General features: G+C 36.0%; 2 protein-coding genes and 4 long non-coding RNA genes across 10 annotated transcripts; 3 read left to right on the top strand and 3 right to left on the bottom strand.

Moving 5' to 3' along the window:
* Window positions 1-6006: 6006 nt before the first annotated feature.
* On the top strand, window positions 6007-8762 carry LOC112006139 (uncharacterized). Its single transcript, XR_002882302.2, has 3 exons — window positions 6007-6231; window positions 7294-7380; window positions 8399-8762. It is a non-coding gene; the product is annotated as an uncharacterized LOC112006139 (long non-coding RNA).
* A 14571-nt stretch (window positions 8763-23333) lies between these two features.
* On the bottom strand, window positions 23334-26392 carry LOC136070505 (mitochondrial import inner membrane translocase subunit TIM17-2-like). Its single transcript, XM_065780519.1, has 2 exons — window positions 25584-26392; window positions 23334-23623 (listed from the first exon to the last, which is right to left on the bottom strand). The coding sequence occupies exon 1, from the start codon at window positions 26247-26249 to the stop codon at window positions 25596-25598; it is 654 nt and encodes a 217-aa protein (XP_065636591.1). The 5' UTR covers window positions 26250-26392; the 3' UTR covers window positions 23334-23623; window positions 25584-25595.
* Window positions 26393-29902: 3510 nt separating this feature from the next.
* On the top strand, window positions 29903-33188 carry LOC112036161 (uncharacterized). Of its 5 annotated transcripts, XR_010631735.1 has the most exons (5): window positions 29903-29941; window positions 30039-30836; window positions 30949-30986; window positions 31849-32431; window positions 32539-33188. It is a non-coding gene; the product is annotated as an uncharacterized LOC112036161 (long non-coding RNA). The 5 variants fall into 5 exon arrangements; XR_002885602.2 differs by having other exon boundaries at window positions 29925-30836; XR_010631736.1 differs by lacking the exon at window positions 30949-30986 and having other exon boundaries at window positions 29925-30836.
* Window positions 33189-37038: 3850 nt separating this feature from the next.
* LOC112036188 (uncharacterized) lies at window positions 37039-39326 on the top strand. The gene is made up of 2 exons (XM_024068994.2): window positions 37039-37155; window positions 37275-39326. The coding sequence occupies exons 1-2, from the start codon at window positions 37145-37147 to the stop codon at window positions 38986-38988; spliced, it is 1725 nt and encodes a 574-aa protein (XP_023924762.2). The 5' UTR covers window positions 37039-37144; the 3' UTR covers window positions 38989-39326.
* A 785-nt stretch (window positions 39327-40111) lies between these two features.
* Window positions 40112-52079, bottom strand: LOC136070499 (uncharacterized). The gene is made up of 4 exons (XR_010631722.1): window positions 51950-52079; window positions 51727-51856; window positions 51357-51537; window positions 40112-40316 (listed from the first exon to the last, which is right to left on the bottom strand). It is a non-coding gene; the product is annotated as an uncharacterized LOC136070499 (long non-coding RNA).
* Window positions 52080-52629: 550 nt separating this feature from the next.
* LOC112024940 (uncharacterized) lies at window positions 52630-54287 on the bottom strand. Its single transcript, XR_010631734.1, has 2 exons — window positions 54044-54287; window positions 52630-53114 (listed from the first exon to the last, which is right to left on the bottom strand). It is a non-coding gene; the product is annotated as an uncharacterized LOC112024940 (long non-coding RNA).
* Between the last annotated feature and the right edge of the window lie 17802 nt (window positions 54288-72089).

Below are 72089 nucleotides of genomic sequence, written 5' to 3'. Positions count from 1 at the left end.
TAAAGCCCATTGGACAAACGATCTTAATTAGTACACACCATGCTTTATCACTCGGATCATGCCTGGTGAACCACTTATCGAACATTAAGACAGCTGTTCAGGTTTACCTCTTCTCAGCTGCCCGGCAATGCCTTGGGGAACATCACTGCCAAGCAATTCTACTTAAGTGGGGGAACCAGTTTCAATGCCACTCTTACCACACCCCACTCCCAACTAAACACCCACTTAAGGTTAACGACATTAGACCTCCTTTCCCACTAATCATGAAAGTAATCATAACTCCCCACTAATTTTTGGCTATAAATATGAGAATCTAAGGAAGAAAAGGGGGATGGAAAAAGTTCTAAAAGAGACAAAGAGAGGAAGAAGTGAGAATTAAGCTTGAACAGTAAAGGAGGGAGAGGCAACTCTGTTGGGTCTCTGTATAAGGAACTACTTAAGGTAGGAAATCCAAAACCCACGCTACAAATAGATTGTGAGCCCAAGTGAGGGTTGACCCATTAGCCTCACTTTTGGTGCGCATAATTGGCATCATCTGTGGGAATTTCTTACAAAGCCATGGTTCAATTGAAACTCTCGCACGGGAAAATGTCAAAAGACGTTTAGGGAGTTACGCTGAAAGTGATTCAGTGGGATCTTCTCGGGGATCCACTTGGCGAGAACGGAGGCACAAGAGGCGTGAAGATAGGGATCGTGAACAAGAGGAAAAGCGGTCTAGCCTTGGAGAGGGGTTGTACTAAACCTAATGGACAATATCGGGTGTTTTAGGGCACGGGCAATTTGACGAGAGAGATGAGGAACTTGAGCGGTTACGCAGACTAGTGAGAGATTTGGAGTTGGAAGCAAGGGGTAGGCACCAAAGAAGGGATCGAGATGATCAAGAAGGAAGATCTGATAGTGGGGGAAATTGCTATGGGGTGAGGCGCCGAGGTCCAATCAGTCTAGTTCCCGTTGACGTCAAAACCGTTCACATTCACGGGAGTCCTGTCAACGTCGGGATCGTTCACGTTCACGGGAGTATGTAGATTGCAGTTCAGATTCCCCAGAAGAAGGACGGCCCTATAATGTCGTAATGGATGCTATGAGTCGCACCTTATGCAGAGCTACTCGGTCGCCGTTCTTAAACGACATTGAATAGGCCCCAATGCTGAGCAGATTTACACGCCCATCATTCAATTCCTGCGAAGGGAAAACGGATCCATTAGAACATGTTAGCCATTATATCCAAATGATGTCTTAGCATAATCACAATGACACACTGATGTGTAAGGTGTTTCCCTCAAGCCTCGAACCCACCACTTTAAGATGGTTTAATGGGTTACGGAAAGGTTCCATTCACAGTTTTGCTGAGTTGATCCAAGAATTCGGCGTCCGGTTTGTAACTTGTAGCTGGGTACCGCAGTCAGTGGATGCATTGCCATCTATGAAGATGAGAGTTAGAGAAACTCTTCGCAGTTATGCTAGTCGGTATTGGGAGCTTTATAATGAGATCAGTGGGGTCAACGAGAAGATTGCAGCAAGCACCTTTAGGATGGGGCTACTTAAAGACTATGAGAGTTATTGACGACGAAGCCTCCTGAGGATATGAAGCAGCTCATGAGGCATATTGAGGAGTACAAACGCCTAGAGGATGATCGGCTGTAGAGTAAGGGTAAGGCCCCATTAGTAAATCGTCCTCTGCAAAGCGGCTTTTAGCCAAGACTTCGAAAGGATTTGAGGATACAAGGGATAGAGTTGCAGCTAGGGGAGGTGAACGTGACGATTAAGGAGTCGGTGAACAGAATCGTAGACCGAATCAAGAACGAGTCGTACTTCAGATGGCCGAACAAGATGGGGGGTCACCCATCTCGAAGAAACCAGAATTTGTACTGTACTTATCACAAGGATAAAGGGCATACCACCGAATAGTGCCGAGTGTTAAGAGACCATTTAGGGCAATTGGTGAAGGCGAGATATCTAAAGGAGTTTATGGTGGATTCAGGGAACTGAGGTACTGGGCAAGGTGCTCAGCAAAGAGGGAACCTTCTCCCGCCTCCATTGCGGGTGATTGAAGTCATCCATACTGCCCCGAGGGGTACTGCTGTGACTGGGAGAAGAGGAGTGTTGACCATAACACCTGTGGGAAATTGCTTAGACGAGCAACCCCCCGAGAAGAAGACGAAGATTGGTTGGGAGCCCATCGCTTTTGACGACGATGATTTAGAAGGAACAATTCAGCCACACGATGATGCGTTGGTGGTGACGACCCAGATAAATGGTTTTATAGTAAAGAGGGTAACGGTAAATTAGGGAAGTGGTGCTGATGTAATGTATCCAAATCTGTTCAGAGGGCTCAGACTGAAGAAGGAGGACCTTTCAAAATACGATACACCCCTGGTTGAGTTTAATGGCCAGGTGGTGATTCTCGATGGGCAAACTACCTCTTTTAATGGCTAGGAGAAGACGACATTCATCTCCCCCAATGCAAACTACCATTAAACCATGATGTCATTCAGGTTAAAGAATGCCGAGGCAACCTATCAACGTATGATGACTAGAATGTTTCGGGACAAGATTGGGCGTACGGTTGAGGTGTACATTGACGACATTGTGATGAAAAGTAAACAAGAAACATGACATATAGAAGATCTCCAAAGGGTATTTGAAGTGCTTCAGCAGCATAAGCTGTGCTTGAACGCGAACAAGTGTGCTTTCGGGGTGGGGACTAGCAAGTTCCTAGGTTATCTGATCACTAACTATGGGATAGAGGTCAACCACAATAAGATTGAAGCCATGCAGCGCCTTAAGCCGCCGTGTTATCTGAAGAAAGCGCAGGTGTTGACCAGAATGTTAGCTGCCCTTAATCGGTTCATTTCTAAGTTTGCTGATCGCTGTCATCCATTCTGCCAACTTTTGAGGAAGTGGAAAGGGTTCTAGTGAAATGAGGAATGTGAAAGAGCTTTTCAAGATTTAAAGGAGTATTTGATGCAGACACCCATGTTAACAGCCTTGGAACCTGGGGAAGACTTATTCATATACCTTTCAGTGTCTGATCATGCTGTGAGCGCCATGCTATTAAGGGATCAAGGAGTGCAACAACCCGTGTATTACATCAGTAAGACCTTAGTTGATGTCAAGACAAGATACTTACCCTTGGAGAAGTTGGTGTTAGTGCTAGTGCATGCTACGAGGAAGTTGTCTCATTATTTTCAAGTGCACGCTATGAAAAGTTCGATGAAGGGCCAAGTTCTTTATGATTTTGTTGCAGAATTTTCTCCCAAGAACGAAGGGAAGGTAGTTTGTCATGTGGAATGTCGCCCGTGGAAGGTATTTGTGGACTGTGCATCAAGTGCTATGGGGGCCGGTGCCGGGATTATCATTATCACCCCAGAAGGAATATGGTTAGAGCATTCTTTTAGGTTGGGGTTCAGGGCCTTTAACAACGAAGCTGAGTACTAGGCCTTGCTTGTCGGATTAAGAATCGTCATGGGTATGGGTGCACGGGATGTAGATATTTATTCAAATTCTCGGCTGGTTATCAACTAGGTGCAAGGTAGTTTTGAAGCCCGGGATTCTTGAATGAAAGAGTACTTACAAGTGGTAAAGCAAGTTATGAGTAAGTTTTGTATGGCAAAGTTAGCCTAAGTTGCCCAGAGACAGAACAGACATGCTAACTCTCTATCCACGTTGGCATCATCAATGACAGAGGATGTGCCTCGGTAAATCAAGGTAGAGCTCATAGCAAAGCCGAGCATCAATACAGCGGTTGGTGTTGGTGTTGTAGTGATTTTGACGATTGAGCCATGTTGGATGGACCTGATCATTGACTTTTTAGCTGAAGATCGAGTTCCAAATGATGAGAATGAAGCTAATAGGGTTTGCCGAGTAGCTACTTGGTACTGGTTAATGTTAGATCGTAAGCTGTATCGGAGGTCTTTTAGGGGGCCGTACCTTTTGTGCTTACACCTTGAGAAAGTTATTGAACTCTTGGCCGAGCTACATGATGGGGTGTGTGGCAGTTATGTGAGGGGACGCTCATTAGTACACTGAGCAATGACTCAGGGGTTCTGGTGGCCATAGATGCAGAAGGATGCCGCCAAGTATGTGCATAAGTATGAACAGTGCCAAAAGCATGCCCCTTTGATCCACCAACCAGCAGGCTATTTGAATCCAGTCAACAGCCCCTGGCCCTTCGCACAATAGGGGTTGGATATTCTTGGCCCGTTTCCCCAGACCACGGGCAATTGAAAGTTTTTTTTAGTGGCTGTTGATTACTTCACCAAGTGGGTGGAGGCAGAGACATTAGCCAATATTCGGGACATGGATGTTAAGAAGTTTGTATGGAAGAATATAGTCACAGGATTTGGGGTGTAAGACTCTCTTATATTTGATAATGGATTGCAGTTCGATAGCAGAGCCTTTCATAAGTTTTGTAGTGGTGTTGGCATCAAGAACATGTACTTCACCCTAGCGTATCCTCAGAGCAATGGCAAAGCAGAAGTTACCAACAAGGCAATCGTGAATGGATTGAAGAAAAGGTTAGATGGTGCCAAAGGTAGGTGAGCCGAGGAGCTGCCCAACGTTTTGTAGGCATACCAGACAACTCCTAGAAGGTCTACTGGGGAAACTTTGTTCTCTTTCACGTATGGGGCAGAAGCTATAATACTGGCCGAGGTAAATTTATGCAGTGCATGGGTTGCAGGATTTGCCCTACCCAGAATGATAAATTGCTGGTAGAACGTTTGGATTTATTGGAAGAATTCTGAGAAGCATTCAGCGCTAAGGACCTAGTGCTGCAAAAGCAGTAGGGAGTATGCGGGATACAAATGTCGGGAAACTTGCCTTGGCCTGGGAAGGGCCCTACAGGGTTACTGCCATTGCGGGTGCAGGAGCATACTATTTAGAAGACCTAGATGAGAGATTGCTTCCCGACCATGGAATGTTCATAATCTAAAAAAGTTCTATCACTGATCATCTGTACATAGGGGCATGAATTCAATAAAATCTTAGATGTACATTTTATTAGCTAATATGATGATGAAATCTATGTGTGCAGGTGTATCATTACTTATGAATTTATCGTCGTTAACTCATTAAGCTCCGGTAGACACAAACAGGAAATCTCGAACCAAATTATTCTAAGGACAGAAACTTGCTCCCAACTCAATTTTCATCGTCAAGCAGGTGGAAACCTTACGCCAAATTTTTCTAAGGATAGAAACCCGCTCTTGGTTCGATTTCCATGACCGAGCAGGTAGAAACCTTAAATTCTCCCAAGGATAGAAACTTATCCTCGGTTCGATTTCCATCAATGAGCAGGTGGAAACCTTGCATTAAATTATTCTAAGGATAGAAACCTGTCCTCGGTTCGATTTCCATCACTGAGTAGGTGGAAACCTTAAATTCTTCAAAGGACAAAAACCTGCTCTCGATTTGATTTCCATCACCGAGCAGGTAGAAACCTTAAATTCTCCTAAGGACAGAAACCTGTCCCTGGTTCGATTTTCATCACCGAGCAGGTGGAAACCTTGCACTAAATTATTCTAAGGATAAAAACTCATCTTCGGTTTGATTTTCATCACCGAGCTGGTGGAAACCTTGCACCAAAATCATTCTAAGGGTAGAAACTGGTCCCCGGTTCGATTCTCGTCACTAGACATGAGGAAACCTATTCTAAAAAATTATCTAAGTACAGAAGGATCAAGGCGTGTCAAATTTTGTTATTACCACTAAGGAGCCAATTCTTTCTAAATACAAGTGACCCCATCCAGGGTAATCCGAGCCACCGTGTGTAACACCCCAAGCCTTTTTCTTAAGCAATTTTAGATGGGAATAATATTTCATATGAATTCTATTTTTTCTTTAAGGTGTTTAATTGTAATTGCAGAGGTCTTATGAATATCTAAAGCATATAATGGCATTTTTGTTGTTTGTGGTAATGAGCTTGGTGAAAATTAAGGAAGTGCTGAAACCTAAGGGTAGAGTGGTAAATGTCTCCTCAAGATATTTGTAGTTAACGGTCCACAATCAGCACAGCCCCCTTCCTTGGATCCACACGTTCTCTCCCTCTTCTTGTGTTCTCTAGCTTCTTCTCTTCTTGTTTCTCCACCCCATGGCCGACCATTTGCAAGCTTCCTCTACTTACCACCACCCATTATCACTACTTAAAGTGACCTAAACCACACTAGCACCGCTCCATTTTAATGGAGGCAGCAAGTGTTCTCCTTGAGTTGCTGAAACAGTGGTGTAAAGGTGAAATTTTCTTGGATTTACTTATTGTTTTGGTTATGGTCTAAAGCTTGTGTAGAGTCAATCTCTTGGGTGGGGATAATATTTTGTTATGGGTATTTCTTCTTGATGATGTTAAAAAGTGGGTAATGCAAGCTTTAGATATGGGTTGTGTGAGATGCTTCCTTTGGTTTTGTACAGTTTATGGTTTTGTATGATTTTTGCTGAACTTTGTCTTGTGGTTGCTTTTTGTGTTAATTTCTTAAAATTCTGGTGTTTATGTATAGTACCAATGATAAAATGGTTTGTTGAGGATCGATGTACATATGATATTTCTCAAAAGGGGATAGGAAGTTTGGTGTTCAAAAGACCATTCGAACATGCTTAATACTGAATTTGTTTTCTGTAGAAACTCTGCACACATTGTAGTTAAAAGTTCATAATAGATTCCATAGATTGAATCTGGAAGCCTAAGATGGCTATAATGAAAGCTAATACACATATCTTTTACCTGATTCAAGTCTCAAAGCATTTTGGCTAGTATAATAATTATAATGATTTTTCTTTTGGGACTGTAAATCTGTTCCTGACAGATTTGAGTCAGCCGCAAAGCATGATTTTTAATAAATTACAGAAAAATCTTTTTGGGCTGAATTTTCTGTGGTATATTGTATACATATAGGGGAATGTTCCCTTAAAGTTTTGAATTAATCGGATAACTTTTCATTGACCAAAATTTTTTTACAAATGGCTGCCCTGTTATGTTCTGAAAATGAAAGCAAGACGAAAATGCCGAGAAATTGTGGAATTAATCCCAAACCTTGGTTGATCTTATCTTCTTGGCTTAAATATATTATTTAGTACTCAATGAGATTCATGAGTATGTTATATCATCTTGGATGCACACTTTTGCAGTAGTGAATTTAAAATGTTTTGGTTGTGTCAGCACTATGAGTTCTTGGATGCTTGTTTGGTCCTTGCTTGGGAAGGGTACTTGTCTTAGGACGGGCAAGCTAGACTTTAGGGCCTTTGGTTTGATTTTAGAGTATTGTTACGATTTAATAGGTTTGATCATTATGTTTCTAGGTTCTGATATTCTTGGTGATGGACCTAGTGACTGGATTAGTTGATTTTGTGGTGCCCGGTTGAGATAAAATTGGTTGGCCTTTCGAGGTAAGTGACTTTTTAATGGGATTTTGAAAAATAACATAAATGTTGTTTTTGGGTTAGACACGTTTTTGGAAATTACCTATGAAAACTATATTTTCCTAAAAACTACTGTGTCGTAACCTTAATATATGTATATATATATATATATGATTATATATGAAAATACATCATATTTGGTATTGCATTTGGGAAAATGTATGAATTGTTGATATGGAAAAATGAGCATCTTTTATTTAATCTTTGATAAGAAAATCTTAGATTTTATGGTATATTATAAAATTTAAAGATAAGCATCTTGTCTTGTTATGTGGAAAATTGTTAGAAAATCTTTTGACAAGAATGAAGTTGAAAACCTTACAAACATTGTGGAAGTTAGATTATTTAAGGTTTTTCTGAAACTATCTGGTTATAAACTATATATTTGAAAGGAAATGTATACTATGAGCTTTATGTGGTTTTGACACCATGCCATGTGTGATTTCTCGGTGATCACCTCTGATTTGGTTTCCATAGTCTTTGTGATGATGGAATCAAATCTAGGTCAGTGCCCTTTCACTTTGGATGACGCATTCTTCCCTGCTGTCCATGGGGGGAAGAGGTTCCTTGATTGTGTGTGGGTGAGGCTGCTGCCCATGGGGCCAAGAGACCACATGCAAGAGGTCCTATTTGACGCGCTCTCTCTGTTACCCATGGGGAGAGAGAAAAACCTTAAGGGTATGGGTGAGGCTGCTGTCCATGGGGCCAAGAGTCTGCATACCAGAGAGGACAATATGATGCCAGTTGTGAATGGGTGGATCCCCTGACCGGTCTATGTGGTAGTATGGTAGACAAGTGTGGTAGTATGGTACACAACCTCACAGATTATAATGTATAGTTTCATGGTATTTACTTTGAGAAACTTTGTGTTTCATTATTAAATCATTCTTGTCATGTTATTATTATTGAAGATGAAACTTGCATTTCCCCCACCCCCATTAAATATGCTACTTACTGGGCTTTAGCTCATCCCACTCTCCAACAGTTTTCAGATAAATTTGCTATACCTCGGGCATGGAGCTTGTTTAATTGGTGGTGATTGGAGCATTATGCTATTTGAGAGAGTTATGCTATGATTGGTTGGTGACTCAACTTACTAAACTCATTGAGGCCATAGTTAATTCTATTGGAGGTTGGATACTTAGGGTTTGTTAGGCTTAGGTTTTGTAGGCCTAACTTCTCTGTTGAGGTTGTGTATTCTAGAAGGGATTGTGGTTTTGTGTTATCCATTTGGAACTTGGAAATATATTCATGTATTATTTGGAGGCACATGATTCGGGTTATCGTTTGTAAATGTGTTATAAAGCTCAGACTTATAATATGGAGATTTTAGTATGGTTATTTATTCTTATTATGTGTTGAGGAGGAAAAAAAAAAAAAAACAAAATCAATCTCCTACGTTCTCGTTCTTAATGGTTCTTTCCCCACGCTTTGGACTCTTTTGGGTTTGGGGTGTGACACCGTGCATAGCTGGCAATTACCTAGCCTTTTGCAAGTAGAAAAGAAAGCAGTCTCAATCATTGTCTTATGGCGAATCGGGATTAAACTACTCGGCCATCTAGAATACGTGCATAAAACAATCAAAGAACACAACAGGAAAGATAATAGCAAACATTCATAAACATAATTAAGCCAACATATAAAAACTAAACCAATGTTTTGTCACCATAACTTGATGACTATAGAAAAATTAAACCTAGAAAAAATAATTGTTCTGTCACCACAGCCCGGTGATATAGGCAAACCTACTGAAAGGAAGGAAACTATTTAAACAAAAGAAAAGTAAAGTAGACAGAAGAAATTCGGTTCGACAATTAACTTGTAGGGTCTACAGATTGGAAATGGGCAACATCTTCGGGTGGTTGTTGGGTTGCTGAAGGTGGTTGAAGCTGAACATCACCGGATTGATCACCTATATAGGGGTTGCTGGTGGCCTCCAGGTCAACTAACTCCACATGGGAGTCAATTGCCTCCATTAACTCCCTCATGCTAGTTTCTTCCTTGTTAGCTGCACCAGAAGGGTTCTGTGCAGTAAGAGGCCGGAAAAGGGATTTGGTTGAGATCTCTTAAAGGAGAGTCCTCGGGGACCCCTAGAACTTGTAGGGTAGCCAACTAACCCTCCCCAAAGGCAGGCTTTCGAGCTTCCTAGATGATGGGCTCTGTCGAGTTTTCCACGTTAGCGAATCCCTCGATATACCATTTATTTTCGTAGGCCTCCAAAGCTGCCTTCAAGTTAGCCAATTCCTCAGCTTGTGCAGTGTTCAGGCTTGTAGCCTCTGCTAGTTTTAGTTCTGTTTCGCCCAGCTTAGCCTCCAGCTTCGAGGACCTCTTCTCTGCCGATGCCCTGGCCTTCTCAGACGTAGCAGCCTTCTTTTCCGCAGTCACGGCAACCTTGGCTTTCTCCCGCTCGGCATACTCCTCAAGCTCCTTCAGTTGCTATCGAGGATGTGAGTCAGTTGAGCAACCTGATGAAACAACAATTATAAGTACAACAATAAAAACTATGTATGTGTAAAAGTTAGTAGAAAACCAGGGGACAAGAAATTACTGCAATGGTGTGCCATTGCAACCGCCTGCCCTGTGACTCGTTCGTCCCGTCCTCGAAAGTGTACACATCTTTGGGCAACAGGAGACCATGCACCAAAATTTAAGCAACACGACCTCCTTCACCCTTTTCCAACACTCGTACACTCGCAGTTGTGGGAAGGGGCTTGTCGTCCAACTAGAACAAAGGTCGCCATTTCGACGCGACTCAGGAGGTGGACATCACGTTTGTCCCGGTTTGAGCAGTTAGCTCCCGGATGACAATACCCCCTGATGGCCAGGGGGGTCCTAGTGGGTGCATCACCCGATTCGGCTGGGGTTTGTTCGGCCGTTTGTTGTCTCTTCCGGGAGCAGCTAAAAGGAGGAGGAGGAGAAGGGTGAGTTTGATCTTAGGCTTGAGGTTCTTGCTGTTGTGTGGCTGGCCGGGTGCCTGGCACAAAATAGCTGATTGTCATTGTCCTTCTTGTCACCATGTCGTAACCTTGATTCGATTCAGTTTCTAAAGAGCTAACTAATTCAATGGCTGTTTCCTCGACTACCTGAATGGGAGCTTCGGGTTTAACAAGAGCCTGGCACAAAACGGCTGATTGTTATCGTCCTTCTTGTCCCATGTCATAACCTTGATTGGATTCAGTTTCTAAAGAGCTAACTGATTCAACAACTGTTTCCTCGATTACCTGAATGGGGGCTTCAAGCTGAACCAGCACGTGTGCCTGTTCATGGCGGTGTCGAGACACACGTTCAGCCGATTCGTCCTGTAAGGGTGCAAGCTCGTCCGAGCAAGTGTACCGCGAACCAAGATCACAAGCTTCGCCTACTATAAATCTTGGAGGAAGGAAATTTGTGTGCCGTATGTCAATATAGGAAAAGAGGGGACTGTCAACTAACAAAGCTTAGCTGAATGTTTGCCAAGGGGAATACACAGGTTCAATGCCAAGGATTAAATGGGACGCTTAGAGTTGTCTATCCTAATGAACAAAAATTTCTGACCTAAGCACAAAATTTAGGTCCCAAACATGTACTACTCTAAGATCCAGCTTGAACCTTTTGCTTTCTACACGGAAGTAACATAAAAACTAGTTAGTAATTACTATCGAAATTAATAAAATGCAGTTAATAAAGTACGTTCGAAACTGACCAACTTTGCGCGGTGAGAACGTGTAGGGGAGCTCTCGGAAAACCAGTTGTCGATCACTGGTACAAACTCTCTAGTTGAGTTCCTTTTAGAGTCAGGTAGGTATGAAATGAGCCGTACCCTCATGTCTCTTGTTTTTAAGTAATAATCTGACTTAATATTGCCATACAAACTATACATGAAGTTGATGTCATGTTAATCGAATCGCCACTCGAACGACTGGTTCAACCTACTGACGCAACTCACCACTTGATAAAAGTTAGGGGGGAGTTGGTTGGGACAAAGATCGTAAAATCTAAGGGTACCTAGGATGAGGGGGTCAACGGGGAACTTAACCCCACCCTCAAGAATTGCCATCAAGGGAAAGAAAACTGTATTTACACCATGACGCCTTTAGATGTCGATATCGCCCTCGTGATAGTAGGTAATATCAACATCCTCAGGGACGTAGTAGGCAACCTTAAAAGTAGCCGAAAAGGCTTCTGAGGAAAGGAGATGAGAATAGCCCATTCTCTAAGCTAGGATTCCTAGAACTATGATTACAATAGAACATAAAGAAATAGAACAAGTAGAAGGAATGGAAAAGGAACTTACTGTGGGCTTTAAGGAGGAAAAATGTTCTGGGCTGGAAGATGAACGTACGAAGAGAGTATGCTCGACAGAGTAAAAGTTTGAAGGATGAGGAATGCAAAAGTGAAGGAGAGATTTAGAGATGACTATTTATAGGAGCCAAAAGGGAAATAAATGGCATTTAATAATTAAGAAGCAGGAAACCCTACGAATCCCCATCTTAACTGCCACACGCGCGTCGCCTCGGTTCATGAACCTTCAAACAATGATGACGGCTGAACCAACAGTCAGATGCAACGCACCTTTTGAGGACACATTAATGGTTTTCTCAACCGTCCAATATCTACCCGTTGAGCTTCCCAAATAGTTATTGCCTCTTGGATTCCCTGATTCGTCCCCTAGAACCAAGCACGAATCAAAGGGATATCCAGGCCCATTTAGGCCTTGAGCTCCAGCCTGACAGTATGGCCTATACCGCCCTTAGGCCCAGGCCTCAGGCCACCTTAAAGTCCATTGGGTAAACAATCTTAATTAGTACGCACCATGCTTTATCACCTGGATCATGCTCGGTGGACCACTTACCAAACATTAAGATAGCTGCTCGGGTATACCTCTTCTCTGCTGCCCGGTAGTGCCTTGGTGAACATCACTGCTGAGCAGTTCTACTTAAGTGGGAACCAGTTCCAATGCCACTCTTACCACACCCCACTCTCAACTAAACACCTACTTAAGGTTAACGACATTGAACCTCCTTTCCCAATAACCATGAAAGTAATCATAACTCCCCACTAATTTTTGGCTATAAATATGAGAAGCTAAGGAAGAAAATGGGGATGGAAAAAGTTCTAAAAGAGACGAAGAAAGGAAGAAGTGAAAATTAAGCTTGAACAGTAATAGGAGGGAGAGGCAACTCCATTGGGTCTCTGTATAAGGAACTACCTAAGGTAGGAAATCCAAAGCCCATACTACATATAGATTGTGAGCCCAAGTGAGGGTTGACTCATTAGCCTCACTGTTAGCGCGCACATATCTATATCTATATATATATATATATATACTAGTTAAAGGCCTATGCATTACACGGTTTTATCATAAACTTATAAAGTATATATTTTATTTTTAAAAAATAACAAAATAAATAAATATTGCATACACGTAACAACCATCAGATATAAAATGATAACACCACAACAAAAAATTATCTTTTAAGATCCCAATTGTGCTATAATGAAATTTGAAGTTACATGTATTAAATTGGATATCCATAAGCATCTATTGTTGTCTCATTGTAAAAAATCTTTGGAAATTTCTTAGTGCAAGAGCCATTTATCAAGAAAGATGTTAGGTTCTAAGACTTTAGGAACTAATGTATTAGAACTTCACTTTGTATTTGTTGACAAACCATGATAAAAACATTGAGTCTAGGTTAGAGTTTGCTCAAAGTTCGGTTTGATGTAAGTTTGGAATCAAGTAATTGCAGGATATTATTATTCAATTTTTGCAAGGCTCAATCGATGGAAAATTAGACTCAATCGATCAAAAATCGTGGATTAGCAATTTTCTACAAAATTTCCAAACCAACCTATGACGTGTAGGGTTAAGTGTTTCACTCTAAGTATAAAAGGAAAAACCCTAGCTACGTTTTAGAAGTCTTCATTGAGTTGTGTGTTGAATTTTTTGTAAGATCTAAGAGATGTTTACCTTCATACACACACATAGAGCTATCAAGATCAAGATTCACATCAAGAACTTGATGATTGCTTCAGTTGCTGCATAAAGAACTTTCAAGAAGATCTAAAACCTTTGAGTGGAGTCTAAAAGTCACAAGTAGGAGAACTTGTGGTTGCTGCAGATCAAGGACAGAAGTAGTCTGTGGACTTGGAGTTGCCACGTGGTCGTGGTAGTAAATTTTCTACACGAGGTAGTAATAGGATGTTAGTGGTCTAAGTCTTATTGTAAAAACTTCAATTCTTTCATAGTGGATCTGTTTTTACCTTGAGGATAACTAGGTTAAATCCTCCTCAGGTTTTTTATTGGTCTGGTTTTCTTGGATCATCAGATTTGTGTGTTCTTTACTTTTTGCATTATATTTATTTTACACATATTGGTTTAAGCTAGTTTTAATTAACAAACTTGTTAACCTACTTGGCTTAATATTAGGTTAAACATATTGTGTTAAGGGGTCTAAAACCTTACAAAAGAATTTATTTTTTACAATGATTATTGAATGCTTTGCAAAAAATAGTAGAATAAAAATTAGCTAACAAAATGAAAAAGGGGAAGATTTTTTCTTTTAAAAAAAGGGAAATTTGAGTTGTGTGTGATGATTTTTTAGTAACTAACTGACCTTTGTCAGTTAGTTATGTTAGGTTTTTAGACCTCTTATCACAATATGTTTAACGTAATATTAAATTAAGTGAATACTTAGATTTATTATTCAGATCTAGGTTAAAACAAAACAATTATATCATGCAAAGTAGCGGAAAAGTAAATAACACACGATATGATAATCTAGGAAAACAAACCCAGTAAAAAATTTGGGGAGGATTTAACCTAGTTATCCTCAAAAAGCAAATCCACTAGAAAGAATTGAAGTTTACAATAAGACTTAGACCAGTAACATCCCATTGCTACCACATGTAAAACTTACTGACACGACTACATGCAAGCTCTAAATCCACGGATTGCTTCTTTCTTTTACCTTTGCAACACAAGCACCCACACTTGTGACTTTGAGATCTCACTCAAAGGTTTATTAACACAAACTCTCCTGTTTGTGACTCTAAGACCACCCTTAAAGGTTTAGATCATCAACACCTTTAATGACTAGAGAAGGCAGCAACTTCTACTATATCGAATCTTGAGATTTTTCAAGGAATAACGTCAGTAGAAGACATGAGAGAGCTTTTTGGGTACAAAACTCTAGATACAAAGGAGGCACATTCTTCTCTCTCTGAAAATCTTTATTAAAAATGTGCTTAGGGTTTCCTTTATAGACTAGAAGAAGTAGATCTGAAGCCCTAATTCTTTTTGAGCTTGAACTGTTGTTCGGGCTTAATTAAAATTTTTCACATACGACTCTTAATCGATCAAGCGAGCTTGTCTCTCAATTGGTTAAACTAGGCAGATTCTGAATTCTTCTTTCTACAGCTTGTATGTTCTTAAATCTTTACTTGAATCACCTTGAGTATTGTCTAATAATAACTATAGACTCTAAGAGCTACATCTGGACAAATTTGTGTTCATGATTTGCCAATTGTTCTAAACTTTTAGAACTTAACAAGTTACTAAAAAAAGAAGAAAAAGACTTGGGTGATCAATTTCTTGAATGGAGTTTTTCTTTTGTTGTACTTATTTTATATATATATATATCATGTCTTTGCAAATTTGCAACAACATCAACATCTAGGTTTATTGAAGTATTCATAATTAAAGAAGATTAGTTTTACTTGGAAATAAATTTATTATAAAATAAATGTACACAATTGAAGTAGATAAGTTTGTAACTCAATACAAATTTATTATGTAAAATAAATGTATGACTATATTGGTGACCTTCAATTGTTCATTATTTTGAAGATCTATTTGCAAGAATAGTGTTTTTTTTTTTTTTTTTGTCTTTTATTGGCTGAATCTAAGATCTTGATAGTTGTAAATTCAGAATGGATTTTCTTTTTGATCTTGAAAATGATTATAAAATATACAGCCAAACTAATAGTATGCATATTTGAAAGATCAAGTGCATGTAAAGTGTAAAAAAAAAATACTTGCTTGTGGTGGTAATGCCGTTTTCCATGTCAAACCACTTCTTGGAGAAGGAGAGAGATTAAAAACAAGAAAAAAAGAAAAAAAGAAAAAAAAAACTGATAGAGAGACTTCATTTGAAAAAAAAAGTCAATATTACAATATATAGTAGCCTTTTTTTTTTTAATTTTTTTTAAATTTTTTATAGGTGCTAAACAAATATTTGGAAGTGGTATTTGATGTGGATAGTATTTCAATTGTGATCAAATTCATCTTAGGCTTTATCTAATTAGTTTTGTTAGTCCTTGTAAATTTGTAATTCATTTTATATTTAATGAGTTTTAGCGTCTTAGGTTTTATCTAATTAGTTTTGTTGGTCCTTGTAATTCATTTTAATTAGAAAATTTTGCATTCCTACATTAGAAATGATGGCTAGATGTTCAAACTTCTCAAATTTCCTATAACTATCAATAGTTGCATGGCATCAAGTTTTCAATAGGTATTAGTAAAGTTACTGCTTTTTTATACACTACAAGTAAAAAAAAAAAAGGATTAGAGGAATTATATAAAGAACTAAATTAAGATTTTTATCAACTTAGAAATGATAGGGGACAAAAAATTATATATATCTTTTTTAAATCTAAAAAAGTTCTGCATTATGATAAAGCTATTTAGCGCAACTACAGCTTCTAAGTCCAATTTTAATTATATATATATATATATATATCTTTAAGGGTACATATATTTGGTTAGGGGACAAAAAATTATATATATCTTTTTTAAATCTAAAAAAGTTCTGCATTATGATAAAGCTATTTAGCGCAACTACAGCTTCTAAGTCCAATTTTAATTATATATATATATATATATATCTTTAAGGGTACATATATTTGGGTGAACATGAACATTAAAAAAAAATGAACTACGTGTTGTAATTTTTATTTTTTTTGGGTGATTGCGCTTGTGAGGGCTTTAGGTGATGGGAGCAGAGGCTTTGGATGATGCAGTGGCCTAGGATGGTTGAGCAAGAAAAACCCGTCCCTATTTCGCCCACATGTAGAGGCAAAAATTTTCCCTAAATCCCCATTCCATTCTCTTTTTGAGGTAGGAAAAACCCACATGAGACATACAAGTCAAGCAAAATAGATTGGGGTGAAATTTCCTCCATTACCATAACCACTAATATATATTTGGTGATCTATGGTTCCAAATCAAATTTGATGAGATATTGTATCTTTCAAGAAATTTGACAAGCACAAGCTGGCGTGATGAAGTACATTTTGGACTGAGCTAACTAGATTTTAGCTGAAAAATTCAATTATTCATGTAGAGAGGAATGCTCTAAGTGCTCTAAAAAATTCAATTTTAGCTAAACTAGTAATTAATAAATATGCTAGCTGGTGTAATGGAGTACATTTTGGACTGAGCCAACTAGATTTTAGCTAAAAAATTCAATTACCTATGTTTATGGGAATGGTCTAAGTGCTCTAAAAAGTTGAATGCTCTGAAAAATTCAATTTTAGCTAAACTAGTATTAATAAATAAATACGCTATAGTATACTATGTGCTCATTTGCCATATTCCCTACCAATCCCACCTCTGTTTATTCAGCTATTTGGCTCATGAACAATTCTTCAAAACTTCACCTTTAAAAAAAAAAAAAAAATTTTTTTTTTACTTGCACTAGTTGCCCATCTTATTTTTTAAGGACAATAAACCAATAAAAATAAACCTAAGAATTAAAGAAGAATGCCATTCTACCTTAAAATTTTATGTCTTATGAACATAAATAAACCTAAATAAGGATTGGGAGACAAAGTCTGAGAAAAAAAATTAGAAATTTGAAGTTGAAATCTTTTTTTTTTTTTTTTAAAATAAGAAGCTGAAACTTTTATTCATTAGAAAAAGCAAAATTTATATGGTGGCAAAGTGCTTATTCTATAAAACATAGACTCTCCTCAATCCAAGTAACAAAATTACTTGTAATTCACGTGTGTTTGACTAACAAATGTGCTCGGTTTTTTAAATTCTTTTTTAATTGGTACTGTTGACAGTTACTGCATCATCATGCTTTGTTCAAATTAAGTTTATAAAAATATGATATAGAACACATCACATTAGATGCAAGCATTACAAAATAAATCATAGAATAATTCAATATTTTATGGATATAACAGGTTAGTGATATTTATACAAACTGCCAAACCCCATGATAGGCCTAAGCTTTTACTCAAATTCTTCCTAGATTTTTTTATTGCCAACTTGTTCATTGTTTTAGATTTTTTTTTACCAAATCAAAATTAGCGGCAACTAGATGTTGAAATTGGAGTCCGCTATCAAATCAATTGAATGGCCGACTCGTTCTGTCATCACCGATATATATCGATCTCCCACAAAATGGTGTAGTCGCTTGCTTACATGAGTTTTCGTGCATATCCTACTCAAAAAAGAACATAAATAGATAAAGATACGTGCACATCCCAATTAACATTCAAAACGATAAGACTTTACAATGATGGGGGAATATATATATATTTATATATATTCGAATTTTAATAAATTTATCATTAGATTATATTATTTTTTTATATTCTCCACACTTGTAAAATTTTTCATATAATAAAAAATTAATAGTTATATTATTAATGAATTGTTTAAAATCAAGTTTTTTAGTTTAAAATAATATATAAATATAAGTTTATAGATCAAATAGTAAATAGCATATAATTAAAATAAAATTTGGTATTCAAGTTAAGAACATATAGAATATATAATCTAACAATGATATTTTCAAAATATAATTGTGTAACATTATTTAAAGTTACATCATATGTAACTTGAACAAAATACATATAATATATGCATGTTAAAGATATTAAAGATATCAATCTTCAATCAGTATTGGTGGGGCATGATATTCAAGATTTTTTTGTTTTTTTCTTGAGAAACTATTCAAGATATTAATGTAATACATTTCTATCCGTGTTGATTTAAAATAAGGTTTAAATGCAGAGAGGTCTCTTGTGATATGGGTCATTATCAAACACAGTTTTTGTGCTACAAAATTGACTTTTTAAATCCTTGTAGTATGTAAAATAACACAATTGACCCATTATGTAGAATTTTGTCACTTTCGTGAGCACAATAGCTAATCATCGTCTAATACATATGTCCACGTGGTCAATTGTATTATTTTAAGGAAATATTTAGATATATATATATATATATATATTTTTTTTTTTTTTTTTAGAATAAAAAAAAAAAAAAAAAACTTGAACCCCCTCCTATTCCCACTACCCCACCTGGTATTCCCTCCGTCGTTGGGCAGTGAAGGCCATCATGCCACTCTTCGAACATGATGAGGAAATCCTCGTTCAGCCCCTTGCTAGACTTAAGGAGGCACTGGATGAGCCGTACCCTGTCATCCCTTATCTTCAGGTAATACGACTTGCCCTTAAGGAGCTAAAGGTTGTAACACCAGTTCACGTCATGGTGAGTCAACCTCAGCCCCATCTTCTCATTCAGGGCGTCCACACAGCCCAAAATCCTGAAAACATTTATTGTGCACTGGGTGAGGGCTAGCCGGAAGTGCGTAAGGTAGCCCCTCATCACCAGCCCCATGGGGATCCTCATACCCCCTTCGAGGAAAGCGATAATGGGAATCACCACTTCGCCCTCCTCTCTTTGAAAGAGCCACTCCCCGTCCTTACAATACCTCAGGCCTACATTGCTAGGTATCCCATAGTTGGCGATGAATTTCTCCATCGCCTCCTCAGTGTAGACATATTTCTTAAATCTACTCATCCCAAGTGACGCCTAAAGGAACTAAGAAAGAACAAATGAAAGAGAAGTAAGGGTAAAGAGGAAGAGAGCTTAGAGAGGGATAGAACGACTTACAGGAACGAGAAGGAGCTCCTTGGACAGGCTTTTTGTGCTGGAGATGTAAGTGAGAGTTTGGTTGAACTCAAGATAGACGCGCGAGAATTCTTAGGCAGATGAATAGACCCCTGCACTAACGAGGGATAAGACTCGACTGGACACGGAACAGGCCCGAGGGTGTCAAAATCCTTCTCCCCGCCCGAGGATGCGGGCAGCAAGATTTTGAGGGGCTATTGTGGGGCCAGAAAATCAGACAGCCTCGGCCCACTTCAAACCAGGCCCAGAGGACCATGCCGAGGATGCATGTGGGGTCCGAGGATAAAAATACGATGTTCAGCCCCCAAGGAACAGGTCCGAGGACGACCCCGTCCTCGGACGTTCGAGACCTCAGAAATGCACGAGCACCCCACCACCAAAGAGGAGTCTTCTTAACTATCCGAGGAGGAAAAGGCAAGCGCCACGCGTCGACGACGGGAGCACGGTGAAGGAGCAAGTCTAAGGCGAGCTGTCACCTCCACATTAAATGCCCCTAACTAATGTCCTGGCCGCATTAATGAGGAGGGGATTACAGAACAGTGTTGCCTTGGTTGCCGCAACCCACTGGAAGAACGGGAAGGTGGCTGATGGGACAGATACTCAAGTGGTGGCCTGGTTACTCAACAAGTGTAGAGCCGTGATCAATGGGGAAAGAAGTATATAATGTAAGGGATCCCTCTTAAGGTGGGGAGGTTCTTTTTCTTTTGGAAGGAAGGAAAAAGGGAGGAGGTCATAAGAACAGGAAGCTCACCGAAGAAAGGTCGAGGAGCATCATTGTTCACATCTACCTGAGAACTACCACGCGTGGTCGTTGCACCCCTTATTAGGGCTTAGTTCTTGACCCCACTCTCTACAAATTAATTGCAGGGTTAACTAGGCTCGGGTCCATTCCCGTAATGCACAGGGAGGCCCGAACCTGGTCCCTACACATACTATTTGGCAAATTTTGCCAAAATAAAACCCGTCCAACCAAACAGAGCTTGACTTTAATTGGCTGTGTAAACCATTAAAAGAGTAGTTAAAATCTCAATTTCATTTCATTGTTGGTAGGAAAACATTACGATTGTTGCAAAACCTAAAATCCAAGTTTCATTCCCTTCCTAGAGGAACGTAGGAAAATTCAAGATCGTTAGTTCAAGGCCTAGGTTTTTCAGATACTTGAAAGACCTCTTGCTATTTGTAGATTACACGCTCCAATCTCAATCTCAACATGCTGGCCCAAGAAAGTGTTTGATTTCCAACATCACCCTACCGTCACTATAATTAATGCTATTAATATTATCCGACAAGGAGTAAGACTTTTTGGTGTGTTTGTGTATCTCCTAGCTAAGGCAATTGAGCTGGTTAAAAGTGTGTTTATTTAAAGGTGAAATAAGGTGGGTAAAAAACTTTGGAGAGAAAATGAGAAGGAAAACTTTTTTTATAAGTGTTTGGTTAGAGGGAGGGGAGGAAAAAAAAATTGGTGGGCCCAAGTATTTTCTCCCCTAACCCACCAAAATGTAGAGAAAACTAAGTGAGGAAATTTAATAAGTAAATGATGAAAATGCCTATATGCACTTGCACATGAGCTTGTCCAATGACTCCAATCAGTTGCTCTTTTTTTTCTTTGTTTTTTTTTTTTTTTTTTTTTTCTTGCAACGGAGAGTGTGAAAAAAAATTTTCCTTTTTTGCTTTCTTTTGTGATATTTTGTTTTTGTTTTTTTAGACGTGATTTTTATTCTTAATAAGTTTGTGTGATTGCTTTTTTGTCACTTTTTTTTTGTTTTAATAGGGCATCATTTTTTAACAATGGTACATGAGTAAATTTATACAAACACATTTTTTCCATTTCTCCATTTTTCCACTCCCAACCAAATAAAAATGAAGGAAATTAAAATCTTTTCTATCTTCTCACTTTTCCACCCTCTCACCATTTTCTATCCTCCCACTTTTCCACTCCTCCAACCAAAAAAATCCTAAGTAGGTTTTGAGTCAAGTCATATGGTGTATGATTACCCATTTAAATTTACATCAATTATTTATTCTAAAAAAATCATCAATTATTTCTTCTAAAAAAAAATTACATCAATTACCCATTACCCACGCAATTCATTTTAATATGGGCAGAACCCAACCCACCTAATCCATTTATTACCTATTTAAAATCAAAAACTTGAACATGTAGCATCTCTCTAGTTTCTTGACATCCAAGCAAAACTTAAAGGAAATCAACGACTTAAAATTTCTCACCCGCGTGCTAAAAAGAAAATAATCAAAGTCTAACACAATAATACATTTGACAATTAGTTTGAGAGAAAAAATCACTTTAATCTTTCATCTTAGAAATTGCTAAAATATGCAAGAATAAAAAATAAAAACCAAAAATAGCATGAAAAGCTACTAAAAGTGAAGAACATCTTCCTCCAAACCGTTTCTTCTATTTTCTTTTCCTGAGCCAAAGTTTTCTCGACAAACAAACATGGCTTTTACAAAACAAAAAGGAAAATTTTCAGCGTAATCATGTGCAATGGAACCAAAAGTGGAGCTCAATTGATCTCTACAAGTACAAGGCGGTCATCTAGTGAGTCCACAGATGTGTTGACACCCAAACCGATGACAAGGGCAAGATAGAAGAAGAGAAAAAGGAGAGTGGCTGCGAGTTTAGGTTAGGGTTTAGAACTTTAGAGATTTTTTTTTTTCTTTTCTTTTCTTTTTTTCTTTAGAATTTATATTTTATTTTAGAAGTGAAAAAATAATATAAATGAGTGCACCTATGTTTACCAGTTAAGACTCATTTAATTAGATTACCCGATAGGTCTTTGCCCATTGGGTTCAATCAAGATTTACCTAAATTAAGTTGGTCATGAGTAGGTTATTGAGTTTGGGTAAAAATTGCCACCCCGGGCCTGCATGCTAAACCTCAGTTTCCTTTCGTTTTCTTTCCCCGCCACCTTCCCCCTTTCACTTTTATTCCACGACGTTGGCTCTTAAATTGATATGCCAGAAGCTAGGCCCTCTCCTAAACTTGTCTTGAATAGTTTCATTTCTTTCCTTGCTTGCTGCTTTTGTTGAGTCATGGCTCTTAAATTGTGATAAGCAAAAAGCTAGGCCTTCTCCTAAACTTTGTCTTGAATAGTTTCATTTCTTTCCTTGCTTGCTGCTTTTGTTGAGTTATTTTAAATCCATGTACATATAACTCCGTAGCTCAACTGGCTCAATTGGCATCTCTTGACAGTGTTTCCAACAAAAACATCAATCCTGTCGTTAGATTCAAAAAAAAAAAATCTATGCATAGACAAACACTAGAGAATGATGAGCCAATTAACAGCACGAACCCAGGGGCACGAAATTATTGGCGCCCACACTTGTTAGAGACCTAAAGGTGTGAATAATTTCACCCAGGGGCAGGGTATAGAGTCTACGTGCAAATTATGGTTTGGATACTTGACAATATATGGTAATACACCTTTTCCTAAAACAAACCAAATATCAAACATCGTCCAAAAAATACGGCACAAACTAGATTATATCAAATTGGGGTCTAAATAGAGGCAACACAAATTCTGGATTGCCCCTTGAAAGTTTGTCAATATTTTTATTTTGTGAAATCAACTTTCCAGTTGTACTCAATTATGTCAGCTCCTATAATGACAACAAAAAACCAGCAAAGGATTTTCAGACTTTTGCCCAGTCAGCTGCCATAATCACATGATATGAGATGATTTTTCTAAGGTCTGCTGAAATCAAGTTAACTTGACAATCTTGTCTAAGCCCAAAACAGCTGAAAATTCCTTGCATCCAGCATTGTTGATAATACTGATTCACTTCATCAAAAATCTCCAGCTAAAGATTTAATTCTAACATACCACACACCTACAACCCAACGATGGAACTGGTTCATAGGTCAGATTTATGTAAAAGATCAATGTATCACAGGAACAGGTCAGAAATTATACCATCTCAGTCAGCAGGCTGGCATATATCATATGCCACACCAAAATATAAATTTGAAGACACATCACAAAACTATTCATAATAGAACAGTGATATTATCGCTGTTTGCATCTAATTTCAGCATTATAATGGTAACAAACTACATCTGCTATCATGTCCCGCTCTTAGAAAACTTTTAAGCCATAAAAATAAAATAAAATATTGCCTACCGGTCAAAACAATCAGTACATGTGTACAGAAGTATGGAATAGCTGGAGTAAACCTCTTAAGGAAGATATCTATTTAAAGATATAACCATGAAAATGAACTTCATCAATTGGCAAGAAAGCACGACAAGGGTCTTGCAAATTATTGAGACCAAAGAAACACCTACAGAGGAAAACATCCCATTAACATATAAATAAGCAACCGTTAATGTACAAAAATATCAAAACTAAAATCAAGCTAATGAACACTTGAATAATGCATAATAATAGATTGATGCATGATCCTGTAACAAAGAGAACATAATTATAGAGATTGTTTTAATTTCTATTGGCAGGAAAAAAACCACAAGGAAGAAAAACAGGCACTGAATTGCATTTTACAACATAGAAATGGGCCACTAAAGTAGTGCCTTTCCAGCTGATAGGTATGCAACTAGCTATTTGAACTTTGCCAAACCCTATTAAAGTCAATAGAAAAGAACGTAAAGAAAGAAGGGTTAGAAGGGGTAGGGTGTTATTTTTGTGGTTAACTAAGGGATAAAGGACCATTAACATGCTATTTCCCATACCAGATAATAATAAAGATAATATACACACCATATGCAGTTGACATATTCAATTATCACTATTAAATGACTTTAAACCTTACAAAGTCTTAGACCATGGTTTCAAAAGGCAAGCTATTAAATGTAACTGCTCAATCTTCACATTCTCAGGGGTACAAGTACAACTGTTGGTCTTCCTTTACCTCGTATGTCAAACACTCCTTAATCCAAGCTTCGAATGATGGTGTAAAGGAATGAGGCCTTAATGTGAGATATATGAGGAGGAACAGAAATACCACAAGCAACACAGAAAGTTAAGTATTTACAAATCCCAGTTATAATCATACATCTTAATAAGTTGATATATTATAAAGAGGTCAACAAGACCCATATGCAACCCTTATATTACCTAATTGTGAATCATTTCAGCAGGAATCTTCAAATTAAAGCTCAAATTGACTCCTTGACTATTTAGAATTATAATAAAAACAAAAAACAAAAAACAAAAAAATCAAAACCCACATACACTTAAATAGTACCACAGACACAGAATGCAATCCACAATTTAAAGGCAATTGTTCCAGATATTTAAGCATGAAAAAGAGAGCCAGAATTATCTGCACAATGACCCATACACCATTTGCATACAGGGCTTGAAATTAAATGTACATCATTAAAAGAAGAATGGAATGCCACCAGTCAGGAAGGGAAAAAAAAAGTTATAGGCTTCAACAAGAAGTCCAATGAACTCTAGCTCAAATGGCATCTCCTCTCGTTGTAAGAACAAGGTGTAGGAAGAGGCCATGGGTTCCAAACTTACTAGATCCATGTCAAATTACCAACTTAAAAAAGAAAAAAAGCTTTAATGAGAAACAGATTCCACAATAAGAATAACACTTGCCTGCATCATAAACAGTATTTTATATAAATTCTCTAATTACAATGGTGTAGCTTTGGGTATAAATGCAGAACAAAGTTAAAGATGAAGAAGATAAACATAACAGAATCAGCTAATACAGAAATATGATGAAACAAGCAAAACCAAAGTGATGAACAAGCAATCATTCACAACTTGATTACTTGATGAAAATTTGCAGAGTCGAAGAGGCAGCAGTGTGGATATGCTAATTAAATCTTATTTAGCTAAATAGGATCACAAACATTAAATTTACAGTCACAATGATGTCCTATAAATACAGCCCTTTCTAGTGTCCATATTCCATAAAGCCACTATTTTAAACGCTTCAGCAAATACAAAAGCCTCAAATTTAAGAAGCCACATACCCCAACAAAGGCATTTTCTCCATCCTTTCTTACCCGGAAAAAGCAGTAAGGTAGGGAATCTTTCTAAAGAAGAGCCCTTTGGACTCGCCTCTAGCCAGGCAACTAACCCCACCCCCCCAGTTGCCAGACGCGATGTTTATGTTCATGCCCAAAAGCAAACACCCATCAATAAACAATTGATTATTGATGATCATAATTAAATTTAGCCACCCAATCAAAAGCCAAAATACAACATTGGAAACAAAATAATAATAATAATAATTTTAATTGCTGTAACCAAAAAACAAAACCCACCTTTTATTTTCCTCACTTGTACTCAAAGTTGGGAACCGGTGGGGCATCGAAGCTCTCCAAGATCTTCGTCTCGCTTCCGCTACTGGTGGATTCCGACTCTTTCGTCTTCGACCACCAGCCTCCAAGCCAACCCGAACCAGAGTCCGTAGAAGAAGAATCTGGTTGGGCTTGGGCTGAAACTGGGGCTTGGCCCATGTAACCAGGAATATTCGGCTGAGGCTCATCGATGATCACAGGCATCTGTTGTTGACCACTAAGCATACGGTTAAGCATGATTCCAGCTCCTTCGATGAGAGCCAATAGGACGCCACCGAACACGGCGGAGCGAGCGGAGGCGCCGAGACCTTGACGCATGGAGAGGAAGCCACCGGTGGCTGCACCAGCCACAATCGAGTTCCAAGGGTCTTCCTTTTGGCGAAGGTAGACCATGGTACAGTCGAAGGCAGAGAAGAGTCCACCCCACACAGCGAAGCTTCCACCGACGCGAGGAGCGTTGAGACGCACGGCTTGCGTGCCACCGACTAATCGAGCACCAGAGGGAGAGTTGTAGACGCCTTTCAGGAAGTGGAAAGCAGAGCCTCCCACCGCACCCATGGCGAACGCGCCACCGATGTCATCTAGTATGCGATCTGGACACGGTTCTCTTGACGTTTCTGGCGTACCCATGGCTTCTCTCTCTCTCTCTCTCTCTCTAGGGTTTGCTTCTGTTTTTCGTTTTCTACGGAATTTTTGAAGTATTTGTATTCGTTGGCTTATTAAACTTTAAAAATAATGTCTTGGGGAAGGGGCTTGGGCTTGGGCACGGTTTGAGGTTTTTTCCTTTTCCTTTTCCTTCGGCTGGTGGCCTTGGATTTTTAAACACGTAGTAAGGTCGGTGTAGATTCCTACTGGGCTACTACTTTGTTTTTTTTTTTTTTTTTATTATTCCCACTTAATTTAGTTTTGATAGGAAAATATGTGAATTATAATTATTATAAGTAGTCACTCACCTATGGTATACCCATGAAAAAAAAACATTTTAAAATATATATATATATATTTATAAATGACATATAATTATTGTAGGTCTATATTTGTGGCACAAACTCAAGAGGTATGGAATATGAGCCCAACAAACATAATACAATGAATTTGTAGAGAATGGGTGAAAGAACTGGGCTATTTGTGAACAAAACAACAGTTAATCAAGATTTAACAGATAAATAAATGCAAGAATTAACTTGAAACTTGAATAAATTGTTGTCCGAGGAGACCAACTTTTGTTTATATACTTCTTAGAGTTACAGTAAACCTTATTTCTCTCTTCCTTTCTCTCTTTTTCGACCCCCCTCTCATGAGATGTCCTTTACATTTATATAGTTTTCTTTTTGTCTATCTTCATCGTACATTTGTTCTTCATCTAAGTATTCACTTGAGTATGTGTCACATCAGGTATCTTCTTTAGTTCTCCATGAATGGTGGTAGCTGAGATTGCACTATTCAGAAGTCTTCTCCACATTAATGCGGCCAGAAAAGTTGCTGCAGTACATTTAATGCGGTGGTAGCAGCTTTTCCTTTAGATATTTCTCTGTTCTTATTATCTTCATACGTGCCTGAAGTTTATCCTTATCGTTGGAATTACCAGAAAAGTCACTCAAACCTCTCATGTACTTGCTTGACCGATATTCTTCATATCCGAGGAGGACAAACTCTTCAGACTATATTTTTCGATCATTTCCCTAAATGATTCTCTAGTCTTGGGCTTTTTTCAATCATTTATTCCTCTTCGGACATACCCTAATATTCAAATAGTGCCCAAGGCCCAATATATAAATTTGGGCTTTTATCCCCGCAATTATATACATATATATATATATATATCTCAAACATAAAAATTAAAATTAAAATTAAAAGTCAAATATGAAATTTTTTGTGTGGGTTCTAGTTAGCTCAATTGATAAAGTCTCTGATAGTTGTATAAGAGATTCGGGGTTCAATCCCCGCCTATACCAAAAAGTAATTGGTGTCTTTATCTGATAATAAAGAACTATCATCAAGAACTATGGTATAGATTTGGATACATGAGCCATAAACTCATAATCTTAAGTTTGAATTTTTTTTTAATACCTAAATATCAATTGAATAATATTGTCCTAAGTTTCTATATTATAATTTAAAAAATCAATTTTCTTCTTTTTGAGATTCAAAATTACTAATTAACTTTTTTTATTTATGTTCTATTAACAACCTTTTTACATTTAATAGTAGTTAATCCATTTAATCAGCAAACTCATAACAATATTCTTATGGCGATTGGTGAAACAATTTAGAGGTTTTAATTGAGTTGGATCTCTATTGGCCTAACTTTTGAGAGACTTCGTGGAGTGAGAGCAATAATGGAAAATCCACATATATTTTTTCTTTTTAAAAAATATTATCTACTTGCAACTTTTGAGATTATTTGTACAATTTTGAGGATTTTTTTTTCATGGAGGGCCTTAGACCCTTTTATAAATTTCTAGGCCTAAGGGAGTCTTAGGCCTAGACCTAGAGTCAGCATTGTTTGGATGAGAAAGGTGTTGGATTTATACTATGATATTTACGCATCAACTGAAAGTTGGTGCTTGATAATTATAAAATAGAGCTAGAGAAAGTGAAAACAGAAAGGGAAAAAATACAAAGTCTTTGGGGGTGGAAACCCTCTATGTTTGGAGAGGGAGAAAACCATAGGTTCAAGCTAGTCAATTAATTCACTCTTTTTTGGAACATAGTTACACTACCATATGTGTTCACAACGGAAAAAGAGAAAATAAAGGAAGAAGGTGGGTAAAACTTTTCTTAGATATAAATACCACCATAGGAAGGAGTAAGTTGTTTTTCCTTGGATCGTTCATCATCCTTTGTAGTAGTAAAGGTAGGCATATGTGATTATCCAAAAAAACAAAGGATAGGCACATGTTGCTTTCTTATCGGACAAGGCCTTGCCTCCTTATTCCAAAATGACAAAGTTGAGCTAGCAAAAATTGTACTTCATATATATAGTGGTTTTTTTTTTTTTTTCTAATGGACCGTGTACATAGTATTCTATGCATGTCTGCCTATGTACTAGTAGTAATTAACATACTTGATGATGCACTTGAACGTTGGTAGAAATGGTCATCCATATGGAATGGAATCCAATTGCTACCAGCAAAATAACGATGAGAAGTTTCCCACTCTAGTAGCACCGGTGTGGTGCCAACCAAAGATCTTCTGATGATATAATCAAATACTTGAGAAAGGAGGATAATATGAGAATAAAATTATATATGAGTATGTGTGTTTTTTTTCTCTCTCTTAAGAGTGGTTTTATATAGCCCCTTGGATTTGTTAGCCGTTAAGGGTGCTTTTATTATGCCCATAATGCTTCTTAATGATAAATGGGTCTTTAATTGTGCTCCAACTGTCTTTGTTTCTATTTCTTCCTGTTGCCTGCAAATGGCCATTTAATGCCCATTAAACGCCCCCTTAGCCATCTCTTAATTTATTCATCCATGGTGTTATGGACAAAGATAACTTTGGACTCATCAATTGCTCTTTAGAGCAACCGCATCAGTTCTTCTAAAAGAATCCGTCTATTTTACACAAAAAAACATATTTTTTCTATTTTACACCATCACTTTTACAAAACACTAACATCAGTTTATCTATTTTACAAGATATTTCAATAAAATATTCATTCTTCATCAATTTTTTATTATTTTCCCTAATGATCATACTTTTTTAATTTTAACTTATATTTTAAGTAAATTACCAACACCAATGGCTCAGTCAATGGAGCCACTTGTGGTGGAGGTCTGATGGTCAAATCTCTAAAATAGTGTTTCTGACGACCGCCACTAGATCTGTGTCTCCGCCCACCGTGCCGCCAGCACTAGTGGCCAAACCACCAAAATAGTGGCTTTAATGACAACCGACAGATCAATGTTTTCGACCATCATTCTGCCATCAATGAAATATTTCGATGTGTCGTTTCAAGGTTACGCATTGGGGAGAGAGAGAGAGAGAGAGAGAGAGAGAGATATATATATATATTATATATAATAAATGATTATAATACTAAAATCAAGATTTTTTTCCGTGTGATTTGAATTAAAAATTTAATATAGATTTTAATAAAATTCCAAATAAAATCATGCTTCTTTTCCTTTTTTTTTTAAATCTCAATTATAATTCTTTTATATTAAAGTATATTGAGTGATATTTACAAGTAAGGAAGCTTCAAGGAAGCTTCCTTTCCCCTCACTTTAAACCCCCACCACTAAAACAACGACCCTCTCTTTTATTTTTTTCTTTTCTATCTCACAAAACCACATCTTTTCTCTACTTCTTCTCTCACGGTCTGTTCTCTTCTTTTCTTTTCTTTTTTCTTTTTTTTTTGGATCTTTTCCTTTGTCGTAGCTCTCAAGCACTTGTTTCTCTCTTGTCTAATGGCAGCAACAAGCTCTCCACAAGCAAATAAAGCAACAAGCTCTCCATGGCAATGGTGACAGCAGCTTTGATTTGAGTCTGGGTTTGGGTTGATGGGTTTTTTGTTGAAAGTTTGATTTTGGGTTCTAAGTTGTTGAGTTTTCCATTGAAGGTTTGATTTAGGGTTTGGATTAAGTTTTGGTTTGATTTTTCTTTATTTTTGGTTGATTTTGTGATTGGAATCTTATAGGTTGTGATGGGTCGTGGTGGTGATTGAGTTGTGGTTAGGTGGTGTTGATAGTATGTGGGGGAAGAGAGACTGATGAGAGTAGTGGTATGAGAAAAAATTAATAAAATAGTAATATACACATCTACAGTAATTGTGCAAATATGCACGGTTACTGTGGCAAATGTGTATATTTACACAATTATAGCCGGACTGATGCGAAGCAGATATAGGAAATATTGTGTAAATTTTGCTTCTTTTTCTATTTTGCACAATTTTGCACCCATTAATGTGAGTGCTCTTATTCCTTTATCATTCATAAACTATTGGACAATCCTAGGAATACGAGTAGTTTAAGTTGTCTCTTGGCTTACTCTGGCTTTTGATATTTCGTTCTTTTCTTCATTAATGCAACGTGGCATTATTAGGCAAATTGTGGACACGTTTTGATCATTCATTGTGGGTTCGTGTTTCGATGTGACTCTTTGTTTCCCAAGCATTTTTCTTGGTATTTTAAGAAGCTTTCTTCTTCTTTTTACTTTCTTGTTTCTTTGCTACAAATTTCTCATGTGTTCCTAGTTTTAGAGCTTCTTTTTCAGGTACGGTTTTCTTCCAACTTCTCTTTTCTTTATTTCTTGCCCTCATTAATGGTTAATTATTCTAAAGTTGGGCTTGCCTCTCCTTCTGTCTGTTTCTTTTTTGCTTGGCTAGGGGCCTTCCTTGAGTTGTCTAGTGGTCGTCACCTAAAGGTTAGGCTTTTTGTTGCTACAATAGTGCTTTTAAGTCATTCTTAACTAAGCTTTTTCCTTTGATTCACCAATATTTGTCTTGGTTTCGATTAAAATCTAAAATGTCTTTTGGGGGAGGGGGGGGGGGGAATAGATACTAGGATCAGATTGAGTAGTCTAGAGATTGGGTTGTCATCTAGTGATAAGGTTATGGAGATGGAAATAAATATTGTGGCTTCTAAATGTTAGTCTTCTTCTCAGCCCCAAATTCTTCAAGCCCTAAAAGAAACATGTTCTTTGAAAGAGAGACACATAGGTTTAGAAAATGGTTCCAATTCCTTGATGAAACTATAATTCGTCTTCCACATTCGAATGAGAAAGTGAGTGCTTTTGCTCATGGAGAAGTTTGCTTTTTACAAAGCGAGCTTTTTGAACGATCTTAGATTTCCCGTCCATCCATTCATCATAGAACTTTTCCATTGTTTAAAAATTGCTCCAGGACAACTCGTTCCCAATTCTTGGAGAATTATAATTACTTGTATGTAGATTTGGATGTTCATCCATGAGGGTGACATAATCAGGGTGGACGAATTCATTCATTTGTACCATCTGAAAGAATCTAACCAGTTACGTTATTAAGAGCTTGTGTCTTAGGAGCAAAAAGCTAGGGTTGTGGGTGATTATCCTTCTTCCTTCCGTAATTGGAAGTCTATGTACTTCTTTGTTTCTGGTTCTAGTTAAGAAACATCTTCAAATGAATTCTGGGGACATGTTCCCATGTTGCTATTTCGATGGGAGAAACCTTCACTTGGTGCGTCATCTAACACATTTTTTGTCACATTTGATTGTCTAACAATTGCTCTAACCTCTATTTTTGTTTCAGTTAAAATTCATCCAAAGTTGAAAAGCCAATACAAGAGTCAAGTGCAGGCGACATATGATTATTCCAAAACAATTGACGATTTCGATAACTTTATTGATCCTCAAACGTTGTACCAGTATTTTCTAGGACTTGAGCCATCTCCATTCGTTCTTAGGGAAATTTCAAGAGAAGAGAAGAGTAGGTGGACGAGCATTTTTTTTTTTTTTTACATTGTCTAACCTTTATGTCTTCTATTTGTAGAGATGGCCACCCGTTTCACCAAAGACAAATATGCCCATGTCTAAGGAAGACAGAACAAACCCTTGGCCAATATCTCGTCTGATTTAAAGAAATGTCGTATGGAAGTTATTGGTTCTTTTGTTCGGACAACAATTTTGGATGCTTCCTCTCGTCTTGATCCGACTGCTGCCCCCTGACTGTTTCTTTCAAAGAGTTGACCCCACAGCCAAAAAGTGGAGATAAAGGGAAAGACAAAATTAGAGCGAGCATTTGGGAGGACGCTGCCAATGCTGTAGGGAGGGCCTATAATGTTGTTACGTCTAACGAGCTGAAGAGCTTATCCTCCATTTCTTCTCACGAGCTAGTGAGTCTTCATATTCACAAGCTAGCCCAAGTATAGTGCTAATGCTTTGTTATTGCCTTTTGCACATGTATATGCACACATTTTTTACTAACCTTTTTATTTCCAAGTATTAGGGGAATCCCTCCACATAACCATGGAGTAATTGGTGAACAAGGAGAAAGCTGTTTTGGCTAACTCCAAGACTGAATCTCAGGAGGTTGAGATATCGAAGATGAAGAGGGATCTTATTGCTTCCATGGACGAATCAAACGCTGCAAAACAGCAAAAGAGTGTCTGAAAGTAGTGACTGGCGAACTTAAAGCTAAAAAGATGCTAACTACTTTCAAATTCAAGTTGTGATCCTAAAGGTTGAGACGGAGAAACAAGTCGTTGTTGTTGCTTTTTAGTCCTCTAAAGGGTACTTTGATATGCTATTTGATTAGTACTGCAAAGGGTGTGGGTTACGTTGTAGGTATATGATGAAGCATTTCCTAGGGCTTAATCTTTCTAATCTGGTCTTCAAAGCTATTGATAAAGAAATCCTTGTTGATAAGGCTACTGCTAGGGCCATAGACACATTGGTAGGGCTGTAAAGGGCGTTGGGGACGTCAATATGGACGATGTTGTTGATGAGAATGTTCTCCCTACTACTCAATCAGTTTTAAAACCTCTTATTTGTGTTTTTCTTTTTCTTTTTAACTATCTTGTTTTGTTTTGGGCCTTGAAAAATTTCTTTGAATGCTTGAAATTACCCCGTTTATGTTAGGCATTTGAACCATTGTCATTTTCCTTTGAATGCTTATTTAGATTGTTTCTCCTTGCTCTCTTTTTTTTTTTGGTTTGTAAGTGTTTGAGAAGACTGATAATTTGTCTTACGATCTACAAATTTGATAGTGCAGGACATTTTTGTCCGTCATGTGATTTATATTCCTTTAGAAGGAATTCGTATCACTTGCTCGTCGTATGACTTACATTCCTTCTAGGGGAATTATTATTGGGGTTTATGCCCTAAAATCCAAATTATGGCATGTCATAAATAATTAAATAGTTTTATTATATGAGACTATTTATAAATAAACTAATGAAACATTATCTTAGTCAACGAGATGCATAGTATATGATTTATGTGATTTAGTCACAAAAAATATAAATCACAAGTTCTTTGTAAACTCAGAGTTTTAGTTCGTAGTCGGTGATGAAATTGGGCGTTTCATTTGCGAAGACTATAACATATCAACTAAGATGATTTGTCTTGATCATGGAAGTGGAGACTTCTAGTTAATATATTTCAAGAGTTAAGACATATTAAACTGGACCGCTGTGAGATTTATTATTCTTCTAACAACTGTTAAATGAATAATAAATCTCACGACTTCTATTTACATCAATTTTAAATCCTAAGAGAATAATGAATTTGATCGTGAGGTGTAGGTTGCTTTGATATATCAGAAGTGAGATCTAAAGTCACAATCAAAATCTCAGTATGTTGAGTAGCCGCATTTAATGTTGATGGAACATATATTCTCAAAATAGAATTCATAATCTCTTAACGTAGATATAAAATATTTGCTTGAGATAAGTTTAATAGGTTTGGTTATTCAGAGTGTTGGGTCGAACCACTTTAATAAGGAGTTACTAAAGTATATATTTATGAAATTGGATTTCATAAATATATGATGAATAACTTAAAGGATTAAGCTGGGTACTCAAGGATTAAGATGTAGTAATATTCAAAGTGGTAATCAATATTCATGACTTTGTATTACTACGAATATTTTAATGATTGGGTTGCATGTATAATAAAGTTTTGGGATATAATTTATTAATAAGGCCTAAAGTGCAATTATATTCATATAGTGATATTGAATATAATTAATGGTAATTTTGGACTTGTCAAGAGTTGACAGAAAAGCCTAAGGCCCATTGGAGTTAGAGTCTTATTTGCTCATTTTTGGTCCCACTCCAAGTCACATACTAAAGCCTAATTGGAATAGCCCAAAAGGCTAGCCCAATTAGATAATCAGTTATAAATAAGAAGAGAAACATACAAAAATTCATAAGAGGTTTTCATTAAAATCATATAAGGAATGAAATTGTGTGTATGTAAATGTAAGCCACTCTCTTATTCTCCCCTTGGAAACTGATTGAGAGACCACACTTCTTGGGTATCAAGTGGAATTGGAGTGAAGATTAAAAGTGTTCCTAAGTACTTCTAATATTTTGTTTTTGAATTTCACCACACCAAGGTAACGTATGCTCACTTGTTCTTAAATTCTGAAACTTACATAGTACATGTTATCAATTGCAAATGAAGTAGATCTGTTAATTTTCCACTGCGTATGTTTTGTATGCAATAAAAACATGTATTTTTCCTACAATTATATCATTTTTGGTCGTCATATAATTTGTATTTCCTTTCTAGAATTTGTAGCATTTTTTATCCTCATATGATTTGTATACCCTCTGGGGGAATTTATATCATTTTTTTTAATCATATTATTTGTATTCCCTCTAGGTGAATTTATATCATTTTTTTTTTCATTGTATTATTTGTATTCCCTCGAGGGGAATTTATATCATTTTTGCTCGTTGACTGAATTTTCCTCATTGTCTATTTGATATGATTAAAACATACATGAAAAATGAAAAGGAAAACTACAATATTTTGTTTCCTATTGATGGTACCTCTTGAGGTGTTCAATATTCCATAGACAGGGAAGTGGTTTCCTGTCCATTGATTCCAAGTAGTAGCTTTCTCTTCTTGAGTAATTAGTGATCTTGTAAGGTCCTTCCCACGTTGGTCCAAGTTTGCCTTGCGCTAGGTCTTTAGTTGCTTGTGACACTTTGCATAGTACTAAGTCTCCTAGTTCAAATCTTCTGAGTTTGACTCTCTAGTCGTAATATTTAGTCATCTTCTCCTAATACCTCGTCATTCTTTGGAGTGCATCATCTCTTACTTCATCCTAAGACTGTCATTATTGCTTTTCTCATCGAATAATTGTTGGTTCCTCAAGCTGATTACTCCCACCTCATCTAGAATGACTGCTTCTATACTACAAGATTGAATGGGATTTCTCCTATAGGGTTCTAGCGGTTGTTCGATATGCCCACAAGACATTTGGTAGTTTTTCTGGCCATGTGCCATTTGCCCCTTCCAGTTGAACTTTAATAATCTTCAATAATATTCGATTTGTCACTTCAGTCTGTTTGTTGGCTTGGGGTGGCCTAATGATGAGAACTAATTTTTAATGTTGAGGTTTGAGTAGAATTCTCTAAACTTGTGACTATTAAACTATCTTCTATTGTCTGTTGTCTAAGATGATCACATTTGGTATGCCGAATTTGTAAATGATATTCCTCCAAATGAAAGTCTGAATCTTCGCTTTTGTGATCGTCACTAAAGCCTCTGCTTCGACCCATTTGTTGTGAAATAATTAATTGCAACAAGTAGAAATTTTACTTGTTTCTTCCCCTAAGGCAATGGTCCGACAATATCAATCCCCTACTGTGCAAATGGCCATTGTCATCTTTTCTCTTGGTACTCTCTTGGCACTTATCACAAGTTTGGACAAGCTTGTGTGCTTCCTTGCGCATTGTTGGTCAAAAGTAACCTATCCTAATCATTTTCCCGATCAGAATCTAGGTTCGTCTGGTTTTACGCATTTGAGGTAAGGTTGGGAGAATCCCCTTTTGTAGAGTACGCCATTGAGGATGGTGAATCTAACTACTCTCTTCTTTACCTTCTTAGCTTCTTTTGGATTTGATGGAAACTCTCCATTCTTTATGTAGGAGAGTATCGGGATCGTCCAACTTTCATTGTTTTGGACAAAGAAGGTTCGGATTTCTTCTATGCTTGGGTGCTTCTGAATTTCAATCTTCTTGTATGGATGTTTCATCCAATCTTAAGATGATGCACACTTTGCCACTTCATATGTCTTTGCATTCTAGTTTCTTGGCACTTGTGTGAATTTTACCTCTTCGAAATCACTCATCATCTGATTTGTTAGCTTAAGGTATTTTTGCATTCAGGGTTCCTTCGCCTCATACTCATGATTGATCACTTCATTGTTGGTTGCAGGAAACTGGAGTTGTATTCCATATTTCAAAACGCCGTCATCTGGTGAGGTGATAATAACACCTACCTCTCCTAGTGCTTTCATGGACGATCCATCTGTATGAATCATCCATACATTTTCCTATTCCTGCATGTATTTATCCAAAGGAAATAGTAAATTTAGCAATGAAATCAATTAAAATATATATATATAATTTTTAACTTGAGTAAAATCAAATTCGGTTTAGCTATATTTTTAACCCAAATAACCCTCAACCTTTCAGCTCATCGAAAATCAACCCCGAAACTCCTTCCCCTTGAGGATTTTTGTCTGTCGTGTTATAAAAAGGACGGGCAGTATACCAAATGTCGTTCAACTAACCCTAGGAATGAATAGTCGTTTCTTTCTCTAAACTGCGTGTAGTTTATTGCATTGCTCAGGCTCATTGTCATTGGTGCTGTGCCCGTGCGTGCGGGTCCAGCATAAATTCGCTGCACCTCATTTTGCGGTGTTTATGATATGTCGTTTAACTTGGCCACCACTGTCAGTCGTTTCATTTCTTGCCGTACCTACTAGAAAACCCTAACTCTTTTTTTTTTTTAATTTTTTGGATGGGAAAAAACCCTGACTTCAGACTTGGGAGGAATTAGCAACCAAGTGAAGCTATCTATTCTATGGGATGCGGACAAGGTAACACTGTATCTTAAACCTAAGAGCCTTTCTTCATTTGTTACACATAATAGTTTCTCTTATATGCTTACAATGTATAACAATTTGACGAAGAGCCTTACATTTCCCTTGGCTATTAGGATTTATTCACAACCTAGATGCTTCAAATTATTCCACATCTCAAAGCCCCAATCTTTTCCAACTGGGTTTCGTTCAAAACCCCAATTAAACCCCTGTGAGACCAAAACCCATGGAAATCTCCATTTGATGAACGGCATGAATTTTTCAACTTGTTCTCTTTATAGGAAACCGGAAATGGGTGATATGGCAAAACCCAGAAGTGGGTTCCGGCTTCGAAGTGGAATACAGTATTGCCCTTTGATAAGAGCTAGATGTTTTTCTAGTTCCTATGCTAGGAAAAGTGGTGAAAAGAATGATATGGTAAGAACTGGGAAATGTCTTCCTTGGTTAGCATCAAATAGAGCTAAGGAAGTAAAAGGGTCTACAAAGACGAGTCGTTCTTCTTGGGAGGAATCGGCAAAGAGGTTGGAGAAAGTGAGTAGTAAGTCTTCTTGGGAGGAATCAGCAAAAAGGTTGGAGGAAGCAACAACAATGAGAGGTGCACATTCTTCTTGGAAGTTATCAGCAGAAAATTTTGTGGGGAAAAGTGGTAAATTGGCAGTGGGGAGTGAAGATGACAGGAATGGAATAGATATAGATCGGAAAAGTGGTTTTGTTGATATGCATGGAAGTTTTGAAGTAGATAATGATGGAGGAGAAGAAATTGAGGCCATTGATGACCCAAGATGGGATAAGATTAAGCATAGATTCAGGGGAATGGCAGATGAAAAGGCTGGATCTGTGAAACCTGAGTTACGGAGGTGGAATAAGCAGGAAAATTGGGGTAGAAAGACATGGAAAGAAGCTACAGAATCGACAGTACCTAAGATGGTTGGTGAAGGGATTTATGGGGTTGGTCCAGTTTTGGCTGCTTTGTCAGCTCGAAGAAGAGAATTTTATGCATTGTACCTCCAAGAAGGGTTGGATTTGAGTAATAATAACAGGAAGAAGAAGGACAAAAAAGGGTTTGAGAAAGTTTTGAGGATGGCTGAAAAAATTGGGTTAAGTATAAAGCAAGCATCAAAGCATGATCTCAATATGGTTGTTGATAACCGTCCCCATCAGGGTCTGGTTCTAGATGCTTCTCCATTGGAGATGGTAAAAATGAAGGAATTGGAACCTGCTTCTGTCAAGGAAGACAAAGGTTCTCTTTGGATAGCCTTGGATGAGGTCACAGATCCTCAAAATTTGGGGGCAATCATTAGGTCTGCATACTTTTTTGGAGCTTCTGGAGTGGTGTTATGTGCCAAGAATTCAGCACCATTGAGTGGTGTTGTAAGCAAAGCAAGTGCAGGTGCTCTTGAATTAATGGAGCTTAGGCATTGCAAGAATATGATGCAGTTCTTAGTTTCCTCAGCTGAAAATGGTTGGCGAGTTCTTGGAGGTTCAGTTGCACCAAAAACTGTTCCCTTGGATGAGGTTTTGCCTGGTGCACCAACAATTCTTGTTTTGGGCAGTGAGGGTACTGGGTTGAGGCCTTTAGTGGAGAGATCATGTACACAGTTGATTAGGATCCCTGGGAATATTCCTATGGATTTATCTACAGGCAGAGTTAATGACGCGGAAACTGCAGAAACAAATTCTGGGTGCTCAAGTGAAGAGTTCAGGTCCTTTCTGGCTGTGGAGAGCTTAAATGTCAGTGTTGCAGCAGGTGTGCTTCTTCATCACTTAATTGGAAGCAATTACAAGAATCAGTGCTACATAGGAGACAAGCCGACTGATGCACTTGAATGAGATTTCATGGCCCATGCTATTCATTTTGTTGTCTCAGTCTATTTATCTAAGTAGATTATAATTGTCTATCATTTTAGTTTTCCTTATAATACAAGCATTATAACAAATTTTACCAGCATCTGTACGATTTTATTATCAATTGGTAGTAGCTTCAAAGTTTTGAATGCCTCTTCACCTCTTGATTGGAAACATGTACCATTAAGAGTTGTAACTTTGGTCATAAGCAAAGTAATGGCCTTGGAGAAAGTCCTATGGCCTGACTCTAAATATGTCTCCTAAATTTTTTCAATATTTCCATCAATTATAAAATTTCCATTTAACATCTCTCCAATAAATAACTATTCCATAATATATGCTAATATTTTCCGACAGATCAAACTGCTATTAAGCTACGGTGTACTAAACCTAAAGCAAGTATTGCCTTAGCTTGGTCACTTCTTTAACTGTAAAATCTGCCTCTATCAGCCCTTGAAGTTTTGTGATTGTTCTTGTCTTGCTCATAATCAGAACTGTTTGTTCCATATGCAATGATTTCTGAAGTTAGTCATGCAAATATCATACTAAATAATTAAGTAGGTTGTTAATTCTTAAATTCTGTTCAGATAACTCCAAACGTGGTGTATCTAGAGCTATGAACTATTGCCACACTGAACATCTTTTGGATTAGTTTTTGGAAGCTAAACAAGCCCAGCCTTGTTTAGCAAGATTGTTAATAAAGTGGGTTTGTGTTTTTGGAGGGGCTGGGCCTAGTCACCAATTCGGGTTCAAAGAAAAATTGGACCTTTAATTCATCCAAAAAGATGGAGTTTAACCACTGCAGGAACTGACTGATTGCACTCTCCCATTGTACTTGAAGTCTTAGTTCAGCATTTCCAATCATTCATATATATATATATATATTTCTTAATTTTGTTACAGTATTTACCATGCTCATTGCAGAAATTGAAGAGTCCAATTTTTTTTATTTTTTTATGAATGCAATGTAATTGGCATTTCTACCGTTTAAATTTGCCTTGCATCAGGTATGGGTTTCCATGTTTTTTAGCTTCGAGTCCTTCGACATTCATTAAAAAAAAAAAATAAAAAAAAAATCTAGTAGTCTTCAGGTATGGGTTTCCATGTTTTTTAGCTTCGAGTCCTTCGACATTCATTAAAAAAAAAAAAAAAAAAAAAAATCTAGTAGTCATATTTTGTCAAAAGTGTCGTCTTTGCCGGCGAGGAAATGCATATGTTCTTCTTAGAATTCAATATCTCGCAAGCTGCCCCAGTTTGGCAGACACAAAGGACATGCAGTTGCATCTTCTCCAATTCATTTTGTGGTCCAGATCCTGAAATACAGTGCCCAAATACTTCTTCATATTTTTATTATTGTTATTATTATTATCCAATAAATTGGAATCTTTTTCAGGTGGGATAAATTAGGATAATGGTCACAAATTGTAAGAGGAAGGGAAAGAGGAAATGGATAGATAAGAAACCAGTCTTACATTTGAAACCTGACGACATTTTCATTTAAAATAAACTTTTTTTTAGACCCAAAATAAAGTAACTTATATAAAGCTATATAAGCCTATACCGATTATACCTTATTCCATGGTAATAAGTGATCTATCGGATTTATCATACATGTTCCTGTACTGTATACCAGCATATTTGTTCCAGGTATGAGGTAACACTACCAACCATTCTGTGGTCTTTGATCCTGCATAATCTGTGGCCCACAAATATGGAAATATTGATGCCAATCTTCCTCATTGTAATTCTTACGCTTCAATTTCTTAATGAAAGCGCAAAACAAGACTCTTTCCTTACTGTTTTATAAACCACTGTGCCTCACATTTTGCATATTTTCGAAGTATTTCAGGATCTGCATGCTATTTGGGACTGGATTTTAGCATAGAAATTGCATATCCCTCTCAATCAAAGAAACATCTCTCTCAGTTAAGTGAAACTCATTTGGGTTCTATTAAAAAATTTGTTGCCTTGATACAATTGGTAGGCTTTAGTTTACCCGTGGGTTGTTAAATTTTATCATATTTTAACATTACAAGCTGTGTGCGTTTTCCTTCGATGTAGTTCGTATTACCATCAAAAAATGAAATTGATAATTTCGTATAAATTAGTTGCAGTACATTTTTGGAATCAGTCTTGCAATGAAAATACAAGAATTCTTTCTTCTTCTTCTTCTTCTTCTTCTTCTTCTTAATAATAAATTCATAGATTACTATACTTGATACTTCTATACGTCAAACAATAGAATTCGGATTTCATGGCATTTGTAGTTATTATTAATGTTTGTTGAAGACACCTATAATATCTTCTACCAAAAACAAAGACACCAATAATCTCTCGACCTTAATGAATTTTATTTTGTATGAAGGTACGCAACCAAACAAAGTGCTATTAGTAGGTTTCAGTTAACTTAATTGATAAAATTCCTGATAATTGAATAAGAAATATGCTACACCAAAAATCGATTGGTGTCTTAGTCTGATAATAAAAAGCTATCTTAGAAGCGGATACCATAGGTTGAAATTCTCTTTAAAAAAAAAATAATAACAAAGTGCTATTATTCATTTTGTTTATGACAAAGTTTAGCTACAAAATCGATTGTAACCTTAGGCTACAAACTCACTCAATATCTTTTTATTGGAGGTGAATTTTGACAAATCCACCATTGGATTGCATCTTCTTCTTATATCCTCCATGTTTGCAAAATTTCAAAAAAAAATAAAAATTAATAGCTATGTCATCAATAAATTTTTAAATTATAAGTTTTTGTAATTTAAAATTATACATAAAATATAAGATTATAGATTATATAGTAAATGATATCCGATTGACACAAAAATTAACATGTGCATTAAAAGCGTAAAGAACATGTAATTCAACGGTTAGATTTTCAAAATATGCAATAATATTTATTTTATTAAGTGAGTTTGTAGCCTAAGGCTACAACCAATTTTGTAGCTAAACTTTGTCATTCTGTTTATCTTTGACAACTTTGGCCAAAAATTGCTAAATAACCTTAATTTTTAATGTATGTAGCTAAACAATCTCATTTTCAAACTATGTAACAAAATACCACTATTTTGGATCTTGACATTGCTAATGTTGACTATTGTCAAGTGTTTTTTGCATATTTTGCCACTTGAATTTTTTTAAAAATTCTGTGCAGAACTCGTCATTGACATTAGGAAGGTTGAGTTCCACTTAAAAATTAAGGCTATTTAGTCATTTCCCCCTCAATTTTGGGACATTCTTCAACTAATTAATTTTTGGATTAAACAAAAATTTCTTTCATTTACTGAGCGTAGGGATATATATATATATATATATATATATTTTTTTTTTTTAATGCATAAGAAATTTCATGATTAGATGGGACTTGCTGAATTTAGGATTTCCTCAGTGGTCTGTTTGGATCTCATAGATTTAAATTTAGATTTAGATTTAGATTTAGATTTGAGGGAGCCCAAATCCAAATCCATTGTTTGGGTAAGTTAAAAGAAATGGATTTGAATTTGGTCCCAAATCCCATCAAAATTTGATAACCTTAAACCCATGGATTTCAAATACCCACAAACACGGTGGAATTTGAAATCTTTCATGCACTGTGCTCTATTTCTCTCTCAGAGCAAAGCCCTTCTCCGACTGCATCTCCAATGACGGAGGCAAGATCGGGCTGTCCGATCCCCAAAACCTCCATCAAAGTCCTTTCCGTTCTGCTCCGGCGAGAAATCAAAGAATCCTCCGCTATAGATCGGCGGCGGAGACGAAGTCTCCGACACCGTTTGTGTGAGAACACGAACGGCTGTGGCTCACCTTGAGCTCGCCCTATTCCTCACTCGGTTCCTCTATCTCAAAATCTCATCTCCTCTCCAAATCCTATACTTATTTTCTTTTATTTTTCTGCTCAAAGATCCCTCATTTTTTTCTTTTCCATGGGTTTGGTATTTGGTTTGAGATTTGAGAAGTGGGTATGATTGTGGTGGTGTGGGTTTGAGATTTGAGAAGTTGGTTTGGTCATGGGTTTGGGGTTTGGGGTTTGGTGCGTTGGGTTGATTCGGTGGCTGCAGGGTTGGGCGGCGGTGGTGGAGTTGAATCTGTTGTGCTAGTGTGGGTATGTTATTGTTTTTCCGGTATGGGTATGTGATTGTTTCTGGTATGGGTATGTGATTGTTTTTCCGATGGGTTTGTGGTGGGTTGTTCAGGGCTGGGCGGCGGCGGCTCTGGGATGTGGGTGTTTTTTTGGGGTAATTTTGGTGGTGACAGAAGAGTGTGGCTGAATTTTGGTGGATGGTGTTTTTTGGGTTTGCCGGAGAGAGACAAAAAGATAGAGAGGAAATGGAGACGAAAGAGAAGAGAGAGAAACCAAAATTTTAATATTATTTTATTAAGAAAAATAATAATTAAAAAATATATTTTATTGATCGATAATCGAAATCTAAATTCAAATTCAAATTTAAGTATCCAAACAATGAAATTTCAAATGATGAATTTCAAATTCATCATTGTTTAAAAAGATCCAGACAAAAAATTTTAAAATCAATAGATTTCAAATCAAAACATTTCAAATCAATGATTTTAAATCCAAATCCAAATCTAAATGTTGCTATGTAAACACAACCCAAAGGAAATTATTTTCAAGAAACTAAGGTTAAGTTTTTTAAAGTCAAAAGACAACTAAAATTTAAATTAGCTTTTGATTGTATTATAATTTTACGCCACTTGCCTGATTTATTTTTCTTAATTTTTTGTGCTAGGCATGAAACCCAAGGAGATAATAACACACACTCAATCATTACTTTGAAACTAGTGTGTAACTCCGTGCATATGCACGGTAAATTTAAAAACAATTACAATTACATATATATATATATATATATACATTGTTTGCTTGTTGATTATGAATTAAAAACAAATTGAAATTAACATTTAGAATAATAAACTTAAAAATAGAATTAGTCATGCCAAGACAACATTTCCTAAGGAACCAATCCCTTCACCAACATAACTTGGAAAAGACTTTGACAAAGACCATCTTGCTAAGACGTGTAGCTTTGTTAGCATTCCTATACACTCAATTAAACTCTAACCGATCAAATCTTGCAATAGCAATTTGACTTCAACAACAAAATTAACAATTCTCTATTGCACTAATTTGGATCTATTGGTCACTACCTCAACTTAAATTTTGGAATTACTCTCAATTACCACATTCTAAAGCTACTTTTAACCTGCTAATTTCACTGCCCACAAAAAAACTTTGGCTTCCACCTGAATAGGGACCTTAGTATTCACTTTTTTTGAGAAAGCGAATAAGCTACACTATAAGCCACATTCCATAAGTGCATGTAGGAGCTATGCTTCATACATGATTCTGATATCAAGTTCAACATGGCATAAAATGTCCATGAATGACAACATACAGGAGAAAAATTTTTGTCTTAAAAAATTTATAATTTGGAGCTTGCCTTGAACTATGGACAATGACAATGCCTCAAGAGTCAAGGTTAAATTATGTAAATTTGATTTGCGAAGCTTAGGGTCAAAGATACAATTATCAAATGACATGTGCCCACAATTATCCTTTGGCTCACAAATCAAACTTTAAAGTATCTTCTCTCTCAATCATGGCATTCACCCACTATTATATTATGCTATATGATTCTCATACGAAATATTTCCACATTCATTCATATGTGAATCTTCCAAACCAAAATTTGCTCATGAATTAAGACAAATAAATAGCTTTCATTTGTTCCACTATATTTTCTGCTATATGATACAATTCTTTCTAGCAATGCTTAGCTTCATTAAAAGTCACACATAACTAAGTATATACTTTGAAGAGCATTACAAACTACCCAAAAAAAAAAAAAAAAACCTATTATAAAAGCTCATAAACTAAACAAATTTCTCTGAAGATGGGTTGAATTTATAATTTTCCTATTTTTTTGGTTTGTTTGTTTTTGGATATGATCTTTTCAAAGATAAGTAACACTCATATGGAATGCTATATTTTAGCTATTGATGAATATTCACTACTTTTGAGTGCCATCCCCCATATTGGATCTAAGTAAATATTATCTCTCTATATTTACCTATTGAGAAACTAAATATATTTTAAATTTTTAATCAATAAATCTCATCTACCTAATTGTATAAAAAACTTGTATTAAAGTCTGGTCATTGTTACTAATTGTATAACTAAATTCAACTATATTTTGAATTTATAATTTTCCTATTTTTTTGGTTTGTTTGTTTTTGGATATGATCTTTTCAAAGATAAGTAACACTCATATGGAATGCTATATTTTAGCTATTGATGAATATTCACTACTTTTGAGTGCCATCCCCCATATTGGATCTAAGTAAATATTATCTCTCTATATTTACCTATTGAGAAACTAAATATATTTTAAATTTTTAATCAATAAATCTCATCTACCTAATTGTATAAAAAACTTGTATTAAAGTCTGGTCATTGTTACTAATTGTATAACTAAATTCAACTATATTTTTTTTTCATTTTAGATCTTATCTCATGTAATTTGAAAAATTTCAAGAAATACCACTTTCAACTTAGTGTCTCCAAAAAATGAGTCATGTACATTGGACTTGGAAGAAAAAGAACTACCGGCCTTGCCCAATCATACTGTTATATTCTTACCACAAATAATTGGATTACTGGCTTTGTTTATTGTTGAGATCCAATCAAAACAAAAAAGGCAAACAACAACAACAAAATTAATAATAAATAAAATCTCCAAATAGCATTATAATGAAGTATTGTTTTCAAAAGCCATATTTTTGGAACTTGTATGGTTGCTTATTTTAATCCTCATATGGGATTTAAGTTTCATTTATACATTTGAATATTGATATTGTTAAATTCAATTCTTAATTATGAAGCAAAAGAGTTTTTAACAGTAAAAAAAAATATATATATATATATATATATGTGAGAAAAGGAATTGACAATTTTTCATAAGTCAATGAATATGAATAGAAAAGGGGCTGCAAGTTTACTTACAAATCTGTTTGTTGTGCATTAGGGGGTTGCCGGTGTGTTATTAATAGTTGTTTGCCGATGGTAACAGGTGGTTAGGGGTTGAGATTATATTTAGAGAAACATTTAAGAGAGAGAGAGAGAGAGAGAGAGAGAGAGAGAGAGAGAGAGAGAGGAGCTTGAGAGTCTACATAGAAGTGTCCAAGTGAAATGTCCTTGTTTAGGTTATTTTTGTGGTCTTCTTGGTTTTTGTATTAGGTGTTAATGTATTATTTGTTTTGGCACAAAAATTTAAAAAATTTAAATAGGACTCATGGCACAAAATTGAGGATCCAATTAACTCACTTGACCCAAAAATAAAAACAAAAACACGTGGCGCAAAATTGAGAATTCAATTGAAATCTAATTAGATTTTCTCTCAGCTTCACCTACTACTACTACTACTACTACTACTACTACTACTATTATTATTATTATTATTATAGATTTGTTCTTTTTAACTTTTATATATCTATAATCTATTGTAAGGGTACGGTTTGCAGCCCAAGCCTAATATGTATGGGATTGTGGGTTAATGAGTCCAGCATAATAAATTTGTATAGAGTGGATCCAAGAACTAGGCCCTAGTGAATCTAACAATGGCTAGGAGGTGTTTGAAAGACGATCATGCAAGAACAAAGTACGTAAGATGGTGTGAACGTATTGCTAAGGAGGCAAATGTTTGCATAGATCAATGAAACTGATTACAAGCGTAGTTCTGGTTACTACAATGTTCTTTCTCTCTTTTTTCTCCCCCCCACCCCTTCCATGGAGGGTTTTCTTTATTATACAGTCCCTCTTAGGCAATCCTTACCCTACACTTATCGATAGTTTGGGTTGAGTACTTATCCCATCAAACATCTCCTCTGACCCCTATATGAGTTGCGGTGACTAAGGAAACACTATTCAAGGGTCTTCTCCACATAAATGCTGCCAGAAAAGCAGCTGCAATGCATTTAATGCGGCGACAACAGCTTTTCCTTAGATATTTTCGAGTCCCCTTCGTTCTTGTGTGTCTCCAAGGCATGCTTCCATCACTAGGGCTTCTATGGAGGTCATTCTTGCAATGGGAATTCAAGCTTGAGGCATATCAACCATAGCTGAGGAGGAGTTGCTTCTCAAACCACCTTCTATTCATTTCTTACTCATGAGACTTTAAACTAGAATTCCTCAACTCTATTTGTCTCTCTTCGGACATGCTAACATCCTCAGATAAGGCCCAAGGCCCAATATATGAATTTTTGGGCCCTTATCCCTACATCTATAATCTTACTTATTTTTTATATGTTTCATAATATAGGATGACATCATGAGAATTTATTATTTATGCTTCTTCTTAGGTAAGCCGCAATAAGTCGTTGATAAAAATTTTGACCAACTACTTGTCATTGGCTATTGAATGCAAGATCATTTGGTCTTTAGGTATTTTGACAAATAATAATTAAAAGGGTAAATTGCAAATTACACCCCTGAAGTTTGGGGTTGATTGGATTTTACACCCCAAAGTTTTAGAAACTTGATTTTGCACCCTAAAGTTTGGTTCCGTAGCAATTCACACCCTACGGTTAGTTTTTGCTGTTAAGTGACACATGTGCATGCTGACGTGTTTTATTTTTGCCAAATCAGCCCCAAAAATAAAAATTTACCTAGCACTGTACAAACGGTACCGTTTTCCCTAAGCTAAAACAAAAAAAAAAAATCCAATCCTAAAACTACACCGTTCAACCTAATTCTAAAATCTCAAATTAGTGAATCCTTATTCCCGTTCATCTGAGTAAGCCTCATCTGAGCGGCCACAACAACTTGAGGATTGTGAACCCAGGTAGCGGCGGTGGCGGTGGCTCTTGTGAACCCAAGTAACAGCAGCAGCTCTAAGCAGCCACGTCGACGGTAAAACCAAATAAACCCGAGCTGCTCTTCTCTTGTGATTGATTTGTTGGTTGGGTTTGGTGAGGGGTTTTGTATAAATGTTTGGGTGATTGATTTGTTGCTAAAATTGTCTATATGTGTATGATTTAAACTCATTGTAGAACTTGCATCTTTATTGAAACTATGTGTTTACGATGAAGTTTGTTTTTCTTTGATTTTTTTTCTTCTTTTTTTGGTTTCTGTATCACTTGAATATTGTTGATTGGGATTAGTTTTGTATTATTTTGTTGTCAATGGATTATAATATAGTTGGTTGTATTTTTTCTTGTTCTGGTTACTTTATTGATCTTTATTTTTGGTGGGTTAGCTTGTTGGATGATGATTAGTTGTATGTATTGTCTGGTGTAAAATAATGTGTATTTTTTATTGGTAAATTGACCAAGTGCAATGGTTGTAGTCTAAGTGAGCAATACATGTGTTGTGCTTTGTGCCTCGTATCTACATGTATGTTTTGTTGCATTTATGTGTGTATTATATTTTAGTAATATATTAATTAAAAGTTAAATTTTAGTAATGCATTTATACGTGTGTGCAGGGCATTGAATATGGATCAACTATTTGATATGTGTATACATCGTGGAGGGGTTTGTCTATATGTGTATGATTTAAACTCATTGTAGAACTTGCATCTTTATTGAAACTATGTGTTTACGATGAAGTTTGTTTTTCTTTGATTTTTTTTCTTCTTTTTTTGGTTTCTGTATCACTTGAATATTGTTGATTGGGATTAGTTTTGTATTATTTTGTTGTCAATGGATTATAATATAGTTGGTTGTATTTTTTCTTGTTCTGGTTACTTTATTGATCTTTATTTTTGGTGGGTTAGCTTGTTGGATGATGATTAGTTGTATGTATTGTCTGGTGTAAAATAATGTGTATTTTTTATTGGTAAATTGACCAAGTGCAATGGTTGTGGTCTAAGTGAGCAATACATGTGTTGTGCTTTGTGTCTCGTATCTACATGTATGTTTTGTTGCATTTATGTGTGTATTATATTTTAGTAATATATTAATTAAAAGTTAAATTTTAGTAATGCATTTATACGTGTGTGCAGGGCATTGAATATGGATCAACTATTTGATATGTGTATACATCGTGGAGGGGTATTCATTACGCATAGTGATACACATGTTGAATATGTTAGAGGGACTGAATCAGGGGTCTCTGATGTTGATATTGACACTCTAGCTGTTTTTGATATGCCTAAGTATGCCAAAAATCTTGGTATTACGAATGTAAAAGAATTTCTTTACTAGATTTCTCAAATGGAACTTCATAATGGCTTATGTTCATTGAATAAAGATGGTGATGTTAGAGCCCTACGTAACTGGTTAGAATTTGTACCTGAAAAGTTAATACACATATATGTGAAGCATGTTGAACAAGCTTTTGAGGAACAAGTTGATGAGGATCAAGATAATGAAGGTGATGATGAGCATGGGTGTTATAAAGAAGTTGATGAAGGGGTTGGAGTAGATGAAAATTTTTTTGACGAGGACTATGCTGATTTGGTAGGTGACAGTGAATTTGATAGATATGAAAAACCATCCTCCCCTAATGACCTATCCTCTCACATTGTCCCATCCATTTCCCATGACCAAGCCAACCTAAACCCTTATGAGAAAAAAAACATCAAATTGGGCACCCACTTGCTTTAGTGATGAGGAGCATGATATAAGAAGTGGAGAAAGTGATTATGGGCACTCTGATATCTTGTGCACGCCTGTCAACTTTGAGGATGATAAAGAGCACCCCAAGTACACTAAATTTAGGGCTGAAGTGGATATGCTCGACCCCGTTTTTGAGAAGGCAATGTTGTTTAGTGACCACAAGGAATTTAAAAGGGTCGTGCAATCTTATAGAATCAAGCATGGCTATCCATTGTTAATTGTTAAGAACGAATCTCGCAAGGTGAGTTACAAATGTGAAAATTGTGAGTGGTATATTTATGCCTCATGGGACCGTGAAGAAAACTTTTTGCTAGTGAAAACCTATCGTGGAAAACATACATGTTCTAGGGCTTTTCATAATAAGATGGTGTCTACAAGGTGGATTACAATTACATGGCTAAAGGTGTTTAGAGGGAGACCCAATATCAAGAGTACTGAGATAAAGAAAGGTATAATGAGTCAATTTCAAGTAGACATATCTTTGGACAAAGCCTTTAGGTCTAGGCAGATCGCATTGGAGATGCTTAAAGGAAGGTTTGCCTACCAGTTTGAAAGAGCTAGAGATTATTGTGAAGAGCTAAGATCTTCTAATCTAGGCACCACAACTAAAATTACTCTACACACACCTACATTGCACTTCAAACGAATGTATGTGCGTCTAGCTACTTGTAAAACTGGATTTATGAAGGAATGTAAGCCAATTATTAGTCTTGATGCTTGTCATTTAAGAGGGTTTTTGAAGGGGCAACTACTGGCAGCTGTTGGAATTGATGGGAATGACGAGATGTACCTAATAGCATTTGCTATTTGTGAGGGCGAGAACAAGGACAGTTGGTCATGGTTTTTGGAGTTGTTGTTAGCTGATATTGGTCCTGTGAGGGGAACGTGGCTGAACCTTTATTTCTAATCAACAGAAAGTATGTAATTATTTATGTAAGTTTAATCTTACCATTTGTTGTATAATATTTGACTTGAAATCATTTTACATATTATTTAATATCTACATACTAACCAATTTATTTGTTTTGTTTTTAATATAGGGCTTACTTCCTGCTCTTGCAAAAGTTGCTTCTGAAGCACATACAAGTTTCTGTGTTAGGCATCTATATGCTAACTTCAAGAAGGAGTACAAGGGAAAACTATTGAAGGATTTAATGTGGGCAGTAGCAAGAGAGACCACTAGACTTGGGTTTGAGGCAAAGATGGAGATGATGAGAAAGGTAGATGTTAATGCTTATGGGCATTTGATGGGTATTAACTGTGCACATTGGAGTAAACATGCTTTTAGTACATGGCCTAAATGTGGCATGCTGTTGAACAATCTTTGTGAGTCATTTAACTCTAAGATTGTTGATGCTAGGGATAAGTCCATATTGATTATGTGTGAGATGATTAGGAGGTATCTTATGAAAAGGATTCCAAGAAACATGGATACAATGTTGAAGAAGTCTGGCCCAATTTGTCCTAAGATTCAAGATAAATTAGAAGTTAACAAGGAAGCAACTAGGGATTGCGCATCTACATGGTCTGGCGGATCAAAGTTTGAAGTGCATTTTAAGAGAAAGCAGTTTGTAGTTGATTTGGAAAAGCATACATGTGCTTGCTACAAAGGGGATATAACTGGCATCCCTTGTATGCATGCGGTTTCAGCAATTGCTTACAAAAAAGAAAAGGCAGAAAGCTATGTGCATAGCTATTACAAGGTTGAGACTTACCTTAGAACATACTCACACCTTATCCAGCCTACTAATGGTAAGGGCTTTTGGCCAAATGCAGTAGGTGATAAGATTTTGCCTCCAAAGATGCTAGTACAGTCTGGAAGACCAAAGGAGAACAAGAGAAAGAAAGCTGCTGACGAGACACCAAGGATTTCACATAAGTTGAAGAAATCATCTACTGCACAAAAATGTGGCAATTGTGGACAATTGGGTCACAACAAAAGAGAATGCAAATTACCTCCCAAATCTAATGATGCTAGTGAGGGCTAGACTAAGCAAAGACAAGGAGCAACAACAAATGCAAGGAGCCAAAACCATGTATTAATACTTGCTTATTGCTAAATAAATTTTTTATTGTGCTACTCACCTATTGTAGTTGCTAACTACAAAATTTTTGAACTTGTTGAAGGTTAGGAGAGCCGGAGGCGATCATGTGTTAATGGGCTTAAGGGTGGAAGAGGATCATCACCCACCAAGTGTTGCTGGAAGCCAATCCACTATAATAATTGCCATATTATATATATACTTCACATTACGCTTAATATTTGCATATTGCCAGTATTTGGTCATTGAGTTTGTTGTGTACTTACCATATGGTCCAATGTATCTATTATTATAGGTCTCAACCCAAACAAGTGTTGCTAGAAGCAGTGCAATTGGCAGATATGAAAAAGGAGCTGGAGCTGGAGCTGGAGTTGGAGTTGGAGTTGGAGTTGAAGTTGGAGCTGGAAAAGGAATTAGAAGTGGATCAGGAGTTGGTAGTTTATAGGACCTTTGATTGTTAGAACCTTTTGTGGTTACTGTTTTATAAAGCTGCCCATAAGTATATTTGATGGTGTTACTAGACAAAAATAACTTATTTTGTGTTAGTCTTAGGACCATTTATTATTAGAACCTTTGGTTTGGCAAACTTTGATAGTCACTGTTTTGTAAAGCTTTCATAAGCTTGTTATTCTAGTCATATTGGACATGAGTAGAAAAAAAATATAACAACATATTTCAGTCATATTTCTGCACATTTCTGCATATTTCAGTAATGTTTCTACATATTTCAGTTATATTTTTGCATATTTCAGTCATGTTTCTGCATCTTTCTGCATATTTCAGTCATGTTTCTGCATCTTTCTGCATATTTCAATCATGTTTTTGCATATTTTTGCATGTTTCTACCTATTTCTATCATGTTTCTGCATCTTTCTGCATATTTCAGGAGCAAAAGCCACATTTAAAAACCTTCACCCGATTTCCATTATAATAAACAATATTCTAATAAGAGACAAAATCAAGTGACAATTTCCTTTGCAAGAAATGCATTTCAATTTCCATTACAATATAATAAAGCCAATGGCTATTACAATTATCATTACATTAAATAAGATAAGAAACTATATACAATTGGCCTTTTGCATTCACTAAATACACTAAAATGACCACCACCACAACGAACCAACTTCTACAATTTAGGTTCTCTCAGAGAAGCTGCTACCTCTACAATTTCACTTCTTCCCATTTCAAGATTGTCAGTTTGCAAGAGATAAGAGGCACATGTATAGCTGATCATGAATCTATGGAACAGTGGAAAATTTGAAGGGTCCTGGACATGAGAACACCAACTGATAAAGAATCTATGGAACAGGGGAAAATTTCACTTCAATTGTTCTAATGCTGCTGGATGCATGTTACCGATGGCAGAATTAAAAGATTCTCGTGAAGGACAATACATGTCTTCCTTTGGGTGGAAGATACATTGTCTACCTATGACCAAATAAATATAATTTGACAATAAGAAAATGAACCATAGGAATATAAGATAACAGTGATATGTACAATATTCAAGATCAAGAATTCCTACTGTGTTCCTAAGACATAATGCTAATTTAATTGCATTGTAAGGGGCCAATGATATTACACTTTCCAGTAATTTGTTATGGGAAATCAATATGGCAACAAGAGCTGTAATCATAGTGAAGACAAAAAAGAGATAGATGAAATTATAAACAAGGGAGACTATGGAAATCTAGTATGAATGAGCTGTAAATCTTTCATAGGATGTAGTAAAGGCTTGTGTTAACACTAGATTGGAGTTTGACAAAAACAAAAGAAAATGGCTTTGCTGAACTGAGAGACCTGCTATACTCCATCTATCTTTGTCATAGGATTTTAGAAAGGGAGCAGGGTGTGTCTGTAAGTACGGGTTTATATTTTTCATGGATCAATAGGTACCTAAAAGATTTATAGAGTTTCTAATGTTGTGGATCAAACTAAAAGATTTCATGGATCAACCTTTCATCTGCATATCTTGAATACATACATTTCTGCAACTCTAATCGCTGGAGTAAGTGAAGCCTAGCCATATTGCATATGTTCTTAATCATTTGTGGGACCTAATCCCAATCAACTATATTATAATCCATTGACAACTAAATAATACAAAACTAATCCCAATCAACAATATTCAAGTGATATAGAAACCAAAAAAAAAAGAAAAAATCAAAGAAAAACAACCTTCACTGTAAACATATAGTTTCAATAAAGATGCAAGTTGTACAATGAGTTTAAATCATACACATATAGACAGTTTCAACAACAAATCAATCAACCAAACATTTATACAAAACCCCCCACCAAACCCAATCAACAAATCAATCACACAAGAAAAGCAGCTCGGGTTTATTTGATTTTACCGTCGACGTGGCTGCCTAGAGCTACCGCCGTTGCTTGGGTTCATAAGAGCCGCCGACGCCGCCGCTACCTGGGTTCATAATCTTCAAGTTGCTGTGACCACTCAGATGAGGCTTGCTCAAATGAACGGGAATAGGGATTCACTGATTTGAGATTTTAGAATTAGGCTAAAACGGTGTACTTTTAGGATCAGATTTTTTTTTTTTTTTTTTTTTTTTTTTTTTTTTTTTTTTTTTTTTTTTTAGCTTAGGGAAAGGGTACCATTTGTATAGTGCCAAGTAAATTTTTATTTTTGGGCTGATTTGGCAAAAATAAAACACGTCAGCATGCGCATGTGTCACTTAATAGCAAAAACTAACCGTAGGGTGTGAATTGCTAACAGAACCAAACTTTATGGTGTAAAATCCAGTTAACCCCAAACTTCAGGGTATAATTTGCAATTTATCCTAATTAAAACTATTGTGTAAAAGTTAAACTAAAATAATGTATTTATTAGCTTAATTTAGTATGAAATTAAGGTTGTGTTTGGTTCAATGGAAATTGATTTCCATAAAATATTTTTTGCATTTGTAGGTGTTTAGGGCTATTGAAATTTTTGGTCAACTGGAAATTGTTTTTTGGTTAATGGTAAAATAAAGGCACTTTTGTCGAAAAATTGTCTACGCTTTCATTTTTTGTGAAAATATTTTTCACTTTACCAAAATTTATCATCCGAACCTCCACCCCCCCCCCCAACTATCAACCACCCACCACCAATGTTTTCAGTCTCCAATTGTCAACCATTATTGCAAGTCGTTGGTTGTCGATCAGTATTTTCTTTGAAAAAAAAAATCTCTTTTTTATTTATTTATTTTATTTATTGATTGGGAGATGAGAAAATGTGGGAAGTAGTAAAACATATTTTTTCTATATTATTTTTTAGGGAATTTTTTGGGAATTTATTTTCTTTTTCAAAAAATACTCAGACTTAAAAATATTTTTCATATTTTTTTGTTGAACCAAACAAAACCTAACTTCTTACTCACCATTGCTATTTCTAATATGATACCCCAAATTTAGCTCCACCTAAAAAGTTATGAAATGCAATTTCTTTTACTAGCTTGTAGCTTTTTGAGTGTTTGATACATCAAATGATGTATTCACAAGTTAGAAGTCTCACTAAACCAAAGGCAATTAGATTGATGAATAGTAATACATTCTCTTATATGTTGAATGATAAAGGGTGTGTTGGGGCATTACCAAAAAAGTGTTTTGGCCCATTAAAAAAACTGTTTTAGGAGCCTTAAAGTTTTTTAGAAATTGTTAGGTTTATTTTAATTTTAAATGCATCTATGAGTTACAAACTAGTCTATATCTATATCTATATATATATATATATATATATATATATATATATATTAAAGCCAAAACTTAGAGAAAATCCAATTAGATTTTAAATGGATTCTCAATTTTGCGCCACTTATCCCATTTAATTTTTAATTTTTTGTGCAAAGTAAATTATTGAGTGTAAAAATCAAAGAATCCAAATCTAATTAGATTCTAAATTGGATTTCAATTGGAGTCCAATTTTGCGTCACATGTCCTCAAATTTTTTAATTTTTGTGGCAAGTGAATTATTGGGTACAAAAACGGAATAGTCTAAATCCAATTAAATTCTAAATTATATATATATATATATATATATGTAGGAACCAGATTTGGGCACTTCTTCAAGTTGAGAGATGGGCCCAAACCTAGCTTTCCCTTCAATGAATTTATAGAGAGTGGGCTCAAGAACTAAGCCCTAGTAAGGGATGCAACTGCCCTGCATGGTTGCATGTGGGTTTATCAACTTAAACATGAATTGGGGTGCACAATGATGCTCCTTGGACTTGTCTTCCGAAGCTTTGCTTTCTGATTATTTCTTTTAAGATTGATTACAAAGGTCGAGAGAGCACAAGTCGCTACAGTACTTCTTAATGCAGATTCTCCTCCCCCTTTCAAGAGAGACTCCTTACGTTATATACCTCTCTAAACTGATCCTAACCCTCCATTTGTTGATCAACTAGGCCACCACTTGAGAGCCTATCCCATCAGCCGCATCCCATTCCCCCAGTGGGTTGCAGCACCCAAGACAACACTGTTTAGGAGTCCTATCCTCATTAATGCGGCCAGGACGTTAGTTGAGGGCATTCAATGTGGAGGTGACAGCTCGCCTAAGACTTGCTCCTTCGCCGTGCTCCCGTCGCCGACGCGTGGCACTGGCCCCTCTCCTCCTCGGATATTCAAGAAGACCCCTCTTTGGTGGAGCAGCGCTCGTGTACTTCCGAGGTCTCGAATGTCCGAGGACGAGGTCGTCCTCGGATATGTTCCTTGGAGGCTGGACACCGCGCTTTCATCCTCGGACCCCACATGCATCCTCAGCGCGGGCCTCTGGGCTAGTTTGAGGTGGGCCGAGGCTGCCTGATTTTCTGGCCCCACAATATATATATATATATATACACACACCATGTATAATTTGAATCGTGTAATTGTGATTATTTTTAATTGTACCTGTACATATGCACAAGATTACACACTAGTTTATATATATATATATATATTTTTTTTTTAATTTCTATGCAAGTTAATGTTGTCCAAATGATAAAGAGTCTAATATAAATACGCCATTAAAAAAAACCCAATAAAAAGAGTAAACTCATGTGTATCCAAAAAATAAAATAAATATAAATATAAGAAGAAAGAAAGAGTAAAAAACTCATGTATATATCTATGACTTAAACAATATATAATTTGAATCCATATATGTGTAATTATGTTGTTTTTAATTGTACTATGCATATGTATGGATTATACACTAGTGTATGTATATATATATTTAAAGTCATAATTGAGAGAAAATCTTCTTCTTTTTTTTCTTCTTTTTTGAGAAGGAGAGAAAATCTAATTAAAATATACAATTGAAGTCTAATTTTGAGCCATATATCCTAAAATTTTCTTATTTTTGGTGTCAAACGTGAGACCACAATGTAAATGTTTATCAATGTATTCATTGTATTTATTCACAACAATGCAAAAACCAAGGAGTTCAATATATATATATATATATATATAACTTTTCTAAAAAGTGAACGTCTCACAAATTATGAGGGGGAAAAACTCAATGGACTAGAGAGAGTATTCTAATGTTGACACGGTCGAACTCATAGTTCATGATTACCAATCGCATGTCCTTTTTCTCAAAGGTTCCTACTAAACTTTGGCTGACAACAAAATCCCACACAAGATGCCACTTATCAATCATACCTATAGAACATGAACCTGAAATACATGTCTTTGAGTTTTTTCTTTTTCTTACTTTTGCTGTTCTTTTGAGTGTTTAGGCCCACAGGAGCAAAGAATGTTCTACAAATCAAACAACTTAAAGATATAAACTAGCTCACAGGGAAACCACCCAGTGCGCTACCCACTTCTACTTGGGCTGAGCTTAATAGCATCAAGAGACTTGGTGTGTGTTTGGCTATAGATTAAAAAACCAACTGATTTTACTATTCAGCATATTTTTGCTACTATTCATGGGTTCTACTGCACTTTTTGGTACTATTTGTGAGTCCCCCTGTAATATTTCAGCTAACTTTTACCTTTATTTATAGTACTTTTAGCAAAAAAATTTCAGTTTCAGCAAAATAAGCGGATCCCAAACAAACCCTTGATAGTAATAACCAAAATGAAATATTATATTTAATCGATTTTGATGTCTTTATTATTGGTTTTGGCAATTCAATAACCTCCACTGGATTCTTTGGTAGTGGTGTCTTTAATATAATCAAGGTAGGAAAAATTACATTAAATTAAATTAATGTTGCTTCAAATTTTGGGGCATGTTCTTCAAATAGTAGTGATAATTATCATGGTTTTCAATTATATAGTTTTGTTTCTTCATGCTTATTTTTAAATAAATTTAGTAGGTGATTGCTAAAATAGTTGTTGATCGTTTGACAAAAAAAAGAAAAGAAAAAAAGTTCTGTGAAGTATTTTGTAATTTGTATGATCACCTAGATCACTTAGGTAAGACAACTTGCATCACCATTGTTTGAATGTCTTCGTCTGTAAGCACGAGTTACAACCTAGTTAAGTTAATGGGAGGGATTGAGAATTCAAATATGTGGGTACCCAAAATATCGCTATTGGGCTTAACCTCTACTTGGGCTCACAATCTATTTGTTTAGTGGGCTTTTGGGTTTCCTATTGTGCATGGTCCTATGCTCGACAAGGCCTAATACACTTCTGTTTCCTTAAATCTTTCTCTTTTCCTCACAAAGTCACTCCTTTACTCTCTTTAAGTGCTTGCTCTCTTCTCTCCATATTCTCCCCAGAATTGCCAACCCCTTTTCCTTATCCTCTTCTCCTATTTATAGGCTAGTACAAGTGGAGGTGCCATGATTACTCCCCCTTGATAGTGCGAATGGGGGTCCAATTCCATCACATTTAGGTGGGCGAGGCGGTAGTGGCATTGGAAATGATTCCCACCTTCGAAGCTTGCTCGTCAGTGATATTACCAAAGGCAACATCGAGAAGCCGAGATATTGTTCTGCTAAGCAACCACACAGCCGACCAAGTTGAGATTGATTGGGAGTGGCTCACTTTTGACGTTCAAGGTGAAGTGGTCCTGTTATGTTTATTGGGCCCACATTGGGTCTCAAGAGAAGTCTGGATCAAGGTCATAAGTCCAGTGGGGGAGAAGGCCATGTGTTGTATTTCGAGTCAGGGCCCAAGGCCCAACGGACTTAGGGCCTTGTCCCGTATAATGCTACAAGTCCAGAGTCCACGGCCCAATGACCCAGAGGCTAATCCCCGTACAAAATCCATCAACACAATTTCCATGTACAAGTCATGGATTCATTTGTATCATGGTTCAATCATCTATGCATTGGACGTTTTGTTTACATGCCAGCATGCAATCCAGAGAACACAAAACCATTTGTAGTGGGTTGTATAAATATGTTGTAAGGTAATTGTAGTTTTAGATATAATGATACTTTCTGGCATGTGAGAGTATTTTTTCCCTTAATTTTAAATTATGATTGCATGTAAAAGACTAAAAGTAGGCAATAAAACTAACCAAAAAATTTATATGTAAGTAGAAACTTCACTTAATTAGGCTTATAAGCACATTCACAATAAGGATGTTAAAAGCCAAAAAAGTTATTTTTTAGCAACTCATTCCAAAAACATATACTACAACAAGGGTGCTATTGCTAAAATATTTGGCATATGAGCTACAGTAGACAGCCAAAGATAACAATCTACTATAGCTAAGAGCATCCACATCAGTCCATGGATAGTCTTGTAAAATACAAAAAAACAGCTCTTTTTACACTTTTTGACCAAGAGAACACTCACATTAGTGGGTGTAAAATTGTGCAAAATATACACCCGGCTGTGTAAATGAACAGTAATCGTGCATATATGCACGGTTACTGTTCATTGTGCAAATGATTTTTTATACTTTTTTTTCTCTCTCCCTATATGCATGGTTACTGTTCATTATGCAAATGATTTTTTATACTTTTTTTCTCTCTCCCTCATCTGTTTTCTTCTCACCGGTCCTTTGAACTCTCTCTCTTTCCTCATTTTTTTTTTCTCTCCGCATCAACCCTCTCAGCTCTCTGTTTCTCTCATCTCATAAGCTTCCTTTTCCATGGCCGAACCCACAGATCAGTGGGGTTATGCATAATGAGTGTCGATTAGAGCTGGGTTGAAGGTGTTGATCAAAGCTGGGTTGAAGGCGTTGATCAGAGCTGGGTTGAATGGGTATTTGGTTTAGACGCAACTGGGCTTTGACACAGCTTCCATGGTTGGACAGTGGGAGGTGTCGATCTTGTTGGACAGTCATCGCCGATGGTTTTTCTTTGTTTCTAGTGGGTTTTGGGATTTTGATAGATGAGTTTTTGGATATTTGGTAGGTTGATGATGGTGATTGAATCTTTGGATTTTTGTTGTGTGGCTTGATGATGGTGATTGGGTAGGGTGATGATGGATCTTTGGATTTGGGTTTTTGGAGGCTGGTTGATGGTGGCTCGATTGAATGGGTATGTGAATTTCATTGATGGTAGCTTAGTTGAATGGGATGGTGGCTGGGTTGTTGTGTGGCTTGATGATGGTGGCTGGTGGTTGGATGATGGTGGCTGTGTGAATTGTGTTGGGTCTGTGAGAGAGATAAGAGTGGGAAAAAATGAATATTTTATTTGAATAAATGTGTGTGAGAGTGCTTTTTTTCTTAGCACACAGGCCCAAGTAGAGACAAGGATCCCGGGCCCAAATACTTGTTGTTTTGGTGGACTGGGCTTGATTCACCGCAGCTAAATGGGGCTGATTATGAACCAAGTTGTGCGCAAGTCATATAAAGCTCCTCAAGATGAAAAATGCAATTCCTCTTAGTACCCTAGGGCGTACTGTCGTGGGATCCCGGGCATACTGTCGTGGGATCCCGGGGCGTACTAGGCCTGTAAGAACCCAGAAGCTCTGGTTTTCTGAACTATATGGTCTTTTTCCATGTTTTATTATGCGATAGAGTTTTGTCCCCGCCCTTTACCTCTATGGGTGCTTCATAAAAAAACACTCTATACAATACACATATCTCTAAATAATTGTTAGTTTCTTAGATTAGGATATACATTTTAATACATATACATATATGTAAATGAGTTTCATGAGGGTGATTCTGCCACGAGGATCCTGGCCCCAATTCTCACAGACTTGGTGCTTTTGCACAAGACTTGTGGGATTTGGAACTCAAGTCCGAGTGGCTTTGCTTGGGCTTTACCTTCCAAGATAGTTAGGTGAGAAGGATTTTAGCAAGAAACAGTAAAAGAAGACAATGTAATAAAGAAATACACGAAATAATTGTTAGAGATCCTCAAATCAATATGAGGTATTTCATTATTTTATTGATTGTGGATTACAATATGCTCACTAAGACGTGATACAAGGTTCAACTAAGTTCAAAAATTACAAACTTTGATAGCTATTCAAGCTTCCAAGACTTGCAAAGTTTGAATTTGTTGAATCCGAGTATGTGCTATAGTGGCTATCTTTGGGATATCGGGAGCGGTTCCTCTGTTTTCTTTTGATTTTACAGAGCTTTTCCTATAGTTCTATATTCACATGATACAAGGTGTGAGAGTGCTTTTTTTTAGCACTATGGCCCGAGGATCCTGGGCCGTGTGAGGGGTACTTGGTGGATTGGGATCAATTCCCCGCAGCTAACAGGCTGATTTAGGAATAGATTTGTGCACAGAAACAAGCTTCCTACAATTACAAACAAACTAAAAAAGAGTATTTGTATTGAACAACATTTAGCAGTAAAGGAAATGCATAATAAGTGAAATAAAATGCGAAGAACATGTTAGGGATCCTCCGACTGATGAGGTATGTTTTATTAGTTTTTTTTGTTCTCTTTTAAAACTGTGATTACAAAGCTCACTACAACATGGTGCAAGGTTCAAGTGAGTTCAAAAATTACAGACTTTGATAGCCATTATTCTGCATCATGCCTTCTTTTATAGCACAGATCGAGCTCTGGGGTACTGGTGATTTCTCCCTTTTGCCCCTTAGAGTTTGTCCCGTGCCTGGTTGCTTCAGGATCATGTCGTTTCCTTTTCTTTATAGTTTCTTTCTTTTTGTTGCGACCAGATGAAAGTCTCCCAGCTAGCTTCCTATTTCCAGATTTTCCCGTTGGCTGACCTGAGGCTTTTTGGCTTTTGCTCCAGCTTTTCCAGTCGTACTTTTCCTTGTCTCTTTCTTCAAATGGTTGGAACCAAAGCTCCTGTGTTTTGCTTTGTACTTCCACTGCGTGTCTGGGTCATAAGGTCCGTGTGCCTTTTGTCTCTTTTCTCTCTTCAAATCTGCTTTAATTCACTTTACCTGTGCTGCACGTCCTGAGGATCCCGAGCCTCTGGCAGCCTCTGGGGATCCCGTCCCAACTCTTTCACTGGAATTTGCTGGACTTTTTAATGGTCTTTTTTGCTGGAAATCTGAACATACATAGGGCCTTGACGTCGATTCTTCTTGCTAAACGAATTGGGCCTTCTTTATTTATTTTTTTTTTTATGGAATGGGTTTTGTTGTGAAATTTTGGACCTCAACAATGTGTATAATAGACGAACTGACATGGATGTTTTGTAAAAATAGGTGTTTAAAATAAAAAAAGTAAGTTTTAAATGTGTAAAATGGAAAAAATTTCCACGGACTGATGTGGATGCTCGAAAAGTTATAAAAAAAAAATATTTTATTTGTTTCAGCCCTCTTCTCGCGCCCCTCTTTCTTTTTCTCTCTTCAGCCTCCTCTTCTTTCTCTCTCTTCAGCCTCTTCTCCTTTGCTTCATCTTTATGTCTCCCTCTATTTCATCTCTTTGTTTCATCTCTCTCTCTCTCTCTCTCTCTCTCACACCATCGCCTTGCCACCAAGGGGATCGTTTTTCTACTCCAGATTAACACTAGTGTTGAGATCGACGACATCTTAGGCATGCAGTGGCGGTAGAGATCGTCTTTGGTGTTCTAGGTTCGTGGGTTATCTTAATCGGGTTGCAAGTTGTTGAGATTGGTGGGTTTTGTCGCTTGTGGGAGTGGGTGGCAATGGTGGTGGGTTGCGGTTGTAACTGGTTGTGGTCTTTTTGCTGGGTGATCATGGTTAATGATGGTGTTGCTGGGTTGATTGTCGCCGTGGGTTGTTGAGTTCAATGGTGGGTTTGGGTGTTTTGTCGTGGGTTTAAATGTTTGTGAAATGGGTTTTACTTATGGGTATCGTTGTTTTGTGGTTGTGGGTTTGGGTGTTTGGTCGTGGGTGTGACTGTTTGTGGTTGTGTAATGGCTTTGGTTGGTATACATGTGAAGAAATTGTTTATATTATTTTAATATGGTGTATGCTAAAAATAGAACCTTTGGTGTTTAATATATTGTAAAGTGAGGTGTTGAAATAGATGTAGTAATGTTTTGAGATGTTAAATGCTAAATGATGTGAATGCTCTAAAGTAACCAAAAGGTCTTTCTCAAAACCAAAAGGCTTTTTTCTTTTTTTTGGCAGAAAAATGAAATGGATGAAATTTTGAACACTACAATGCAAAGCCTTTATAAATCACGGAATTCATCAAAAGTGTTGTAATTCAATTGACTTTTCTTGGTATTTTTTAATTTTTTAATAGAGACATCTGAGATTCAAATATCACTCTTTTTTTTTATATCTATTAAATTAATTAAAAAAAAAAAATCAAATCCCCCATGGGGTAAATAAGTGACCAACAAAAGAGGACTTGGGAGCCCAAGAGCCTAGCTCCATTGGACTATCTTTTTGTCAATATTTTTTAGGAGTTGGCTTGCATCATTTCATTTAAAGTAACCATAAAGATTAAGTTGTAAAAATGCCTTTGGATACTTCACTTTCATTTCGTTTGCAAAACCAGTACTTGATGGGACCTTTTAAGTTGACAAATGATTCCAGTGCTAACATTACCGGACTAACCTAAATATCTAAATACCAGTTCCACAAAAAATAAAATAAAATAAAATAAAAAATAAAAAACCTATACCTAAAATTCAAAAGAAAAATAATTGCAATTGCGCCGGAGTTGTTAAAACTTAAAATAGTTTTTTTTTTTTTTTTTTAGTGTGAATGCTCTTAGGAGTTAGGAGTTGTCTTGCACCATTTTCTTCTTCCCGCCTTTTCAAACAAAATGCGGTTTGAGTTGTTTACGTATTACATATGGACTCTTAATTTTCTTATCTTTATAAATATAAATATGCACTACATCAACAATGACACATGGGATCCACATCAAGTTTGACATGGACATATGGTGAGTTACACATTGACACATGGTGAGTTTGCTTCTTTTTATAATTAAGAGTTGACACTAATAAGGGAAGAAGAAATTCAAATTATTGACGTCCATTTTATAATAAATTCACTTCATCTAATTCAAATTATTGACTTTGGTTTGGGTGAGCTCACTTTACCTTCATGAATTTGAACAAGAATAAGTACCTTTAATGGCAAAATTTGCCTTCTTCTACATTTATTAATCTGATTTGATATGTCATTTTTTTTTTTGTGAAAAAAACATGTCATAATATTTAAATAATCAATAATGATACAAATTTTAACTATTTCTTTTTTACAACTTTGAGATGACATATCATTTTGCTATAAAATAAATAAAAAACATTGAAATGACATATTACGATTCGTATAATAAAGATTGTTGTAGGGAAGATAGGGCGAGTAATGTATATTGGACCAGGGGCCTAGTCCGAGGACGCCTAGTAGTCCAAGGACGAGTAAATACTGTCATGGAAGTCCGCGTTAGTGAATGAAGAAAGGGGGTTTGGTCAAAGGAGTCCAAAAAGGTGGTTCGAGGAGCACAGCAGAGGTCCGAATGTGTGGTCTACCATCTAGAGCAACATTCCAGGAAGTTCTATTGATAAAGATATATATCATAATTCATGAAGGTACAGGACAAAGAGGAACTATGAAATATCTAAGAGAAAGCTGCTACCACTGCATTGAATGCTCTGTAGCTAACTTTCTAATCGCATTAATGAAGAAGTGATACCTGAACAGTGATTTTCAGCCTTACAACTATGGCTATCCATGACTCGCTCGGCCCAACCAAACCGCTTGAAACCCGATCATCTTCACTTGAAACTGTCGGATCAAAGCTTGTTCACGGTTGGACGCGGGTTGTCGGCGCAAGCACCCGAGACCATCGGTTTGAGTTACGGGTTGGCTATCTGAGAAACCGACGAACCCGACCCGCCCGATGAGCTGTTCTTCCCTCGTCGAAAATCACAAACTTGGCCAAAAATTAGTAAGTCCAAACCTTTAAGACTTAAAGGTTTAGCCAGATCCGGCGAAATCATGTTCAAATCCGAGGAGATCCAGCAAGTTCTCAACCATACGTGGTGAGATTTAGCCAGATTCGGCCATTACCAATAGATTTCAACGATTTTGGTGCAGATTTCGGCGATTTTGATGCAGATCTGGTGAGTTTTTACATTTTTCGGCGATGATTTGCAGATTCCGGCGATATTTTCCAGCTTCGGCGACAACCCGATCTCCACCCGAACCCAAAACTGATCCAACTGATTGACGCCGGTGGTCGGTCTCGGGTCAGTTTTCTGTCCACCCGACGTCGGCGAGTTGGGTTCGGGCTGGGTCGAAAACCGACCTGGCCCGACCCGTGGACACCCCTACTTACACCTACTCCCAAAGACTTTAAGAAGGTGCTGATAAGACAAGGAACACACCAGTAACCTAGTTTACACGTGGAGGGTGAAGATGAAATGAGAAGAGAGTATAAAAGAGAAAGAATACCCTGAGGGAGAGGGGGATTGGAATTAAGAGGGAAAAACACTATAAGAACAATATTTAGACTTGTAACCATATTAAAAAGAAATATATTCTAAAACTGATCTCCTTGAATTGAGCCGAAGACGTTTCTCTTTGAATTAAACTATTTTATCTTTGTTTTCTTGTCATCTAGGCCAACTATTATTGCTGCATGATTCGTTAGAACCTAGTTTTCAAACTCATTCTCTACAAATTCATTGTATTGGGTTCTTTGGGCCTAAATTCTTTAACTCTTTGGGTTGAGGAATCGAATCTTGCCCTTACAATTGTATTAGTGGTAATTCATATAATGTCTTTCACCAAAAGCTATTAGTGTTCAAGTTGAAAAAATTAGAGGCAAGATTGTCTATCAATCACCTTTCTCACGTATCTCGTAAAAAAAAAAAAAATTGTATTTTAGTACAACCTTTAATAAGTGAAAAAAAAAATGTTCTTATTATTGCCTATTAAAGGATTGGGGATGGCTGTGTTTAAAATGAATTTTAAAAAAAAAATGGAAGAGGAATAGACATTCAAAGATTAAAGAGCTCAAGATTATTGGCCCTTAGAATTTGAGGTTGTTTTCATTTTGACTCTTTATGTTTGAAAAAAAATTTTGGCCCTTCATGTTTGATTCTATTTTCATATTGATCATGTTTTCCATTTTTGTTGATAATCTGATGACACCTGGCATTATCTGGGTGACGTATTTTAATAGATAACACTTATTTAACCATCATATTAATGACAAAAAGTGTCCACATTGCTTGGGAAGGAACTTAGATGGGTGAAGTGGCCTAATGGATGATACTTCTTTGGCACTTAGGACACGTTTGATAGATTGTAACGGTGATTACATAGGAATAGAAATATATATTATAAGAAATACAAAATGTTGTAATGTAATGCCTATTACTATTCATTTATTTGGTGACAACACAATAATAGAACTCTGAAGACAATAGAATGAAAACATTTTAAATCAAACATAAGATATATTTTAGGAAATATCTTACAATATCTTACTTATATAATTATATTTCCTAAAAAATAATATTTTTTAAGTTTGAAAGAGAGATTAGTTATTTTTTATGATTTTTTATTTTCATAATTGTTATGTGCATATGAAAAGTTTGTTTATTTAGAAATATATTAGTTGTATAAATTAATACACCTCCTAAGGAATAGCTATTACATCCCTTTTAGAGATGAATAATTATTCATTATTTTAAAGAATAACTATTTATAAGGAATGATTATTTCCTGTAATAAAAATATAACTAAACTACTGAATAACTAAATCATAAGAACAACTGTTACATTACGGTACCTATTACAGTTTACTAAACATATCCTTAATGGAACCCATCTTGTTTTCATATAATAATATAAAAGGGTTTCAAGAGCTTTAGGACGGGTTGGGGAGTGGGGGAGGGGGCCTTGGCTCCCTAGGCCAATGCATGCCTCTGCCCTTACCTAGACGACTATCTTAGTCATTTATATGTTAGAGCTGGCCTTAGAGTTTAGGGGAGAAATGTTTCAAATTACGGATTTAGTAATATATTGTAATTATCTTTAAAAAAATTGACACTAATTATCCACAATTGATGTGAAAATGTCCACATTTTAAAAATGTTAACATTTAAAAACATAAAAATGAATGTAAAAAAAAAAAAAGAGTTAAAGAGCATCATTATTTCGAGGAAACAAAAATTAAACAGTAACATGATATTATATGAAAAGATAAGCGCATGAACAGTAAAAATTTGGAATTATTTGTCTTTTCTGAGGCATAATGGGTTTGGTGGCTTTCTAGTTTCTACCCTTTCTTAAATAATTTCCCCCTGTTTATAAATAAAATTTTTTTTTGTCCCCCGTCCATCCCTATCTTTCGTGGATGTTTCTGATGCCCGGGTTCGTGAGTCGTGACATGCTTATCCAAGAAATTCGAGATGGAAAATCGATGACATTACCTGCACATTTATTATAAAATATAGATAGAGCATCAACACAGAGAAAAGGTTCCTGTGGGCTATTGTACATCACCTTGATAAGGAAACGGCTGTCTTTTTGCACCCACAATGGTCATTTTGCATGACGCTGCACATATATATGGTCCCCAACTTCAAACAATTTCATTATTCAGAAATAAATAAATAAATAAATCTTCAAACAATTTCACAGTGATTTTTTACCTTTAACCGAAAGTGTAAGACACAACAAACAAGTCTCTCTTCTCCCAAAAATTAATAATAATAATAAAAAGAAGAAGACATAACACGGCTCGACCCAGTTAAGGTCAATCCGCTATATACCTTAAATATTTATTGTAGCGAATTTTACTTTCAAGTGCAAACAAAATAAATAATAATATTGTAGCACAAGAATTGTAACCCTAGGTTTGTCAATGAACAGTCTAGGAATTAATCTTAAAAATAGTCTAAGATTTAAACTCCACTAAGTACCATTCAAAGGATTTATTGTAATATACAAGGCTTAATGTTGGTGCAAAACTTTCATAAAAAAAATGTTGGTACAAAATGCTACAATATTTAATAATAGAGATGCAACCATATACGGATTTTCATGTTATGATCCTAGTGTTCCATATGAATTAAGTATAAACTTAATTATGTGTTTATAAGTCTTTAAGCGCTCTCTCCTTGCAAGCCGGTTTTCAAAGGCGAGTTCTATCCATAAGTTTGTAATATTTCACCATAAATATTGTAGGAATATTGGGCCTAGGAGCCCATCGTTTGTTCATGTTACTAGTCTGTAGCCCAATCCGAGGACAAGAGGTTGTCCGAGAATGAGGAATCTTATTTAGCAAAGGCTGTATTAGTAAACAAAGTTTAGCTTTGACCATAATGGCTCAAGGGATAAGCCAAGGATAAATTTGTCCTTGGATAACCAATGCCGATGTCCAAAAAAGTTTGTTAGCCACTCGTGATGAAGTTCTAAGAAGTTTCATCGGTGTTGATAGGCATCGAAAGAGTGATAAACAGGGCAATGCCCTGAAATATCTAAGGAGGAAAGCTGCTACCTCCGCATTAAATGCACTGCAGCTAACATCCTGACCGCATTAATGTGGAGGTGAAACCTGAACAGTAGGTTACAGCCTTACAGCTACTATATCAAGACTAATGGAAAAGAATGATGGGACAAGTATCCACAAGAACTATCTAGCATGCATGTGTGAAGGGGAATGGGAAGAGAGGATGATATAAAAGGAAGTGGAAGCAACAAGGGAAGAGCATCGGAAATGAAAAGGAGGAAAACATAGTGGTATCCAGAAACCAAACTTGTAACCCAACTTGGGAATAATATACAAGAATAGTGCACCTCGGACTCTGCGGAGAACTATTTTCCTTCAATACACCCTATTTCTTTTCATTCTATAATTATCTAAATTCATTCTAATGTTTGTTTGGTTAATTGAAGCCCAGTATTCTTTAATCCACTTTCTACAAATTTATTGTCTTTGAGCTTTTTGGGCTTGAATCCATTCACGCAGTGGGCCCCAAGTTCAAATCCGGTCCTTACAAATATATTCATTTAGAATCAAACGGCGTTAATTATTTTTCTTAATTTTATTCTTTGTACTTTTGTATACATTTTATTCTTTAAAAAAATTTATTTCAACAAAAAATGGAGCAATTTAAGTAACCATATTAAAACATAGACTTGAATCACTTGATAGACTTTATTGTCTATGTATCACTTCCCCAATAAATGAAATTACAAGTAGAAGAAAATTATAATTTAACTATATTTCCTAAATTTCATTTAATGAAACCTAACATTCCAATAATCCGCAGAAGAGTTATTAGGCTATTGGCCCTCTCAATCCACATGTTACAAAATATAACCAATCTGAATGAGTTAGAACTTAGAACTTAAAAAAGAACTGCCAATCATGCATCCTTTAGGAATCGTAGTTGTAAGTGAAGAAGACTGGTAGGTAAGATCATACAGTTCTGTCATACTAGTTTCCAAATCATAAATCATAATGATAAATCGTGCCTCACCAGTCCCAGGAAAATGTTTCAAATTGCTGCAATGGCCATGTGCCACGTGGTATGGTGAACTCTATCTCTTCCTAACATGGGTTTTGAACCGCAGAGCTGGCAAAACCATGTGAACGAGGCACTAATATATGCCTCCCTTAGTTGAGACACAGCAACATTTACAAATTTTTTTTTATGATAATTGAGTTGAAAAACTTTTAGTGGTTCTTGTATAATTATCTATACTGAGTTATTGATATAATTCTTTTATTTACCACTAATAATTTGTCACATTAATTTGTTGAGTGTGAATTTTTTTTTGTTTTTGTTTTTTGTTTTTTGTTTTTTTGTTTTTTGTTTTTTGTTTTTTGTTTTTTTTTGTTTTGTTTTGTTTTTTTTTTGTTTTGTTTTTTTTTTTTTTTTTTTTTTTTTTTTTTTTTTTTTTTTTTTTTTTTGTGTGTATAGGCTTTCTCTTTTCAATTTCCAATTCCTAATATGGTCCATCACAATTAGCAAAATAATAATATGGTCCATCACTTCCTTGTGATAGCATCTTAAGCTAAACCAGTTCATTGGCAGCCCATTGCTTGACAAAGAACTTGCTCCCTATTCCACATTTTCAGTGTGAATGACAATTGCGATGTAATTGGCTCTGTGGTGCGACCCCTTTGAGTTGGTCTAAGTAACACTACAATGATTCCAAATTTTATAATTCTGTCATTTATATTTTATATCTATTTAAAGAAAAAAATACATAATGCTTTTATGCAGTAGGCATTTCTACTTGTATTGTGTAGCAAGTGAGTTTGTCAATTAATAGATATATTGATATATAGTCATATTATTTATTTATTTTGCTAAATACAGTCATGTAAGGTAGAATTGAGCAAGTTACCAACCCTTTCAAGCAATCAAGCTCCGTTCTTTTAAAATGTCTATGAAACTTCTTTACTAAAATGGGTATTTTCCTATCCTAGGGATTAAAACTTTTTTTTTTCAGTCACTAAAATAAAATTATTTTAGCGGATTCCCTAGGTCTATTATGTATGCTTCTAATCCTTCGCAATGTAACAACATGTTCATGTAATAATTATTTATAGCTCTTGTTAAATGTTGAAAATATTTTTAAAAATATACGAACATCAAACAAAGTAGCTTGGAATCCATTTAGGGGAAAGAGGAAAAAAAAAAAAAAAAATCTTAGCTTGGAATCTGATTACACTCCACCCCCACGGATCCACATGACAATTCCTTAAGAACAAATTAACATATATTTAAAAATATATCCCTTTAATAGATTTTATAATTGGTTTGCTAATCAATCGCTGTTGTTCCCAAAGTCTAACAACGGTTTCTTCCAACATCAACACACCTAATATTCTAATAAAAAACAACATATTTTCAATGCAATGTCGTACACAATTCAAGTATGTTTATGCTCATAATAATAATATATTAATAATAATGTTTTGGCCAACTAAGTAATGCACTCAAATATTTGCTACTGCCACTGTATGCATATATAATGATGATTTTAAATACATAAATGGCCAACCTAACTGAAACTTTATAGCATTAATTAATAAGCTCACTAAGAAAAGGTTTTCTAAAAAAAAAAAAAAAAAAAAGAAAAGAAAAGAAAAGGGGAGACACAGGAAAAAAATAAAGTGGTCAATCAATTTCTATTAGTAAAAAAAAAAAAAAAAAAAGAAAAGAAAAGAAAAGGGGAGACACAGGAAAAAAATAAAGTGGTCAATCAATTTCTATTAGGAAATCAAAAGAAAAAGAGTAATATTACAGTCACAAACTATTTTACAACATTTTTATAAATTGTTAATGTAACTAGTTTTTTATTGGTTTTCATTTAGGCATGCTATTAACATCACTTTTTCATTTACCAATAACCACTTACCACATCAGCAATTTGTAAAAAAATTTGTTAATTAAGCAGGCTTAAATGAAAAATCACTTTCTTTAAAACCATATTTATCCTCACTCGAATCAGTTTGCTTAAGAAAAATAGGAAAATCATCTTTAGGATAGAACTAAACCTCCCAAGAGAATTATGTGAATTTCTTTAAAAGGTGAGCAAAATTTGTGGAATAAAACTGAATTTGAATGATTGTGTATAAATAATGAATACATACCATTAAAACTACACATTTTGAAAGGTTACTTATGCAGGGGCATAAATTTTAATACTTTATTACAAATATTGCAAAGAGTACGTTTGGTATACTGAATGTAGATTATATTAGGAATACTATCTTTATTACTAGGAATAGAAGACATTATAATGGAATAACTATTACTATTCATAAGTTTAGTTGTTATATATGAAAAGCTTGTAAAAGATTATATATAAGGAAACTTTATATTTTTAGAAATATATTAATTTTAAAACCTATTATATGTACTAAGGAATAACCATTACATCTATTCTAATTTCTTCAATTTAGGGCATGTTTGGTAGGCTGTAATAGGCACTGTAATGTAATAGTTATTCTTATGGTTTAGTTATTCTTTAGTTTGGTTATATTTTTATTACAATGAATAATCTTTCCTTATGAATAGCTATTCTTCAAAATGAGGAATAACTATTCCTCTTTAAAAAGGTTGTATTAGCTATTCCTTAGTAAGTGCAATAATTTCAAAACTTTATATATTTTCAAATAAA

Source organism: Quercus suber, unplaced genomic scaffold, assembly GCF_002906115.3.
Source record: "Quercus suber isolate HL8 unplaced genomic scaffold, Cork oak 2.0 scaffold_238, whole genome shotgun sequence".
In the NCBI taxonomy this organism is placed as follows: domain Eukaryota; kingdom Viridiplantae; phylum Streptophyta; class Magnoliopsida; order Fagales; family Fagaceae; genus Quercus; species Quercus suber.
This window is presented reverse-complemented; position numbering and strand designations above follow the sequence as displayed.

What these genes read in the sequence shown, in the direction of transcription:
- LOC136070505 (XM_065780519.1), bottom strand. Translation starts at nt 26,249, where the DNA reads ATGGGTACGCCAGAAACGTCAAGAGAACCGTGTCCAGATCGCATACTA.